We start from the raw sequence: 60561 nt of genomic DNA, 5'->3' as shown, positions 1-60561 counted from the left end.
GTCTCTTAGCGTTTCCATTGTTTCCCCATCTATTTGCCATGAAGTGATGGGACTGGATGCCATGATCTTAGTTTTTTGAATGTTGAGCTTTAAGCCAACTTTTTCACTCTCCTCTTTCACTTTCATCAAGAGGCTCTTTAGTTCTTTGCTTTCTGCCACAGAACCCTAAATAACTGTGTTCCACCTCATTTAACATTATTTTCGTCCTTCCCCACTCTGAACTCTCAGAATCCATTCCCAGATCATCTTGCAGGTTTTGCCAAAATAAATTAGCAAAATCTCATGCTTCTTTTGGTGTTTCAATATCCTCCTCCCAGATTTCATGTCATTGGTTCCCGGGGGCCTGCCGAGATCTGCCTTGCTATTTAAGTCTGGAGAACATGAGGGGTGATAGGGCAGGACACACAGGGGTCTCCTTCAGAGTGTATTATTTAAGGAAATGCTAGCTGCTGGCCTGGTTGCACGTGTGCAAAGGGGAAGGGAACCCAGGCTGCGCAGGGCCCCGGCCACCCGCAGCACGCGGCTCTCCACTCACCCGGGGCGCTGGCGTTCAGGGGGTCTTCTCCGGAAGCAGGAGGGTGGGTGGTCACTCGGAGGATGCCACGGTCGGTGCAGGAAGCGGTGCACCCCATCTTCCGTTGCCACTGGCCACACCTCAGCCACACAGCACACGAAGTGCAAGGGAGGGTGGGTGCGTCCACCTAGACGTGCGCCCAGGAGGAAAGGGATCCAGGCTCACTAGCAAAGAGCTAGTGAATTCCTGCTCCTCGGACCTTCAGAACGACCAAGAAGAGCCCTTTTGGACGGCAGGGGAGCCTCTGCAGGGATGCAGTCCTGAGTCCCCCACACCCTCCGGCCCGGCCGATTCTAATCGCTTCAGCTCTTCACTCTCCGTCTTCCCTGGTTAGAGACACAGAGGTGGTGTGAAGCCCAGCTGAGCGCATCATTTGTGCTGTTGTTCAGTCGCTCAGCCGTATCCAACTCTTTTGCAACTCCCTGGACTATAGCCCGCCAGGCTCCTCTGTCCAGGCGATTTCCCAGGCAAAAATACTGGAATGGGTTGCCATTTCCTTCTCCAGGGATCTTCCCGAGCCAGGGATCGAACCTGAGTCTCCTGCGTTGGCAGGCAGATCCTTTACCATTGAACCACAAGGGAAGCCTGGTGTCATTTATAGCCATTGATCAGGCCCTAAGTTTGGGTTATAACTCTCTGAACCTTGCCACCTAAAGGTTTAGAAATTCCCTGATTTTCTAACCATGTCTTGAGCCCAGAAGCTTTGAGCCTGTAGAGCCGGGCCTGGAGCTCATCTTTCTTTCCTGTAAGCTGTTGGGGCTGCTAGCTCAGCAGCCTGCCCGACAGCCTCTGATTTCAGACTAATCTTTATGTGCTTCTACGGCAAGAGCCACCAGGTCCTCAGAGCCGGTCCCAGCCGGGCGCTTTGCTCTGGGCACCACAAGATTAGCTGTCTTGCCATGGCATGCCGTGGGCGGCTAGTGTCCTGTCCCCTAATGCTGGCTGGATTGTCACTGGCCTCTGGCCGCTTGCCAGCCTTACATCACCCGCATTTCCCACAGCGTTTCTGGTTCCATCCACTTCTGGTCCTATTTTTGTTATCAACCAAGATTCTTACCTCCAAGTAAGAGAAACTGAGTATGGTGACTCTAAGCAGAAACAGAATTTGTCCAGGATACTGGTTAGTTCCCAGGAGTTCTGGAAGGTGGGAGGGTCAGATCTGGAAGAGATGCCCTGCCTCTGCTGGGCACAGAGGCCACAACGGGCACCGTCACCCAGGGGTGGACATGCCACCTCTTTTGAAAGCTGGAGGTAGCGGCTGCCGCTGACACCACCAATTGCTAAGATGGGCTTCTTCCACTGGCAGCTTTAACTTAAAGTTGGGCAGGTGGGTCTGATCGGAGGGGCAGGTCATATGTCCAGGCCCTTGCTGCAAGATTAGGAAAGGGAGGCAGAAAGGGCCCTTTTCAGCCTCTTTCGCAGCAGGCAGGCTCTGTCTTAAAGCTGGAGGACACTTCTAACACAAGAAGGGGTCTTCGAAGTGGGACAGCCGAAAGAAAGACTCGGGTCCACGGCAAGAGGCCACCTGGCGCCTGGCACCCTGGCCTGCAGCACTGGCCTTGTTACCCCGCTCTAACCAGCGGCCTCTCTAGCCTTTGGATTCTGTGTAGGGTAAGGTGGGTAACAGGGCATCCCTGCGCAGAGGCAGTGAGGCCTGGAGGTGCTGACAGAATCGGGCTATGCTTGTAGCCGAGCCCATCAGTAAGGGTCTTTCAGTAAGTCCTCCAACTTCTTGGAACACACAGTGGTTTCAAGGCAGAGGACTGAGATCTCATTACTCCTCTCAAGCTGCTCTCCACGTGACCCTGGGCACATTCCGAGCCTTTCTGGAAGGTGGGAAGCATGAGGACATCCCTGGCTGTCCTGTGGCTAAGACTTCACCTTCCAGTGCAGGGGGTGCAGGTTCAATCCCCGGTTGGAGAACTAAAGGTCCCACGTGCCACAGAGCAGCTAAGGCCAAAGTTCCCTTCAGATCCAAAATTAAACGAAAAAAAAAAAAAAGGATGGGGCGCATATACCTTGCAAAGTTGTTATGAAGATTAAACAAGATGATGGATGTAAAGTTTGTAGCACAATGCCCGGCAAATAGCTGGAATTCAATCATTGTTGGCTGCCGGTTACAACTGTAAAGTGGGGATGATACGATCACCGTTCCCTCTCTTCCTGGGAGCTCTGTGAAAACAATGGACTATTCTGCACATCCGTGAACTCGGGGCCGGGGGGTGTGTCTGGGAATCAGCGTGGGAACTCTGGGGACAGCTGTTCCGTATGGCCGCCTCCGTCAGCTGCCCTGCTCTGCTCTTACTCTCGCCCCTTCCGTCCTTTGGCTTGGCCTCTGTTACAGCCTTCTCCATTCCTCCCATCTGACTGCCAGCCTCCCCATCCTTGCATCATCATTACAACTCCCATCCATTAACTGTCCTACCCACATTCTGGGTGCTCAAGCTTTTCACAACCAGGGGGAGTGCAAACAGGTGTCCCTTAGGAAATTGCTCTGGGAGTCTTTGTGAGAGGTGAACATGGAGCAAAGACCTCTCCCCTATTTCCTGGTTCTTGGCCCCTGTGATTACGAATCACTACACTGTCACCTGTACCTTACATTACACATCAACTATATTTCAATTTTTAAACTTTTTAATAATGAAAAATAACAAGAACGTTTCTGGTGGTCCTGTGGTTAAGAATCTGCCCTGTGATGCAGGGGATGCAGGTTCAACCCCTGGTCTGGGAAGATTCCACAAGCCTTGGGGCAATGAAGCTCTTGTGCCACAGCTATTGAAGCCTGTGCGGTCTAAAGTCTTTGCTCTGCAAGAAGAGAAGCCAGCACACCACAATGAAGAGTAGCGCCCCCACCCCACCCCTCCCTGCTCTCTACCGACTGGAGAAAGCCCGCCCAGCAGCAATGAAGATGCAGCACAGTCAAAGATAAATAAAATTTAAAAATTCAGCTTTTCTGAGTAAGATCTGATAAAGACAGAACACAGAATCTTATTGTTTCTTAGGCAGAGTACATTTAAGGCAAAGAAACTTTGTCTTCTTAACAGAGAGGAAAAACCAAATTCTAATTTTGCACCAGTGTACTTTTGATGTTAAAACTCATTTTAGGGACTTCCCTGGTAGTTCAGTGGCTGAGACTCCATACTCCCAATGCCAGGGGGCCCAGGTTCAATTCCCGGTCAGGGAACTAGATCCCACATGAAACGGCTAAAGATCCTGCATGCTGCAACAAAGATCAAAATCCCATGTGCCACAACCGACACCTGGCACTGTGAAATAATAAATAAATACTGAAGACGGCCTGAGCCTATTTGATTAGCAAACTCAGGCTGAAAAAGTTGCATATTTACTTCCAGTATTGACAGTTCTGATAATATGCCTGTTTTTATTTACACCAACAAACTTAAGCTAGCTTTTACTTATCAACCATTATTCCAGATCACATGAACTGGAAAAACATTTGCGTTAGTTTCTATATTTCTGAGAGTACACTTGATTTATACATGCTTGATTTTATTTTAAGCCAACTAAATAGCACTCCTTACAAATTAATTTTGGCAACACCATCTGAAGGTAGAAAAATATCACATGCCTGTAACATATGCACATAGACATACATAAGATGCAGGCAGACATAAAGATCTTATAGCTTCTGTTTTTAAAAATTTTAGCCATGTATCAGGTATAAAACTCAAATCCAAATTATTTTTCTGGCAGATGGAATAAATTAAAGTTACCTGATCAGATGATCAGTTTTTCGTTAAAGATTTTTTTATTCACCTGCAGTAAGAATCCTTTTAAAGCTGTGTTGTTTTTTTAATTTTTTTATCTTTTAGAAACTTCTGCATACCAGTTGAAGAATGAATTTAGTTGTCTCTGAAAGGTTTGGAATTCTCTCTTTTATAGGTGCCCCTTTGAAAAATGGAAGTGTTTTTGTGACCCCATGGACTGTAGCCCACCAGGATCCTCTGCCCATAGTATTTTCCAGGCAAGAACAGAGGAGTGGGCTGCCATTCCCTTCTCCGGGGGATCTTCCCAACCCAGGGATTGAATCTAGGTCTCTTGCATTGCAGGCAGATTCTTTGTCACCTGAGCCACCAGGCTGGTACATAAGGAGTTCCTTTCAGGTGGACTTATCTAAAGCAATGTTTACCCAGGATGGCGATTATAACTCTAAATTTTCTAAAAGTTCACCTATTTTTCCAGAAAGGCATAGGTGCTTGTCCAAAAACTAGGTGAAGCTATCTTGTCTTTGGATTCCCTAAGCTGTCTTAATTGTGAGGGGCTCTGTTTTCCAATAGCTGTTTTAAAACATTAGGAATCACATATTCTCCCTGCTTTTGAACAGGAAGGGTGACTTACCAGGGAATCCAGTCCAATGGTTAGGACTCCATGTTTTCACTGCCAAGGGCCCGGGTTCAAGCCTTAAGATTCCACAAGCTGCATGGAGCAGCCAAAAAAAAAAAAAAAAAAAGCAGGAGATATTAATAAAATCCTCATGAGATTAATGTCCTCCTTTGTCAAAAATAGTTCTTTATCTTCCTTCTTCCTGCTGGTTATACAGGCTGCAATGAATGGTACATGTGTGCAAGCTCCCTCTTCAGAGTTTCCCAAGTCCATTTTCAAAAATGAGATTTGCTTTACCTATTTTCAAAGTGCTCAGGCATTGTTGCCCTACATGGTGAACATGGGTGCGTTTCTCTGGACACTGTGAATATGAAAGTCAAAGAAAAGACATGGAAAGCCAGACGACATGGAAGCACAGCTGTTTTCTTAGTGCCTGGGTGTGTGTTTAGTGTTATTGAGTGGATAAGTCAGGATCGCGAATGGGAGAGAAGGACTGAGATGGGGGTACAGAATCACCAACTTCCTCCCAACTGATTACTCGATCAGGATTGTCAGCACCTCAGGACACTGGTCCTCCTGTTCCTCTCCATGAGCAAGCAGGTGCTGGATAAATGCTCTTGGTGACTGTGTTGCAGGAAGTCTTGTGAACAGAAAAAGAAGGCTCACATTTGATACTGTCTTGGTAGCTAAAAGTGGGCCATGGATGAAGATTACAGATTCAGGAGCAAATGGGGTGGGCTCAGGCAGGGGCCTCAAAGTCACAGGTGAAACTCTGGGACCCCATCCAAACCTACAAACAAAAGCTGGAACTGATTTAATGGCGTTCCATTCATTAATTCAGCAGATACCAACTGAGCACTTACCAGGTGGCCAGGCCCCAGGTGAGCCCTGAGAATACAGCAATGAGCAGATTCCTCTCCGTCTGCCACGAGCATGGAGCTCTGTGCTCAAACGGTGGGAGTGAAGGGGCCCAAAAGGAGACCCCTGCCTTGACTGCTGCACAGACTGCCTGGCTTGCTGCTCAGCCCTGCTCAAAACCGATTCAGCGGACTCTCTGACTCCCCCGCCACCAAGAGAGAGGGCAGCGGGGTGTCCTCCCGCAGCCCAGGCGGGCGGAGAGTCCCTGGGGCCCTGTCAGCAGCCAGCCCGGGAGCCTAGCCCAGAGGCAGCTGCGGGTGGGCGGGCGGCGGGCACACTGCAGAGCTAACCCGGCCAGGGCTGGGGTCCCTCAGGGGTCACGGACATCCCCCCTCCTGGGGTGATGGTCCCACCCCAGGCCCCAGGGGCTGGGCGATGGGGCTGTTCCCGTGCTCTGTTTGGGGGAACGGTAGAGTGGCGTCCCCACCCCTGGGGGTTCTTTTGCCTTGAAGTGAGTCAAAGGGACACTGTCTCAGCACCGGGTCCCCTGAGAGTGGGGCCAGTCCCTCTGGAGCGGGAGCCCAGCCCCGGACAGCTGGGCTGGGTCCGCGGGCCAGGCGCGCTGCCCACAGACTGGGCACAGGTCCCGCTGCACGGCCTCCCCTCGGGGCGGCGGGGCGGAGAGGGCCGGCCCGGAGCGGGCCCATGCGCTGTGCGCCCCCCTCCTGCACCCTGGTCCCCCAGCTCTGCCCCCGCGGCTCTCTCTTCAGATCGGACATGGCTCGGGAGACCAGGCCCAGCGCTGCCCGGCGGGGCCGGAAGAGGCCATGGGGCACAGCCGTCTCCCGGTGAGTCCGGGGTGGCCTGTTGGGAAGGGAGTCTGACCACGGCTTGTCTGGGGCCCTGGGCTCCCCGGGACAGAAGCAGCACCCCAGGAGGCTCGCTCAGTATGCCCCTGCTAACCGGCCAGACCACCTGTCCCGTTCACCGTGGCCCCGGAGGAGGCCAGGCTCCCTCAGCCCCAGGTTTTGTTTGTAAACTGGGGGTCGATCCAGCTCACTCCAAGGCCACTTCTAGCTGACATAACCCAGCACCCATCCTGCTGGGGGTGCCGTCTCCCCTCGCCTGGACCTGGAGGTTGTGGGTCCTCCGAGTGGAACCTCTCCTGCGAGGTGCTCGGGAGCTGTTTCTGGGTGTAGATGTTTGGGAAGTAGAAAATGGGAAACTTTCTGGATGAAATCGTCTCTCTAGCTTGGGAAGCCTCAAGGAATTTTAAAGGAACCTTTAAACGTTTTCAGAAAGGCGCTCAGCAATCTCTGCCAGCCACCGTGCCATTTTCACAGGTGATGAGGAGGGTGCATGGGAAGCGGTGGGCCCTTGGTCCCCTCCGCGGGCGTCTGCGAACACTCGGTGGCTTCTGCCTCACCGGTAGGGGAGGCAGGAGGCAGTCAGGCAGGTGGTTGCTGTGAGGTACAGCGCTGTGTAAACACTTGGTACCGAAGGTTCTCGTTTCTTTTCGGCCTCATCTCCCTGGAAGCAGGACGGCAGGGCTGGGTGGGGGCCACTGTGAGAAGCTTCTGCGCCTCCAGGCTGACCTCGAGAGCGATTAGGCCAAATCTCTCCCTGTCTGTGGCAGCCTGAGGCTCTGGTTTACCTTTGACGGGATGGACAGCTTCTTTCTCTGCATTTGTTTGCGGCTGAGCAGTAGATGCGTACTCATAGGTAACAGACGTTTTTGTTGTTGTTAATTATTTTACTTGGAGGCTAATCACTTCACTATTGTGGTGGTTTCTGCCATACACTGACATGAATCAGCCACAGGTGTACCTGTGTCCGCATCCCGAAACCCCTTCCCACCTCCCTCCCCACCCATCCCTCTGGGTAGTCCCAGAGCGCCGGCTGTGAGTGCCCGGCTTCATGCATCGAACTTGGACTGGACATCTATTTCACATACGGTGATACACAGGTAACACAGATTTTTAGACTTGGGTTTCTTCAGTGACGCAGAACTGCATATACGGTGTGTGGTTTGCCTCCCATCTCATGTGGGAGACTCTCATCTGGGGGTTGATAGGGTTTTGCAAATGTCCGTCTAATAGGATGTAACTGGCCCCTTCCCACAGTTCTCCGCCCTGTTTTTCCACGTGGCCACTTTGGAGCTGGGCTAACCCTCCTTCAGCTCCAGTTGCCTTCTTCTGACTTCATGGCCTCCCAGCCTCTCGCCCAGCAGGCTCGGCCTCCACCCTGTAGGTGCCTGTGGAGGAAGACAGGAGCGATGGAAGAAATGCCAGCTCTCCTTCAGGACTGCAGACTTCACTCAGGGGTGCCGGGCACTCAAGGCCCGGGGCAGGGGTGGCCTCTTCAAGACTCATGTGTCTCCAGTGGGGAGAATGAAGCCCTTGGTGGGGGGCGGTCAGGCAGCAGACTGTGGGAAAACATCCCAAAGCGGGGTGGGGTCCTGGCGGCCCCCGAGGCGCTGGATGCCTTCTCTGTGAGAACTGGTCAAGTCCAAGTCATGTGCCTTGGGTCTCAAAACGGCATCTGTCAACCTAGAGGGAAAGGTTTGTGGCAGAAGTATTGCCCCATGTCCCCTGGCCTTTGGCCCTGAGGTCTGATCTCTGCCGTCGGCACCATTCCGATGATGCATTTTATTTATCTTTTTATGGGAAGTGGAAGCCTACAGACTGTAATCATTAGCCCAGACCAGGGGACAGAAGCGGCTGTGGACCCCGGGAGGGGCAAGGCTACAAACCCTGGTGGAAACTAGGGGCATGGGGGCGGTGGGGGGCAGAGCAGGGATGACCCCAGGCCCTCGACCTGCAGCAAGCTGCAGCCTAACCTCTAACCCCCAAACTCAACTATCTCTGTCTCAACTCCTGTAGCTCCCAAGTTTGTACTCAACAGTCAGTGAATCACTGTTACTTAGTCATTTTTAGGTATTTTAGAAAGTCATTTTACGGGGGGGGAAAAAAAACAACACAACTAGATTTCTGCATTGGCCGGGAATCGAACCCGGGCCTCCCGCGTGGCAGGCGAGAATTCTACCACTGAACCACCAATGCCTAAGCAAAGTCTTCTCTCCGCTATCTCGGTAGTCGTCTTTCGGCCCCGCCCGGCTTCCCTCCCCTGCGCTCCGGAGCGGAATTGCATTCCAGCCGAGGGCCCGCACCAGCAAGGAGGTTCCCCGAGGGGCCGCGCTCAGCTGAGACCCGAAACCCCGAGTTCCGTCCTCGCCCCCGTGGCGCCGGAAGCGGGGCACCCCGCCCTGCCGCCCCCTTCTCCCCTTTCTCCCAGGAAGGGCCTCCCACCCCCGGGATCAGCAGCGTCCCGAGGCTCCCGGGCCGCCCACCCGCACTTCCTGAGGCCAGAAGGCAAAGCGGGGGCGGCCGGAAACCTCATCCACAGGCCTGGGGGCATCGCGATGAAGGCGAAGGTCTCCCTCTGAATGTCCCCCGAGTGCCTCAGGACTCCCACTGACCTCTCCCCTCGTTCCTGGGCGCAGGGCCCCAGAAGGTTATTTCAGAAACTTCCTTGAACCTGGCTCACAGCCCCCTCCTCCCCACCCCAGCGCCCCTCTTGCTCAAACGGAAACCTCAAGCTGCCCTGAAGTTCAGGGGTGTTAGCCCCTCCGGACCTTCCTGCCCAGGCAGGGCCCAGCCCCACCCTGGGGCCCACCTCCTGTCCTCTCCTGGGCACCGGTTCCCTGGGGGGGGCCGGGGGGGGGCGGCACGGTGCATAACCGCGGGTCTTACCCGGTGTAAGGCATGGTTCCGGCGAGGCAGAAAAGGAAAGACGACCTCAACAGAAGTAGGTTACCTTTATTCAGGCAAGGAGGGGCGACAGTCGGCCTAACGACCAGGCTGAGCGCCGAAAGGGATCAGGGAGGCTTCATACTTTTTTTTTTTTTTTATTTTCGGCTTCATACTTATAGGGAGGTTTGTGGAAGCGATAAGGGAAACGTCAATCAGGCGGGATATTTTGAGTATTCTTTTGTTGAGATGACACTTGTAGTTGGGCAGGGGGTGATAAGTCTTCTGGGCGGGTGTAGGGGGTGGTAGGTTTCCGGACAGGGGGTGATAAGTCCCAGATAGATGCAGCTGGCCTGGAGCATCAGGATGGAACTAAAGTTATGCTTTGTTTTCTCCGAAGTTAGATGATTCAGCAAGGGGCCTTTGAGACTGTTGTTCTCTTTTCTAGGCCCAAAAGACTCCTTCACCCGGCCTGGACTGCAGCTAAGGTGGCCGGGCCTCGGCGCTCACCCTGCCCGTCTGACCCCGCATCCTGGCCATTCCCACGCAGGAGTAAAGGCTCTTGGCCCCTCCACAGCTTTGGGCCCTGACTTAACTCTTCCCTTTCATCCTTTGCCAGACTAAGAGCCAGACTAAGACCAGCAGTGCCTGGGTCAGCCAGAGGAGCCCGCGGAGGGCCCAGATCTGACTGGCCAGAAGCCTGTGGGCAGTTGCCCCTCCTGCCAGCGGAAGCCACCTGCAAGGTGCCCCGGTCAGAGCCCAGCGACGGGGAAGCTGGTTTGCTGTGGTCTCCCAAAGTGACCTTGGTCAAGTGCCTAAGAGGCTCTTTTGGTGAAGAACCCTGGGATTCTAAGGAAAAGCTGCAAACCTGTTTCCCCAAATTAAACTGGCGCCTAGGCAAGGACTTTGGTCCCGGGCAGTGATCCTCTCCCCGTTTCTATTACAGCAGCAGCTACAGCCTGGATTATGAGCTACACCGGGAAGATGGCCCCTGCAGGTGGGTGGTCCTGCCGGGCGGGCCTCTGGGCGCAGGGGAGGCTGGTGGCCTGACTCCCTCTGTCCTGTCCCCACAGGGTGTACGAACACCAGGGGGTCCCTCCCCTCCTCCACCGTGTGCCTGTCAGGATCTGGAGGGCCCACCTGGGCACGGGTGCCAAGGGCTGCTTCAGTCCCCACAGGGCCCCCAGGAAGAGCCAGCTGCCCCCCGAGATAAAGCGTGAGTGAGGGGCACAGCCCTCGCTGGTAGGGTAGTGGGGAGCTGGGAGGCCCTCAGCAGGGAGGGTGGGCTTAGAGGTCCCAGCAGCAGCGCCCTCTGCCCCCGCCCCCCAGTCCAGACGGAGGAGCTGCACTGCCTCAGGGCCGAGCTAAGCCACATCAAGGCTCAGGTGGACCGCCTGCTGCAGCGCCTGGAGCTCATGGAACAGCGGAGGGACCAGCTTCCAGGTCAGGCCCCCAAGGCCGCACTCCACAGGCGCCAGGTTTTCCCACGGCTGAAGGTACCCGGGGTCCAGCCTCGGGCTCTCCCTGGCTGCAGGGCTCCTCCTCACCCTCCCCAGGTGCACTCCCCCCATTCCTTCCAGGAGTGGCCCCCTCACCCACTCAGGAGCTGTCTGGAGCCTGGGCTGTGTCTCATTCAGCCCACCGCATCTTGTCCTCTCCCAGCCCTAGACACCTGAGATCAGTGCTGCACATTGAGTGGCCTCTTTGGGGTTAGCTGGGGCCTTCAGACCCGGCCTCTGACTGGGACTGTCCCTGTCTAGGGACAGAGGTTTGTGAACAGAACAGGGGCTCTGGGAGTCAGGGGTCCTTATGCAGAACCACCGAACCGAGGCAGAAGCCCAGAGGCCCAAGGGCCCTTCCGGAGGCGGACGGCTCCCAGGAGCACACAGACCCGGAGCACACAGACCCGGAGGACGCGGTGAGTGGCGTGGCACCCCCCCCCCATCCTCACCCTCCTTGTGTTTGGCATCTTGTTTGTGCAGGAGACCACAGCAGCGGCTGCAGGTAGGCGACTGACCTCTGTCACAGGCAATGTCCGGAAGATAGGGCCCTGTCCTATTTTTTCCCCTCTTAATTCCCTCGCATTGTCCCCAATGGATAATGGGGTCCCCACGGCTCCCCACGGAAGCCGAAGCACACAGACCTTCCTGGGCTGAAAAATCCAAACCTGGATCTGATAATAGCCTTTTGTGCAGCTTCCAAGGGCCCCAGTGTTCCGTACTGTACCATAGCCTCCGCCCCATTGGTAGTCCTGAAGTGGGCCAAGCACCCGCTGTTGTCAGGACCCTCCCAGCAGGGCCAGGCTGCTGCAGGGTTAGCAGTAAGGAGCTTCCTTTCTTCCATTTGCCCCGCTCTGGCTGCCCCTTGGCCTGTTGGGTCAGGGGACCCTTACTGCTCCCCAAGATGGAATCACATCTAGGAAAACTGGGCTGGGTGGACAAAATGCCATGTGTCTGGTGGTTCTGGGTTCACGAAGAATCTACAGTAGCACTGAGATGCCAGAGCTGCCAGGAAAGGGAGGCGGGGGTTGGAGGCTGGGAGTTGTTAGCAGATGGCCCCTTGCCAGCCTCACTGCACTTTGGCCCTCTGTGCTAGGGTCCTGCTTCTGCTTCTCCCACAGGTCAAGAATCAGGCATCAGACCAGGAGGGCTGTCAGTAGCAGGCTGGAACCCCTCCAGGCTCAGCAGCTCCAGGCACGGTCCTTTCCTTGAGTGTTTTCTCGAGGGTCTCTCAGTGGCACCCAAGCCACCCATCCTGGAGCAAAGGCGATGGAAATGGAGGCATGGCGCAGCCAGGCACCCTCCCCTAGTGCTGGTTTTAGCTTTGTCCAGATGGCAGTCTAGGTACTGCAGGGAAGGGGGGGCGGCCCGCAGCTGCCCAGCACCAGCGCACCGTCTCAGGCTGCAAGGGGAGCTGGACGCCCGCCTCCCGGAGCAGCATCAGCTCTCTTCCCCTCTCGAAGCCCCCAGTCCCGTCTGGGTGTCCACAGGCTTACCGTTCTTGCCTTGCTTCTTGCTGCTGTGATTCTATGTATTTCAGATCTGCTTTGGAAATACATATAATGTCACTGGGGGCAAATAAAGTTTGTATCTTTCCCCCAGTCAGGGGTTCTTGGTGTGGTCCCCAGGCCTCATTCTGGTCTCTCAGCTGCCTCAAGCCAGCCTTTCCTAGAGCTGAGCAGGCCCCTGAGACACAAGCTCAGGTCACACCAAGCTGGTGCAGGGAGGACCCCAGGCGGCCCTTTTGCCAATTCAGACCTGAGCACAGACCTGCAGGGCTCAGGAGCCACACAGGCCAGAGCCCACCCTCGTGGTCAGAGAGACCCCTCTGCCCTACAGAATGGCCAGACTCCACCTCCAGCATCCAGAAACTCTCACTCCTGGCAGTTCAGGTGCCGTCTCGCTGGTGGACCAGCGACACCAGAACACAAAGAAAATGTTTGTCCCAAGCCCTGAGAACACACCCCCCAGCTCGGAAGAGCCTTCCTCATTAAAGTCGGTACCAAAAACAACAGAAGAATGTTTCAGATTATAAGAGTTTTTGTTTGGGTTCAGATGTAGGTGGAAGGCACAGCCCCCTTGTCCCCGCTCTCAAAAGCAGCCCAGTTATTCAGGAGAGAGTCCCCGGCTGGCCTGCATAGGGCCCATCCCTTGCAGGACAACAGCTCCAGTTTTCCCGACGAGTCCAGCCTAAGTCCTTCCCAACTTAGGAGTCAAGATGCACTGGCAGGTTTCTTCAACTGGGTCGTGGCTGGGAGTCAAATCAATTAGAAAAGTTCCTTTAACGAAGCAGTCTGGAAAGAATCGCTCCAACATGGCTATTCTGAGCACGCCTCGGCAGATCCTCTCTGTGCTCTCAGTTCTCAGGTTGGCGCACGCCGTCTGCAGGCCGACGGCGCGGGTCCTTGTGGCGGCAGCGGTGGCTCGGTCCTCGGCGTCCATCGTTGCTCGGGTCTCTGGCTCAGAGGGGCGCGGCTGCACCCCTCCGGCGGGCGGCCCGCACCAAGCACTGCTGGAGAACGGGGTAGAGGCGCTGGCAGCCCTCGAGCCCCAGGCGCACGGCCTCCGCCCAGCTCTCGGTCGGGCCGCCCTCCCCGCTGCCCAGCAGCCCGGCCACCTGGTTGAGCACCGGCATGAGCGCCACGGTGAGGCCGGCGGCGGCGCGCTCCTCCTCCAGCAGCGTGGGGTCCAGCAGCCAGGTGGGCGCGGGCGCCGGCGCGCGGCTCAGGCCGCAGCCCACCACCAGGTCGTACATCTCGACGCCCGCGTCGGCCAGGGCGAGCGCGGCGGCCGTGAGCGCGGCGGCCAGCGCCGAGCCGCCGTCCTCCAGCAGCAGCGCCGACACCTCGAGCTGCGCGCGCGGGTAGCGACCGAGGCGCACGGCCGGCTCGAGCGCCTCCTGCAGCGCCAGCGCCAGCTCGCGTTCCTCGCCGCCGCCAGGCGGGGCGCGGCGCCGGCGGCCCGAGAAGGGCGCGCGGCGGAAGTCGCAGAGCAGGCGGCCGCGCAGCGCCGCGGGGGCTTCGCCGCCCGCCCCGGCCGGGCCGCCGCCGCGCTCGCCGCCCTCGGCGGGGCGCGGGCCCGACACGGCGCACAGCACCTTGGTGCCGCCCGCCTCCAAGTAGGCCGAACCCTTGGCCTGGCTCAGCAGCCCGGCGCGCGCGTACACCGGCCGCAGCCGCGCCGGGTCGCGAGGGGCCGGCGCCTCGCCCTCGCCGGTCGCGTACAGCTGCGGCGGCTGCGACTCCTCGGGCCCGCGGATGCGGCGGTGGTCCCCGGGCATGGCGGCGCTGCTGCCGGCCGGCACCGCGCGTCAGCCGCCCCGTGCGCCGGCGCTTCCGCCCGCCCGCCCGGCCTCGCGAGGGTGCGCGGGAGCGCGGCTGGCGCCACACCGCCCCCTGCCGCTCCGGAGGGGGACGGCGCGCGTCGCGGAGCCCCGGGCTGCCGTGAGAACGGCCAGAGCGGGGTGCCTGGGTGGATCAGACGGGCATGCAGAAGTGGCATCTAGGCCGGCCCCGCTGACCTCTAGCCTTCGGGCCAGGGCAAGCCCAGGGCTTGGGTCTTCTTCCTCTCGCTTGTGAAGCTGTAATTGGTCCTGCACTAGTGACACAACCCTATACATGTTCCCCCGCCGCCTTGCCCAGGAGGTCCCTCTGGTCCTCAGTGCCCTGGCTGGCACAGCTTGTGGAGTGCACGTTTGGAACTCTCTACCCCGCTGCGGACTGTGTGAGGTCTTTGTCTCACACTCCTCACCTGGCTTGCGCTCTTTGCAGCCAGGGCTTCAGCACCCTTCCTGTTTCTCCTCTTCCTCACCCACAGGCCTTGTGACTGGTGGTCTGTGTCTTCGGTTGGCACAGACCTGCTTTTTCTGCTCCCTCCAAGTCAGCAGGGCTGAGAATGATTCAGGGCCAGCCTGCTGCACCCAGGGGACTTGAAGTCAGCCAGAGAGGGCACAACTAAGTACCACACACTACAGCTCCCAAACCCAGCTGTCTTCAGACTGGGGTGAATGGACAGAACCAGGTCAGAGTCTCCATCTTCACCGTCCAAGTTAGGTCCTGAAACCTGGAATGACCTGGCAGTCAAGGGTGTGGGAGGAGGCAACTGATGTTCCCTAAAAACCTCCTATACCAAAGAATGTCTCTGACCTCACATCCAAGCTGTACATCAGGAGAGGAAAAGACATACGAGACTTATAAATGAGAATGTTCTCCTCTAAGAAGCACCAAAAACAAAGCCTCTCTTTGTTGCCAGCAACCCCACGGACCATCTTCCACTGAATAATGAATTCCTCTATCTCACCCCATTCTGTGGGCCATCCCCACAGATGTTTTGACGCAAATCTAGGGACCATTATTCTCAAAGTTCAGAGGTCTGGGGCTGGACTCAGCAAGGACTGCAACCAGAAACCAGCTGGAACCACAGCAATTAGTCTACAGACACCCAGGGAACCACGGGTTATCACCCTGGGGACACCTATGGGGGGGGGAGGGCGAGAGGGAGGAGGAGTAAAAAAGTCACGTGGCAGTATCATATCAAGTATTGCACATGGTCTTTTTATTCTCCGCAGCAAAAATGATTCCTCTCTTGAGGCCCACAGCACTGAGTCTGCAGAGAACTCTCTACAGACACAAGCATGATGATGAAAAAGCAATCCTGGGGTAGTAGTTCTAGATGGATGGCACGGATGTGCTCAGGGCAGAAATGTAACATGGGTGTTGAGTCATAGGCTGGCTCCCAGGTTAAGTTCCGGTTACTGCTGGGTTAGGACAGACGGGGCTGTTTAAAGGTCCCAAGATTCAAACGTCCTTGTGGTGGAAGGAGAGCTCCTGGCTGGACGGATGTGTCTGGGTCGGGGCGGGGGAGATGCCTCCTGGTGGACCTGCCCTTCCCTCTCAGTTCTTCACGTCTCCCAGGCGCAGCTGGGCAAAGGAGGTGGCCAGCTGCAGCGCCTCCTGCAGGCAGCCCACGTTCTTGCCTGTGGCCTGAGCAGACACGTCTTTGCCACCGCCTTTGCCGTCCATCAGGCCTGACACCTGCTGCACCCACTCGCTGGCTTTCAGGCCCCGGTTGGCTGCATTCTAGGAGACAGGAAGGTGGAGTGGGAGTCAGCACAGGGGACGGGATTGAGGCAGACAAGCAGAGGGCTGGAGCCAGACGCCCAATCCTGCCCTGATGCCACCAGGGCTGAGAGCACACAGCTGGTGCCACAGCCAGGGCGACGCACACCGAGCAGCAAAGCCAGCACGGTTAAACGTATTCGCCAGGGGGGAGGGCCTGAGGCTGAAGGGCACTAGGGAGGTGACAGGTGGACAACAGAACGGCATCTCTAACAGGCTGCACAAACTTGTGTGCATGAGCGCGCACACACACACACACACACACACACACACACACACACACACACACAGTCTTGGCAAACAACCAAGAAAAATCAGGGTCCCTGAGAAGACACACACACACACACACACACACACACACACACACACACACACACACACACAGTCTTGGCAAACAACCAAGAAAAATCAGGGTCCCTGAGAAGACACACACACACACACACACACACACACACACACACACACACACACACACACACACACACACACACACACACACACAGTCTTGGCAAACAACCAAGAAAAATCAGGGTCCCTGAGAAGACACACACACACACACACACACACACACACACACACAGTCTTGGCAAACAACCAAGAAAAATCAGGGTCCCTGAGAAGACACACACACACACACACACACACACACACACACACAGTCTTGGCAAACAACCAAGAAAAATCAGGGTCCCTGAGAAGACACACACACACACACACACACACACACACACACACACACACACACACAGTCTTGGCAAACAACCAAGAAAAATCAGGGTCCCTGAGAAGACACACACACACACACACACACACACACACACACAGTCTTGGCAAACAACCAAGAAAAATCAGGGTCCCTGAGAAGACACACACACACACACACACACACACACACAGAGTCTTGGCAAACAACCAAGAAAAATCAGGGTCCCTGAGAAGAGCTATGGACATCACCTCCCACAAACACAGGGCTGCCTGAGCAGGAGCGTTCTGACCTGGGGGACTTGACACAAGCATGTGATCCTGCCGGCCTCATTATCCACTGTGAAGAGCATGGCGGACGTCTGGGGGGAATGCGTCTTAAAGAGCTTCAGGGCTTCGTTCAGGGCCTGTGGGGAGAAGCTGGCATCAGGCCGTGGCCCTGGGAAAGGGGGCCATGCTCTCCTCAAGTGCGGTGGGCTTGCAGGACTGTTCTCAGGGTGCCCCCCACCCCCGCCCCCGCCCCTAAGAGCAGGTGCTGGTCCCGGAGCCTGGATGGGGGGGCCCAGCACAGGGCCTCGCCCACCCGGGCTCAGGCCGGCCATGCACCTCCAGGAGCCACAGCTCTCCAGCCACGGCTCAGTCCAACTCAGGCCCGGAGGGCGGGCCCTCAGGCAGCTCCTTGGCTCAGAGCCACAGGGCTCACGCTCAGCCCCCAGAGGGCTGCGGGGAGCCCGCGGGGAGGAGACGGGCAGCAGACGGGCAGGGCAGCGCGGGGGCCCCGCCAGGCTTGCCTTGGCCGAGGCGCCGCTCTCTACCTCCAGGATGACCAGGGGCTGGTTGGGGCTGCTGTCGATGAGCTGTTTCGTCTTCTCCAACACCTGCATGGAAGGAAGTCCAGAGAGAGGCCTCAGGTCAGAGGCCCAGACTCCGACCCCCAGACAGCAGCCTGCGCAGCCTCTGCTGGGTGAATCCTCCTTCCGCCCGCACTGCCGAGACCCACCCGCTTCTGCACATCGGCTTTGCTAGCCCGGTCTAGGTCATCCATGATCTTCTTCAGGGACTTGAGATTCTCCCGGAATTCATCCTTCTGCCACTGAGGGATGATGGCAGTGGCCAGGGCCTGGAAACAGAACAGGAATACCACTGGGATCTGGACCACCAGGAGCTAGGAGGTGAGCCCAGCCCAGCCCACCCTTCTGGCTCTGAACAGCAAAGTTCCCCAACCAGTGTCCAGAAGAAGAAAGTGAAAGTGTCAGTTGCTCAGTCGTGTCTGACTCTTCGTGACCCCATGGACTGCAGCCCGCCAGGCTCCTCTGTCCATGGGACTCTCCAGGCAAGAATACTGGAGTGGGTTGCCATGCCCTCCTCCAGGGGATCTTCCCGACCCAGGGATTGAACCCAGGTCTCAGAGAACACAAAACCATAAAATGTCATAAAGTGACTTGGGACCAGGAGACCTGGAGAAAGTGGGCACCCACAGGACCTGTCCCAACGTCCTCAACACCAGTGCCCACTAGCGCTTGGAAGGGGCTCTCCTGCCATCAGCAACAGGGGCAGCAGGCAGGTTCCAGGGTCCGCAGACCAGGGTCCATGGAGCCCCCTTTGCCAGGCTGCCAGACATCAGCGGTCAGTCCCAAGGCCCACAGCCCCGAGAACCACGACCTGAGGAGGGAGGCCGCCCTACCTCCCCGAGGTCCGCGATCTCTCTCTGCATGTCCTTGTTCGGCGCAGTCTGGGCCTTCACTTTGGCCTCCATGACACAGAGAGATTTTTTCAAGCTCTCTGCTTTCCTGAGAGCCTGTGAGGAGGACAACCAGAGTTGTAAACTCTGGGTCAGGGAACCTTGAACTTCACAATTCTGCCTGTCAACTGTGGCAGGCTCTGACACAAAACTCCCCCAGAACATCAGACCTTTCTCTTCCTTCAGGGAGCAGGTGTCTGCAGCCTCATGCCCCAGGAGGAAGCATTCTCCTCACACACCTGGCCAGTGGATCTGAGCTCGGGGGTGACCAAGAACTCACGAGTCAGAAGCCCTTCGCACCCATGAAATGACCATTCCTCAAACCTCAGCATGTGTCAGGCGTGAGCTCCAGTCCCCATGCCGAGCAATTGTCCCCCTACTCCATGCATCTCAAACTAAGTGCATGCCCCCAGGGAGAGGCGGCGAAGTGCCGGGGGCATGGAGAACACGGCAAAACACGGCCTCCCTCCTGAACATGAACGTGTGACGGCAAAGCTTACCTGCATTTTAAAAGTTTAAAAGATAGCTAGCAAGACTCAGGTGACGGTGGCTTCCTCCTCCCAGGCACGAGTAACTGGAGGGCGTTTGGAGGGCACGCCGGACCTCCAAGCCTGCCCACAGCGGCCGCGTGCCCCGTGGACTCAGAGCCCAGCCTCAGCCGCTCACCTTGTGGGCTTCAGCCCCTGTGACAGCAACTATCCTCCGGATGCCCTTGGCAATAGCTTCTTCACTCACGATCACAAACGCTCCTGCGTGACTCGAGTTCTGCAGGTGTCTGCATGGCAGAAAGCAAAGTTCACGGTCCTCCCCGCACCTGGGAGCCCTCAGCTGGGAGCAGGAGCCCTAGGAGGTGGTGGCTCCTGGGGAAGCTTCCCCAGGGAACAGGGGAAAGGGCCCTTCATGTTACGTCAGGGTACAGCTCTGAAGGCAGTCAGAGAAGGCCTAGCTGGAGCTGATACTGCGCAAGGAACCACCTTTCTGAGCCTTAGTTTTCTCACACATTAAATGCGGAAAATTCTCCCTCACAGGACAGTTATCTTCTGCCCCTTCTGAAAGTGTAGGTGGACTACCTTTAAAATGTTACCACAACCTCTTCAACAACTGCACTGCTCAGAGAACCTCACCTCAAATGCTCATTTACTGTGTCATCCACAAGGACCCCGGCCCCATCCCCCACCTGCCATCGACCTGCCCGAGACTCAGAGGCGGCCCTGGATGGGCTCTACCGTGGCCTTAGTAATGTTCTTTTCCCCATGATTCCTTTGGAAGCAGGAATTTCCCAGGCCACCACACTGTTCCAGAAAGACCTCAAGGGATACGGAGATCTTCAAGTTGGCAGAAACAAGTGACTGGCCACAGTCAAGCTGAGTCAGCTCTACCGTGTGGCCTAACATAGGGGCTCTGAGACAGTGGGGTTATTAATTCCCCAGATGCTCCTTCAGCTGACAAAGGGAACCATGTGAGGCCCTGGGAGTCTAAAGGAGCTAAGACCAGGCTAGAAGCGCCACGGCCCTGCTGAATCATGAATTCGCAGGCTTCTCTTGTCATCTGTCCAGGGAACCAGAGCAAACAGCCGTGAGCTAAGGGTTAAGGTGACATTTTCCACTTTCTCCTCCTAAGAAGAGCGTTTCACCACACACTCAGTAAAGTCACTATCAGACACTGAGGGTGTGATGGGGGCACAGAGATGCTGATTTCTGGGAGAGCTACTTGGCACCTGCATTTCCAAGGACTCCTCTTCAACCTCAGACAAACCAGAGCTGGTCTAGCCCATTACCCACATCCTCCAAGGGTAACCCAAATTAGTAAGAGGCAGGTCCACCACTGCCCGCAAGGTACTCACGTTCCCCCACAGAACTCAACAGAAGTGAGCGAGCCAGCAGGACCGGAGGGGTCATCCAGCAGCTCAGACACTGGGACCCCAATGGAGACGACTCGCACAGGGTCAGGGTAGGTCTCATCAAACACAGCCCGCAGGCCCTGGATGGCTTTAGCTGCCGCCAGAGCACAATCCTCAGTGTAGACCGGCTGCCGTGGAGAAGGGACAGGAGAGACAGCTGGGGAGATGCTCTCTGGGGGTGCAGGGGGGAGCAGGGAGACTGCGGACTTGCAGGCAGGGCTCTGCTTTCTGATCCTGGCTGTGCTGATCACGTCCCAAAATAAAGCCCCACATGTAAGGTCAAGGAGCTCAAAATAGGAATTTCCAACTATTTCGTTAAACCATGCACCAAACCTGAAATGGATATGCTGCTATGTGTAAACCAGATACAACTAGAAGGGCTCTGGCTATCCTGAGGAGGAGGTGGAGCAGAGACCCCTCATGAACACCAGCACTGTCCCCTACCCAGTACAGCTGAGAACCACTGTGTTAAGCACACATGTTCACAGGACAGGATACGGTTCAACAGAGGGAGAGCATTTGGGCGGCAGCAGCTCCGTAAATGGTGCAGGAAGGAGAGAAGTTCATGACTCAGAGTTCACGTGTAATCCAACCTACCTTGGCTGCCTCAATCATCTCATTTGCAATCTCCTCAGCCTTCTTGATCTGCTGGGTGGACATGGCTCCCTTGGCAGTGAAGTCAAAGCGAAGGCGGTCAGGCGCAACTAGGGAGCCTCTCTGGTCAGCCTCCCCCAGCACGGAGCGCAGGGCGAAGTTCAGGATGTGGGTGGCCGTGTGGTTGCTCATGACAGGCCTTCGTCGGGGCTGCACGGGGCAGAGCAGGCTGGTGGAGAGGTCGGTGGTGGACCGCTGGTCGGTCCCCAACACCCACTCTCCCCTTCTTCCCAAGGCCTAAAGGCTTTAGCTGGACACACAGCTGCGCAGAAGAAAGCCTACAGCGTCCCTCACAGCTAACTGTGGCTAGGTGAGTCACTTCCAGTCAGTGAGAAGGGACACATCCCCCCTCCCCCTCCTCTTTCCCACCATCTACAACAGGAGGTGGCGAGTTACAGCCTGTGGGCCGAATCCGTCCTGCGGTCCATTTTTATAGCTAGGTTTTCCAGAATACAGCCCACTCGTGTTTATATATTGTCTACAGTGCTTTTGTGCCACAACAGCAGTTGTGATGGAGACTGTATAGTTCAGAAAACCAAAAATATTTACTATCTGCCACTTTACAAGGGCTTCCCAGGTGACTCAGCAGTAAGGAATCCACCTGCCAATGCACGAGATGCAGGAAACCCATGGGTTCGATCCCTGGGTCAGGAAGATCCCCTGGAGGAGGAAGTGGTACCCCACTCCAGTATTCTTGCCTGGAAAATTTCTGTGGACAGAGGAGTCTGGCAGGCTATAGTCTGTGGGGCATGGGGTCGCAAAAAGTCAGACATGACTGAGCAACTGAGTATGCACACATGCATGCAGGAAACTTACACAAGAAGCTCACCAACCCCTGGTGTAGAGAATGGATCTGACAGCAACCTTCTTGGGACGTGAAATCAAGAGCAACACCCCAGGAATGAAGGAAGAACAGCAAACAAGGAACAGCAGGCCCTCTGACTTTGTGAGGAGGGCCTCTGCATCAGCGTGGACTTTCAGGTGAAAAGTGCATTTCCACTGTGTTTTACGCTACTGCTATTTTGGAGCTCTGGCACACACAGTAGAAACTATTTCTCAATATGGGATCCTTGGCTCCTGAAGTATTTGAGGTAAAGCTGGAGAAAGGGAATCCATGAAAATGAAGCTACAGGATCTCAACTGAAATCACCGTGGTCTTACTTGGGACATTTAGATTTAAATTTCAGTTACAACCCTCATAAAATTTACTCCTGCACCTTACTTGTAATTACCTATTTATAATTTCACTTAGAAGGGGTAATAATGATGGACCAATTTAAAGCCAGAAGAAGAGGTGAATTCTTTTCACAACCTATCAAATCACCATGACGTACACTTTAAATATCTTATAATTCTACATGCCAGTTATGCCTCCATAAAGCTGACTTCTTTTTTAAAAGGGGGAGGGAGAGATCAGTGATCCTATCCAGTGCTGACCAGCATAAAGCAACTCACCTCATCAATAAACAGCCGGACCTGGTCCCCCACTTTCAGGCTGCCGTAGAGTGTTCCTATGTGCAGCACATACCCTCCTCGGACCTGAGTGTTCTTCACTGTGAACTCAGTTTTCTAAGAGTCAAGGAGGAGACCAATAAACAACTAACTAAACAAATCCAAATGTGTATATGTGTGTGTGTGTGTGTGTGTATGTACACGTACAGGTATGTATACATGCAAATACAGATAAACATATATATGAATTCTCTCTTTACATGTTACACACATAACATTAATATTATTACGATATACATGTATGTATATACATTATATACGGGCCTGTATATATACGGGCCACTATATACCCATTATATTATTATACACACACAGCAGTTTAAATATGTAGTAGACATGTATGTATACACACACGCTCCATTAGGGAGCATCTTAGAGAACTAAAGCCAGGGTAAGGAAACTCAAGTCTGGGAACGCGTCCAAAACCATAGAGCCAGCAGCAGCAGAGCGACAGGCTGCAGCTTGGATGAGGACCCCATCCCGTTCCCCACCCTCCCTTGTCAGAGCTGGCCCTCCTTATTTCTGAGGGGAGCCTAGAAGACCCAAGGATCACCCTAAGCAGCCTGGCTGCAAAGACCCCGCTGTGAGGGGAGCTGATGGTGAGGGAAGCGACACGGCGCAAGCAGCGGTGCCCCTGGCTTCAGAAACACTGGCCATGGGACAACCCAGAGAGCGGTGGTGTCTGCCCCTCAGGCCCGGGAGCACCCAGCCGCCAGAGTGGCTGTCGGGGTGCAGGCCGTGGCTGGCCGCCCGCCCCCTGGCTAGCGAGGAGGAGCTGCTGGCTCACGTCTTCACTGCTGTCGTCGACCTTCACCAGGTACCCTTCGTCGTAGATCTGCCCTCCCTGCTCAGCATAGAAACAGGTCTTGTCCAGCACCACTCCACACTCCTGGCCTGTGGACACTTCTTCCACAAACATCTTGTCCCGGCGCAGAGCCATCACTGTAGCTACTGCACTCTCAAACACTGTGCACAAGGGGAAAAACACAGTAGATGATTTCACTCACACGTTCTCAGCTGGCTTGTGCTGGATTCTATTTCTCAAACTCTCCTGAGGTCCTAACGGTCTACTGTTATGTTGGAAGCCAGCCTATTAGCCTTCACAAAAGGGCTTAACATGCTGGTCTTCTACTGGAGAACACAATACTCAGGGATGATCAACTTCCCCGGTTTGCTTGGGACCAAGGGATTTCCCAGGATGTGAGGAAACACTGGGACAATTCTGGGAAAATGGGACAGTTGGTCACCTTAACTCTGAGGTACTGAACAGAAAGCCGGTGAACTTGATAAGCAGATATTTAAGAGTAGTGATAAATTCTCTTTCCAAGGTCAATTCATAAAGACTATATTCATTTTGTGGGCTTCCTTGGATAGATTTAGGAATCCCTGCTGGAGTGAAAAAAGAAAAAAACAGGACTTCTCTGGTAGTCCAGTGGTTACAACTCCATGCTTCCAATGCTTCGGGGCCTGGGTTCAATCCCCCGTCAAGGAACCAGATCCCCACGCCACAACTAAGAATTCATATGCTGCAGCTAAAGACTGCAACTAAAGACCCGAAGAGCTGCAACTAAGACTCAGCACTGACATATAAACAAATATTTTTTTTAAAAAAGAAGAAAGCAAAAACATGTAGTGCCTGTGTATTTGAGCTGTCTTAACTTTAGAACACTACTGTCCTGATGCAAAATTCAACAGCCGCTATGAATTTTACCAGTCAGTATCATTTTTCTTGTTTCCTAACAAGATGTTATTAATATAATTAGTGAAAACTGGGTATAAGGTACAAGAGATCTCAAGTTAAATTTGTTTTTTTACAACATCCTGTGAATCTGTAATTATTCCAAAATAAAAGAGACAGAAAGTCAATCACAAAGGGCCTCTCTGAGTATAAAATAACCCAGCATGACCACACAGTGCTACAGGTGAGGCTACCATGGATACTTAGGGTTTCCAATCTTTTGAGACGCGTTGCTTGAAAACCACCCCAGATGAGCAAATGAACATACCGTAGGTCCCACTGGAGTCCGAATAGTAACTGTACTTCGGGGAATCATCTGTTGCCTCCAGACCCTTTTCCCGCAGCTCTTCAATAGCATAAATGTCCAGCATAATGAGGTCCTCCCCACCAGCTCCCTTGCCCTGTGATTTCAGCTGCCAGCAAGAGAAATAAGCACAAGTTACCTTAATGTCAGAGAAAAAGAACTCTGAAGGACTCAAAATTGCTAAACCATGCCCCATGTAAAGCTCTGAACAGTTTTTCTGATCTCAGCACCGTGACACTTGGAGCCGGTGAACTCTTGCTCTGAGAGGCTGTCCACTGGAGGAGGCTGAGCAGCACTCCTGGCCTCGACCCACTACACAGCAGCACACTTGCCCGCCCGCACGTTCAGAAACCCGAGAGACGTTTTTACACATTGCTGCCAAACTGCCCCGCTTGAGACTCACTAGTCTTGGGAAAAACAGAAATTTCAAAACCTTTAATGGGAGGAAACTCATGCTTTGCAGTCAAGCCCTGCCTTGCTTGGCGCTGAGTTTCCTTCTCACTCCATAGACACTTTACCTGGGCCAGCTTCCTCTCCTCGTCAAAGCCATCCATGTCCACCACCAGCCCCTTCTCCTCAGCAATCAGCGCGGTGAGATCCACGGGGAACCCATAGGTGTCGTAGAGGAGCCAAGCGGTATCCCCTGCACAGCACCACGGAGCATGTAAGAGCGACAGGGACAGGGAGGAGGCTCAGGGGGGCACACACATGCTGACGGCTGATTCACGGCAGAAAACAACACAACACTATACAACAACTGTCCTCCCGTTAAAAACAAATAAATTTTAAAAGATTAAAAAATGATGGAAACAACCTCCCTCTTTCCCACTCCCTCCTTCCCAGGAGGAAGCTGGCAATGACAGGAGGAATTAAAGAGCCATGCAAGTCAGTTTTGGTTCTGTATCAGAAAATCCATTAAATCTTTTCCAGTCACCCTGGGAGAAGCACAAAGAGTCCCTGGGAAAGCTCTGTTTCCTAATCTGAACACAAGTGTGTTCAGTTTGTGGGAAATACACCAGGCTTTCACCCTGTACATTACACTTCCATAAAGAGTAAAAACTTTTGGAACTAATTTTCCTGTCAGGTAAAAAATAAACTTGTAAAACATTATATACTATTTGTTCCCATTTTTGCTTGTGAGCACACACACCCCTATATACATCTGTATGCATGTCTTGACTAGTCTTGAAAACTAGAAAGAAAGAAAAGTCTTGACTAGTTAGTTATATGCAAAATGCCAAAGAATTGTGACTTCTGAAAAATGAGTCAAAGAGGATTTTCACTTTTTACCTCTATACTGTTTGAATACTTTGCCACAATAATATATTACTTTTTAAATCATATTATTAAACCCCATTTCACACCAAAGTGGTCTAACCAGGCTATGCTCAGCCTTTGGAGACACAAGAGCCTACAGTCAAGTTTGTGAGAAAGGGCTTGCCTCTTCCAGGAAGATGAACCAGCCTGATGAAGAAAGGAAAAAACCGGTTCTTACCAGGAATGATTTTGCTGTCTCCCAGGCTCTGAATTTTCCTGTCCAGGATGCGACGCCCTCTGCTGAGCGTCTTGAGAAACTGCACTTCTTCTTCATTAATGATGTCCTTCACCATATCTGGGTCCTTCTTCAGCTCAGGAAACGCATCACCCTGGCAAATGGGAAACACAGATTTGAGGCCAATAAAGACAAGGATTATACCATGACTCCTCTAAAAATTCTTATTAACAGTGTGATATCGCTCACCCTACCCCAATTAAGGTTTGCACTTTAGTACAGAAGAGGTGAGCAGGAAACACACTTACCAGAGACTGGACAACAACGTCTACTAACGTAGCAAAGAAACCCCTGCTGGCATTGAGTTTCTCATGGGAATATCGAACAGCCCGGCGGAGAATCCGTCTCAACACATACCTGTAAGAAGCAGAACCCAAGACCCTGCTAGACAGCATTCCCAGTCAAGCATTTTGTAGAGGGCCCTTTGGAATTCTACCAAAAGGCCTACTCTTTGAGAGACTCTCCTAAGGCTTTTTTGCATTCCCCCAAGGTCATGAACATTAATTCCAGCATAAAACTCATGTTTTGTGGATGTTACTACATATCCACAAATACGCATCAAGGGTAACCTTGGTTCGTCTTCCAGCCTTGTTCTGCTAAACCAAAGATGGGGGCAGGAAGTACAGACCAGATGGCCGACTTGATGCCCACAACCCCAGGTCCTGCCTGTCAATAATCAAGATGCCTTGGGTTAATTAGTATCTACCCTGCCCCTGTCAGTATCTTATCAGGCAACCTTAAATACAATCCTTATCACCTTGTACTTGGCAGCAAAGATTTAATATAGTGAACTCTGTTCAAAGTGAGCTAAAACTCCCTCTATTCCTAAAAAAGGGAAAAAAAAGAATCCCTCCAACCACCTAGATGACACATAAAGCAATAATGAAGTGTGGCTTTAAGTTCCACAGAGCCAAAAACTCGGTGTCAGCCCTAAAGCTGCACCGTGTAACACACTTACCCCCGCCCTGTATTGTCAGGTCGGCCGCCATCGGCCAGGGCCACAGTGATGGTCCGTGCGTGGTCAGCCAGCACCCGGTAGGCCATGTCGATCCCGTCAGCGTCCTCTGCACCCACTTTCCCAGTGTATGGCCGAGCACCTGTGCCCTACAGATAAAAACCAGGAGGCAGCTCATTGGGAAGTGGCCCTTCTGGTGCTGCCTTACCCTAGAAGGTTCCAGAGGACTGCGGGGTGGGGGTGGGGGCACAAGGAGAAAGGGTGACCATCTTGCCAGATCCTGTAATCCCAAGAGAGGTGACAGGGGCAAGACTGAAGAGCCTCTAACCAGGCTGCTGCACTCAGTAAATCACAATGCCCTGTGCTTCTTCAGAACACTGTTATTAATATTAACCATGAAGCTGGCAGATGGTCACAGGTGCCCTCACGTGGCAAAGCATACAACTGTTTCATTTTTGACAGAACTAACAGCCAGCCTGGAAACCTCCACCAAAGTCTGCAATAGGACCAGTACCTTTTGGATGGCTTCAAAATAAGGGACAAAAAGGTCAGTGTCATAGTTGGACATCTTATTCTGCAGCACGGACACCAGTCGCTCCAGGCCCATCCCTGTGTCGATGCTTTTCTTGGGAAGAGGCTTCAGAATGCCATCGGTTTCCCTGCAAGATCCAGATAAAGAGGAAGGTGAAACACGGACTCCGGCTGCCACCTCTCCCTGCTGGGTACAACTCAGTTAGCCATTTGCAGGCTGTGACTGTCATTAGCTTCTGCCTATTTTGGTAGGAAGACGGGAGTGCAGAGAAAAGGGAAGAAATAATCTGGGATCCATTACAGAGTGAGGCAAGCTTCAAGGAAATGAGCTTTAGAACAGCAGTTCAAGTTACAGCAAATTATGCCTTTAGCACTGGCCCACTGGCCCCAAAGACGGGATGAGAAGACAACCACACGCTCTGAGTTCCTCTTGCTCTACTTGGCTTGAGGAAAGCTGCTGCTCTTAGCAGGAACAGTTCAGGACCCTGAGGCGACCTGTTATACTGGATGAACACGAGGTTCCAGATCTCCAGCACGTTGGGGTCGTCTTGGTTGACGAGGTGAGCCGCATCCCGACCACCAACCCGGTCATAGTGGATCTCACTGCAGGGACCACATGGGCCCGTGTCACCCATCTCCCAGAAGTTATCCTTCATGTTGCCGGGGAGGATTCTGCTGTCATCCAGCCTGCAGAGAGTGGGAAGAAAGGCCCAGTTACAGCCAGCGACAGGATTCTGCACAGACTTGCATCCCTGAGAAAAGGAGATCCTTATGCATTTCTAGAAAGAGAGCTCACTCTTTGGCAATTACTAAGGCCAAGCCTGCAGCAAATCCTGCTAAAGAAGCACAATATGATTCAAGAGTCACTACAAAAGAATATAAAATACACATGTTATAATCACAACTAAATGAAAATATGCAAATATCTAGATAAAGCTGAGAAACACATAAAAGTGAAAATGTTTATGCTGAATATGTACAGAATTCAACAAATTTCTTTGCAAATGTTCATTTTCATAAATGAGGACAATTATGACAGTGTAAGTGTTTTTAAAAAAGCTGCATATCATTTAAAGTCACCTCCCTATGCCTCTTCATGTTGGCTTTCAACAACAGAATGATCAAGTAAACCTACAAAGAAAGCAACGGATGCAGCAAAAGATAATTACTCCCAGGCACCTCCACCTCCCAATTCACACCCTAAAATAGGAAATGGCAATGCACTCCAAGTCCTAAGACCCCACTCTGGCACTGAGCACAGAATCATTTTATTCCTCATACTCATACTCTCAACATGCAAGCTGCATTCTTACCCCAAGTTTTGCCAGATCTGTTTGCATTCCAGGTCTGGTTCTAAGCCAGCTGCTTCGTCCCCACCAAAGTAAGTAACGTAGAGTCTTTCAACTGGAATGCCAAACTCTTGGGTAAGAAGTTCTAGAGCCATCTTACATGCCAGTTCCTACAACAAGATCAAAAAGATGTGGAACGTGACCAAACCAAAATCTATTTAGTATGAATAGAAGAGGGCCAAAACAGTGTCTTCACCATAAATAGTCAAATTCAGGATCAATTTATACAAGAAATCCAAATGTAAACTGAAATAATCAAATTACAGGCACTGCTTTCAGGAAGTCTTAGAATTAAGAAATGTCCTTCACTTCTGAATCTCAAAATGCCAACAGATCTTCTCTTTGAACTTACCTTGAAGTAATCTCCAAAGGACCAGGAGCCCAGCATCTCAAAGAAGGTGTGATGATAGACATCCTTGCCCACGTCATCCAGGTCATTGTGTTTGCCGCCAGCCCGGATGCATTTCTGAGTGTTGGCAGCTCTGCTCAGCTTTGCCATAGGGTGAGATGGGTCAATAGTATTCAGAAAGATAGGTTTGAACTAAAAAAAAAGGAACATTTCAACTTTTAAAGAGCTGCAGATATATCAGGTGGTTGCACGCTGGTAGGAAGAGACTACACATTAAACTGTTCGGTTCCAGATATGATCAGCCTGCAAAACGGAAACTTATCAGAGGCAGGTGGCCCTGTGGGCTGCAGCAGAGGCAGCCTGTCTTGGAGCAGCGCCCCCCTGGCCCTAGTTCTCTAATGATTCCCATCAATGCCAGTAACACCAACTGAGACAGAAAGCCCTGCCAGATCTAGGGTAACGGTCAAGGCTGATGCAGTGAAACCAGTGCTTCCTCTTAAGTCTCTGACAGTCAGGGCTTACACCATCTTTCTAGAAGAACTTATTCCAAACCTGATGTGCTGGCTTGGTAGTAAAGGTGATAAGGAAGAAAAAATTTTGAGACCTTGTAAAGAAGTAAAATTAGCACAACTAGGTCATACTAGCTCCATAATCACAACTGGCTGATGTGTGATTAGCTACAGAATTACCATCATTGCATAGCGTTCTACTGGATAGTCCTGCACTAGACCACAAACTCCTTAAAGGAAAAACTATCTTACTTAGTTCTGTATAACCAGCACCTGGATAGAACGAGCAGATGCCTAACAAATACTAATTCAAAATGTACAAACAATCAAGCAAAGAAAAAAAAAAAAAGGTATTTCTGATTAAGAGGCAGTAGACCACGTAAGGGGCTTCCATGGTGGCTCAGTGGTAAAGAATCTGCCTGCCAATGCAGACGACCCAGGTTCAATCCCTGGAGAAGGAAATGGCAACCCCCTCCAGTATGCTTTCCTGGTAAATCCCATTGACAGAGGAGCCTGGCAGGCTACAGTCCATGAGATCGCAAAGAGTTGGAAACGACTTAGCAACAGAGCACGTAAGTTAAACAAATGACTCTCTCTGAGTTCAAACCCCTGCTCCAGTCTCATAAGCTCAGGCAGTTTTAGCCGAGCCTTCACTGCCTCAGTGGGATGGTACAGAGTGAGCGTCAAATGTGTTAGTGGATGTAAGACGTAGAACAGTGCCTGGTGTATAGGAGGTGCTACATGCAATCTACTAGTGACTGTTATTCAGGGAATGTTTATCAACCTTGCTTTGTGGTCCTTCTGCCAAGTACAGTCAGTTCATGTGGGAGAAGACAAAGCCGAGGTATGCCTAAGTAGAACAGAACTGTTTCAGTGTCCCAGAAAACCCACCACCTTGAAAGAATCCACCTAAAATTAGCACCCTCAATTCCAGGTGTATGCATGGGATTCACACACATAATGGAAAACACTTTTATAATTTCATAGTTCACACTACACAAGGTGGAAAATGTTTCCACTGGTGCCACTTTTCAAAGCCAGAGAAGAGACCTGGGACAAAAGAAAATGTCAGCTTATCCCAGAGAGGGTCATCCTAAGGGCTGGTGGGCCCATCAGGCTAAGCGGGGCACCCAGAGAACCTCCAAAGGAAAGCCCCGAGGGCACCATCTAACCTGAAGCCACTTCCAACCAATTAAACAGTTTTCCATGTCACAGGCATACTGAAACACCTTTATCAACTTGTGATGCTCCCACTATTTCAAGAGAAAACTCTTGTCTCCTAAAATAAAACTTTCAAGTATCTTTTATAGATCAATTGCCCCAATAAGTTTCTTTAGCAGTAGATCCAAATTGACATTGGTGGCAGTAGCTTCAAGAAAAAATCAAAAATCCATAAAACAGTGCATGGCCTAGAATGGGAATGAAAGCAAAGCCTTAAAAGAATTCTGAAGAACTGACTTATTTTATAAAGAAAAATACAAGGACAATGAGAAGATGAAGGAGAACCACAACAGCTGAATTAACAAGTCTCTTCAGGGCTCAGCAAGATTAACCCAGACTCTGATTCTAATAACACATAGCTTTTTCCTTAGGAAGGGGAAAAAAAAAAAGAGCAAAAAATTACAGACTAGATGCAGGCTGTATTTTTCTTGAGAGGCATGCAAGGTTAATCCGTGAGTATCAGGGTCTCTCATCATAATTAAAATTAACAATAGCTAATGTTCAAGTACCTACTTCAAATACTGTACTACACCTTTTTTTTTTTTTTGGCCTCACCCGAGCCCCTTGCAGTGGAAGTGTGGAGTCTAAACCACTGGACCATCAGGTAAGTAAGTCCCTGTGGTAAACACTTTTAATGCATTACTTTATTTACTCCTCATTGCAACCTAAAGACAGGCACTATTATTATTTCTCTTTTCACACACAAAGAAATGGAAGTTCAACAACATAAGGACTACACAGTAGGTGACAGAACTGGGATTTCATAGGACTTCAGGGTTGCTTTGCTGCCTCCTACGTGGACAAAAAGGCAAGGCGAAGAGGAAAACAACCTTACCTGGTTCATGCCTGCGTTGGCAAAGAGCAAAGTGGGATCGTCCAAAGGGATGGTGGCAGATGAGTGAACATAGGTGTGTTCATTTCTCTTGAAGAAATCTATAAAACGCTGCCGGATTTCACCTGCTGTTAGGGTTGCGTCCATCTTGAAAATAACCCTAGGGAACTAACCAAAGAAAAAAATGAAAGAAATGAGGGGAATTGAAACTAAGAGATAAGTAAGCATTACACAAGACTCCTAGCTTCTCAGGCCAAGTCAAAGAAGGACATGGGTAAGCTGTGTGATCCTAAAACCTCTATGTTGGAATGTTCAAGGCTAAAATTATCATTGAAGCAAAACGTGCTGCACTAGCAGACAACTGCACGTGCTCTTCCTTCCAGGGCCAACCTCAAGTTCAATATACCAACACATTAAGCAGAGGAGGTGGTTTCTTCATGCATTTATTCACTGCAAAAATGTACGGAGCACCCACTGTGCCAAGTCCTAGGTCAGGAATTAGGAAATGAGAATTAAACCTCATGATCTAGCACAAAAGCCCACTGGGGAGGGAGGAGGCTCGGGAGAAGACCTAGCTCCAAGTCTTTAAGGGAGTCACTTTACTTCACCATCAAGAGGGCTGTACTCGAAAGGCCCCTTCCAGCTCTGTCTTCACCCACATGTCTAGAACTGTGCAAAATTTCACTATCCCCAAAGCCAGAACCTTCAGGTTTGGCCTAACCATCTTGGGGAGGCTGTGGCCGGCAACAACGGACCTGGAGATGGGCTTATCTGTACAAGAGACTACCTGCAAGTAGCAGGAATGAACCTGCCTCAACTTAGTTCCAGAACCCAACAGGTAAACCACTGCCCTCCCAGCTTTTAGACTGCTAGGGAGTGAGATACTGTAGCTGCAGTAAGAAGGCAGAGCTCAGAATCTATGAAAGAGAAAGGGACTCAGAAGAGAGGGAAATCAGGAGTAAAACAGATTTACAGTTTCCAATCTCTTTCATATATATTACATGGCTTCTCTGACAGGCAGGTGAGAGAGAAGTGGCATGGGGCTGTACTGCCATAGAGTTCTGGGTGTCTAGAAAAATAAGGAACCATCTCATTCACAATATTATCTAAAAGTCTCTAATCTTAGACCTAGCTCTAACCTTTAAAGTCACTTTGTCCTACACTTGTTTCTCTTCTTGTGAAACAGTAGTACCTATCCTGCCTACACCTGAGGTGTGTGGTTCAAAAGGCCTCCTGTATTTGGAAGCAACTGGTAAACTGGAACAAACTGGATACTATCACTTTACATCACTTACCTCAAAGTTTTCTTCCTTTTTAGGAGGAAGATACAACAAAGAAAGATGTATATAGCAACTATGATGAGATTGTGACTCTTAGATTTTATGTTTAATCACAACTTCAACTGCTTTTTTCACAACTCAATCAACCCATTATTCAAACAAAAAGCCCTTTGGGGAAAAAGATGGTGAAACACTGAGCCAAAGAACTGACTAAAATTTCCATAGCTGAGGACTTTCTGTTGAAGCCAAGGAGTCAAGGCTACAGTTTCTAGAAACTCTGTCACATCACATTCCTCCTCGACCCTCCTCAACATGGCTCAATGCATCTTAATAATAACGGTGGCAACAATGAACGCAGGGTGCTAACTCTGACGGAGCAACAGCATCATAGCTGTTTCACAGTGTTCGTTGCTTCTCCGCTAAACGTGTCACCGAGAAAAACAAACTGTTTCGTTCCAAAGGACATATGGATTTTTCATCTCTGCTTATTCTTTCAACATACTGAATCCATACTATAAGCTGGGAACCAAGATGAATGAGAGTCTACGCCCTTAATGGGCAGACAGTCATACCCAGAAGTAACTGTAGTATGATATAAAAGGAGCCAATACATTGATGTAAAGCCCTACGGAGGCTGGGACTACTAAAGGCTGTATCACAACTCATTCATTTATTCAGTATAAATATACAGGAAGGTTACACTGGATACAGAGGTAGCACAGAGCAGACCAGATTCCATATCCCAGCAGGAGCTGCGTGCGGCCTTTGGGTTTAAGGTTCCAGCCACTGGACCTTTCAACTTGCTCTTCATTTACCAAGTAAGCTGACTACCCTATTCCCCTCTTTTCTTTTTCCTAGTTAACTTCTCATTGTTGGTATCTCAATTTCAAAGAGATTTATTTAAGGAAGGCTTCTCCTTTTTGATCAGATTCTCCCTGTTTTAGTTTCAGAGCCCCAGGTGCCTTCTGCCATAATTTCCACATGCATTTGAGGGCTTGATGTCCATCTCCCCAAGAGGCTGTAAGTTCCAGCCCAGCGGGAATCATGACTGGAGGTTTGTACAATGGTTGCTAAATATTTCATGCTATAGGAATCCTTTAAGAGCGAATTGCTAATGAACTTAAAGCATAGCGGAAACAGACTGACAGAGAAAGTAACCGCTGAATGTGACGGAGCATGCCAAGTGCGTCCAGAAGGGCCTGGACTAGAATCAGTTACGGAGCTACCATCAAGAATCGGGGAGCGGGCGCGGACAACTGAGGGAGCGGCTCACACAGCCTGATCCTACCCGTCCTGACCACGCTCCCCGGCAACCCCGCCCGCCCCTGGGGATTAAAACCAGGGCATATAAAACCTCCGCCTGGGACGGGTAGTCGGCGACCATGATGATCCCTCCAAGGTCTCGGTTCTCAGCAAGGCCACCCAAGGCCAAAGCCACCCCAGCGCTCCAGGGGTCTGTCAAAAAGCCACTTTCCGGCGGCCGTGTCGCCCAGCGGCCGCCTCAGCCTCGGTTCCGGCCCGGTTCCAGAGGCCTCACTGGAGCTGGCCCAGGGGTCAGACGCCGGGCCCAGCCGCTATCTCGGCGCGGCAGAACTCTCTCGGTCCAGTCTGCTTCTCCCAGGGGTCACAGTTCCTGACCTCCCCCTCAGAGCCCACTGCCCGGAACCCTCGGTTACCTGTTCCCACAGACGCGCAGTGGCACGGGCCTCAAGCCGCGGCGGCTGCAGCACGCACCGCCCCGTCCAACCAGAGAGCGCGGGGCAAAGTGCCTCGCCTCGCCTTGCCTTTCCGAGACGTTATTGGTCAAGCAACATGCCAGTCAACTGGAGTACGTATCAGCTTCTTAGTTGGTTCCCGGGAAGGCGGCTCTACTTCTGGCTGACGCAATGGCCGGGAAAGAAGGGATTGGGGCCATCACGTGACGAGTAAGGTTGCGGACTTCTGGAAACCGACATTTTAGTATCCATAAGATATGTCGTGGGCTTCCCTCGTGCCTCAGATGGTAAAGAATCCGCCTGCGGTGCGGGAGACTTGGGTTCGATCCCTGGGTTGGGGAGATCCCCTGGAGGAGAGCATGGCAACCCACTCCAGTGTTTCTGCCTGAAGAATCCCCATGGACAGAGGACCATGGCGGGTTACAGCCCATGGGGTCTCAAAGAGTGGGACACAACTGAGCACACAGGATAAGTTCTAGTGGTTGATTTGGCTAATGAGGGGAAACAGTCACGTGTGTTTGGTAGAGGTCACAGCTCTTAGCATCTAGCTGTGTTCGTTATGTTGTTATAGAATGGTATGCGGATTCTGATATGTTATGCCAGTGGACACACTTGTCCTTGTCAGACCTTGGATTTGGTGTGGAAGAAATAACTTACTCTTTGAGAGACAAATTGGCCTCTGGTCTTCCATCTGCCTTTGAAAAATAATAGGCTGATTCATGTCAATGTATGGCAAAAACCACTACAATAAAAAATTTAAAAAATAAAAAAATCATAAAAAAAAGAAAAATAATAGTTAATATTTATATGCAAAGCATTAGTAAACATTTCCTTTTTGCTGTTGTTCAGTTGCTCAGTCGTGCTGACTCCTTGCGGCCCCATGGACTGCAGCACACCAGGCTTTTCTGTCCTTCACTATCTCCTGAAAGTTGCTCAAATTCCTGTCATTTGGGTCAGTGATGCCATCTCATTCTCTGTCGCCCCCTTCTCCTCCTGCCCTTAATCTTTCCCAGTATCAAGGTCTATTCCAGTGAGTCAGCTCTTCACATCAGTTGGCCGTAGTATTGGAGCTTCAGCATCAGCTTCCAATGAATATTCAGGGTTGATTTTCTTTAGGATTGACTGGTTTGATCTCCTTGCTGTCCAGGGAACTCTCAAAAGCATCAGTTCTTCAGCGCTCAGTCTTCTTTATGGTCCAACTCTCACATCTGTACAGGACTGCTGGAAAAACCAAAGCTTTGACTGTATTCTGCTTAATTTTTCGACTGTGTTTGAGGCAGATCAACTGGCATCCCGTTTATAGAGATGAGGTAACTGTTTTGCCTAGGTACACACTGAAAAAGTTAAAGAGCCAATATTCAAACCTGTGTCTGTGTCACTCCAAGACCCAAGATCTTAACCTCTCTGAGACAGGAGGTAGATGCCACCCCCACCCCCAACCAGCCCCAGGGTAAAGCAATTGGAGAGTCATTCTATAAGGACTGAAGCTCCAAGACAAGCAAAGTGGGACAATTAAGGGAGGAGGCTGGGTCCTACCCAGATACATACTTCTTATCTTCACAGTCAAGAGAACTCCCTGACCACAAAAAAGTTTTGCACAAAAAAGTGCAAAAAAGTTTCCTTGGAGGTCAAAAAGGAGTTATGTCGAGGGATGTTCTCTACCCATATGCCTTTTTTGTAAAGTCCATCTTGGCTAAGAGATGCATGGGCACACAGGGGAGGATCCTGAGATACACCAAATATGGATTGTGAATCAGACAAATCAAAATCACTGGCCAAAGGAAACCCAGGAAACCATGAAGAAATGCCCCTTAAAAGTAATTCAAACTTCCACAAGGGTGTGACTCAGTGACTCACTCTCTCTCTGTATTGCGCGCACACCGTGAGTCTCAGTCAGTTCAGTTGCTCAGTCACATCCAACTCTTTGCGACCTCATGGACTGCAGCATGCCAGGCTTCCCTGTCCATCACCAACTCCTGGAGCTTGCTCAAACTCATGTCTAGCGAGTCAGTGATGCCTTCCAACCATCTCATCATCCTCTGTTATCCCCTTCTCCTGCCTTCAGTCTTTCCCAGAATCATCTCCAATATTAACCTACATCATCTTGTATATCTAAATACAAAGGTATAAAATTGTGCTGGTCATCCCTAGGTTAAAGATACATTAGGAGAACACAAGTTTGCATGCCCAATGCACAGTGAGGCCAAACATCTCAGAATATGGGAATTTAGAGCAGAAAAAGGTTTACTGCAAGGACAAGCAAAGAGAACAGGTAGATGGTGCTCAAAAACCCCAAACTCCCTGATGGTCTGGGGGAGTTTTTTATGACAAAATTTGGGGTGAGGGCTGCACCAACCTTCTGATTGGTTGGTGGTGAGGTAATAGGGTGGTGCTCCGAGAATCTCCTGCCCAGCCTGAAGTTGTGGGGGGGGCGGGGGAGGGACTTATTTCCTGCCAGAGAACTCAAAGATACTGTATGCATAGTCCTTGAGGAGGAACCAAGACCTTACCCAAAAACTGCAGTATTGTTTCTAGACTGCTAGTCTCTTGTTTCCACAATCCTTCCCTTCCCTGATTAGCAAATGTTTGAATCTACCCTTTGGAATTCTGGGAGGGTCAAGGACGATGAATGAAGCCTAATTCCTACAAAGGCTTGTGTGCCCAGGATGGCCCCACAGACTCCTGTTTGATCTCAATATTACAGAAAAATTTTATCCTTTTTGTTAGGGGAAACATTGACTGAAACCACCCACCCTGGCCAGGCACTGCAGTAACCATTTGAGTGAGTATTTTATGGCAGGAGGTCCTGGTAAGGAACAGGGAACTAACAAGCCCCCACCAACCAGAATAATTCAGGAAAGGTCAAAAGGAGACACCACATGTCCTACCACCTCCCAGAATCCTTGCTGGCATCCATCTTGACTGAATAACCGGTGCCTCCAGAAAGGACTCTGAGACAGAATTAATGGCCAAAGACAACCTGGAAATTAATCCCATCACCATAAAACCTGAGACTTGGCAGAGCCGTTCTTCTGGGTTCGCATCCCCTGCTCCCCACCCAGGCACCCCTTCCCAATAAAGTCTCTCACCTCATAAGTACATGTGTGTCCTCAGACAATTCATTTTCGAGTGTTAGACGAGATCCCCCTTTCCAGCCCTAGAAGGAGTCCCCCTTCCTGCAACATTTCTGTGTAAAAGAGAATGCTACCAGAGCTTCCTAGATGGCTCAATGGTAAAGAATCCGCCTGTAATGCAGGAGACTCGTGTTCAATCCCTGGGTCAGGAAAATCCCCTGGAGAAGGAAATGGCAACCCACTCCAGTATTTTTACCTGGGAAATCCCATGGACAAAGGAGCGTGGTGGGCTGTAGTCCAAGGGGTTGCAGTAGAGCCAATCAGTTGACTTAGCAACTAAACAACAAACACAGATAGGTCAAGCTCAAAAGCTAGTAAAAAGTCACTTAACTTGACAGTAAAGTATTAATAACCATCATCACACCTAACATCCATTAAGCATTTAGCATGCAGTAGACACTGAATCTCACAACCACCTTACAAAGAGCTACTTCATTACCTGCTAGGAAAGGTCCGTCTAGTCAATGCTATGGTTTTTCCAGTGGTCATGTATGGATGTGAGAATTGGACTGTGAAGAAAGCTGAGCGCGGAAGAATTGATACTTTTGAACTGTGGTGTTGGAGAAGACTCTTGAGAGTCCCTTGGACTGCAAGGAGATCCAACTAGTCCATCCTAAAGGAGATCAGTCCTGGGTGTTCATTGGAAGGACTGATGCTGAAGCTGAAACTCCAATACTTTGGCCACCTCATGCGACGAGTTGACTCATTGGAAAAGACCCTGATGGTGGGAGGGATTGTGGGCAGGAGGAGAAGGGGACGACAGAGGATGAGATGGCTGGATGGCATCACCGACTCGATGGACATGAGTTTGAGTAAACTCCGAGAGTTGGTGATGGACAGGGAGGCCTGGCATGCTGCGACTCATGGGGTCGCAAAGAGTCGGACACAACTGAGCGACTGAACTGAACTGAACAGCGGAGGAACCTTAAGCACCCAGCTGCGCAGGCGCAATGTTTGCTGCCCCCTCTGATTGGCTGGCGGGACCGGCTTCCATGCACCGGCCAATGAGGCTCTGGCTGTGAGCGGCAGTTGGCAGAGGTAACCGCCATGCTGAGCTGCGATGGCCGGGGCTGCTGGCCGGGTCCGCGGCCGCGCCTTAGGCCGCTTTCGGCTTGCTCTGCCTGTGCGCGATGTGAGTATATCTGTGCGTAGATGTGAGAGCCTCTTCCCCATATTTAGGTGTCTCCTTCTCCCGGGGCGGCAGGGAACAGGAATAATAATAAAGGCTGGTATTTAATCAAACGTTCGTCACAGACCAGGCACTGGGTAAAAGGCTCTTAACCTTGTGATGTTGAATGCTCGAACCGTGAAATGGGTGTTTACCATGATTTCAGAGGAGGCAGGCTACCTAAGTTCGCGTGGGGGAAAATGCAGGCGATTGAATTTAAAATCCCTGGATTCCTCGCTCCATGCCCTACTTTGGAAATTATAGTTTCCTTCTTAGCAGGAGCCACACACTGCAGGTGTTGAAGGTGGACATAGGAAAGTCTAGATTCCTGGGGCTTATTAAGTTTGTTTTTTTTTTAAGAAGCATCTATACACACTAAAAGCATTTATGGAGAAGATAAGCACTCAAAGTCAGGAGAGTGTCTGCCTCTTGGGATGGCAATGCAGGGGCTTCATTTGAATCTTAACTGTTGTCTGTTACAGAATTCCCTTTCCTGTTTGTCTGAAATACAATTTTAAAAGGAAAACACGCACATGAAAAATAACTTTCAAAGGATGAACTGTATGCAGTTTCCTCCCAGCTCAGACTTTTAGAGCCCCTCACTAGAAGCAGCCACTGATAGCACTTTTCTGTGTGTATTATACATTTTCTATAGTATGTACAAGCGTGTTTGTTTTGTTTGCACAAGTGAATTCTATTGTATACAGCCCTGCACCTTTGATGATTTACCTTTAAACTCATTAAACTTAAAGGTTCTTTAACCACTTTTACTCCTGTGATCAATATAATTTGGCAAAAGAGTCCCAGGGTTGCTTCTCACATAATGAGGTGTAGGTCATGGCCTGCCATATGCATATTTACCTTTTTCTTCCTGCACATCCTCATCTGCAGGGTCCAAAAGAATCTTCTCGAAATTAACTCTGTAGAAAGTGTTGGAGAAAAAGAATCCTGGCAAGAAGAGGACTGCAGGAACTGCTTTACCCTTTTCAAAACATTTTTACTTACACTTTACAAGTAAAATTCCACATAGAGCCCACTATTATTTGAATTTAATTTGTTGTGGTGGATTAGTGGCAAAGTGAGAGAAGCAGGGATTCATTTCTCAGGTTGCAGAGAAATTGCCCAGCTTCCTTCTAGTGAAGTATCAAGGAAAGAGGTCTTGTTTGATCCCAGTTAAACTGTCACACTTAATCCTTATTTTATCCTTTTTTCTTATTTTACCTCTTCTTCTTTTTTTTTTACTTTTTTTCTTTTTACCTCTTCTTAAAGCCCAATATATACATTTTTTTCCCTTTTAAAAAATTCTCCCAATCATAGAATGCTTACGTGAGAGAGCTGGGATTCTAGCCCAGACAAAGCTATCTCTAAAAGTCACACCAGAATGGGGTGTTCCCTCGAATGAACTCATTTGCTCATTAAGCTGCTCCACGCGGTCCTTTTTCATCAGCCTCCTACCAACTTCATCCCTGATTATTGTCATCATTCCAGAAACTGTTTTTGTTCCACAAACCTACTTGCTCTTTGTCTCTGATATTCTACCTGGAACACATTTCCCCAGCACCCTCATTGAGTATTTTTCAAGGTTAGATTCCTGTAAGTGCTGTTGCCACGTAAGTCTGTGGGACAAAATTTTAACCAAACGGTGTTTGAGACGGCTGATTCCCAATACTCTAGCTAACACCTGGACATAAAAAGCGAAGGGGAAAAAAATCTGCTTGCTTCAAATTCATTTTGCTCACTATCCGTAATGGTTTTGTGTATTGGTACATTCAATGTATATGAGCATCTAATATATCACTGTGCTGGAGAAGAGTGTGGTTTTGCTGTTTGGTTGGAGAGCCAGTTGACAGGAGCTCAGGCACTTTAGGATACTATCTTAGTCTACCGTTCTGGACGTTGGATAAGAAACTTAAGAGCAATGAAGAGGTGGAGGTTTGAAGGCGACAAAAACGCCAGTCCAAAGAGGGCGCGGGTCCGGCCGGCCGGCGCGGACTCTGACGTCACTGGGGCGCGCCGCTTCCGGTCCCCAGCTCCGGAGCGAATGACTTTCCCTTCCCCGGGGCCGCAGCCGCCCCGGATTGCTGATCGCGCCGCACGAGCCGCCTCGTTCGCCAGCACCTGCGTCCCAGCCTGTGCCCGTAACCATGGCCACCGACTCGTGGGCCCTGGCGGTGGACGAGCAGGAAGCGGCAGCCGAGTCGGTGAGTTGGTTTCAGTCGTGAAAGGGTCAGGGGGCTAATTTTGGCCGGGATGAGATCCTGGAAAAAGTCACTCCCTGGGTTGGTCCGAGCCGGGATGGGGTACGTGTGGGGATGGAGCCTGGACCCTGAGCTGGCTTTTTTCCCCCACCCGCCAGCCTCCCCGGGTTACGTAAGCACAGGTGAGCGCTCCCATCGGAAAAGAGCAAGCCGCCCGCCTGTCTTCCTGGAGTCAGGATTGCACTTACCGCCCTGAACTGTAATAATCACCTATTTAAGTGTCATTTTCCACTTCCCCATCTGAGCTGCTTGTGTCCAGGAACCATGGCTTACTCATGTTTGTGTGCTTCCTCAGCTTGCTCACTGATGATGAATGATCCGCTCTGTGGGCCCGGCAGTCAGTAAATCCTCTCGTGATCTGCTTAACTTTGTTGTGGGCATGACACGCAATAAGCAAGATATATGTTAAACGGTACTGTGTAGACTTAATTTTTCCCGCCTAAACACTCGCATTATGATAGTGCTTTGAACCCGCTTTGTTGGTACCTACTTCTGTGAATTTCTGGAGAACAAAGACTTAGTATTATTTTTTTCTATAAGTGATAAAGTTTCATATGCACCTAAGGAGTCATTTTTTTCCTCCCCAAAGAAAACTGCTGTTTCTCTTGACATTGATCTACGATATTGACCGCCTTGTTCCCTGAATTACTTTGCATTGCTTTGCTACTTACTCAGTTTTCCGTTTTAGGTGTTTCTTGATTTTGACACTTTCATCCTCCTTTTCCCTCCACAGAAGCACACCTTCCTATTCCTCATATTTCCACTGTGATTTTAGTTAGATTAGTTTTCTGTGTTTATATATTAATAACTCAAATATTTTTCCTATACGACTTTTTCCTTGGAATTTATGTTTTTGTTTTGTGCTTATCACCAGTTCAACCCCAGGCTCTTTGTTAATCCTCTATGTTTATCTCAAGATGTCCCCACACACCAAGTATTCTGTCAGTTCCATTTCTCCAAGGTCTTGTAGCCTGTTTTGAACTGTACTAATTGCCCCAATTTGTTTTAGGGGCTGGAGGGGAACAGGGCAAATTTCTCTTTGCCCTCATTCAGGGGACTTGCCCCTCTTCTCTTGTACTGGATCCTTTCATTTCTTCATCCCCCTCTACATCTTTCTTGATTTGGTGGAGTCATATATCTATCAGCTTTCTGAAGGTGTATGGGAAGTCCATTTTTTAAGATACTGCATTTCTGAAATTAGCTTGTTTTGCCCTATCGTTTGAATAATAGTATTGCTGGGTGTAGCATTAATTTTAGGTTGGAAATTATTTTCCTGCCAATTAAAAAAAAGTTTTTTAAATTTATTTATGGCTGTGCTGGGTCTTTGTTGCTGCTTGGGCTTTTCTCTAGTTGTGATGTGTGGGCTTCTCATCACCACGGTTTCTCTTACTGCAGAGCACGGGCTCTAGGGTGTGTGGGCTTCAGTAACTGCACTTTGCAGGTTCAGGAGTCGCAGCCCCCGGGCTCGGGTTCTAGAGCACAAACTCAGTAGCTGTGGTCCCCGGGCTCAGTTGCTCCATGACATGTGGGATCATCCCAGATCAGGGATTGAACCTATGTCTCCTGCACCGGCAGACAGATTCTTTACCACTGAGCCACTAGAGAAGCCCCACTTGCCAAATTTTAAAGACATTGTTTTACTGCCTTCTAGATTTCCGTATTTGTAGTTGAGATGTCTGAGACCATCCTGATTACTGATGTGACCTCTTTTTCCCTTTTTAAGCTTGAAGAGTCTTCTGTTTGTCTCCAGTCATCAGAAAATTCATGATAATGTGTCTTGATATGGGTTTATTTTCATTCATTTTATTAGGCATGGGGTGGGAACTTCAGTCTGAAAACTGTTGCCCTTGTGTTATGGGAAATTTTCTTGAAATTTTTCATTGTTGATTTCTTCTTTGTTTTTATTTTCATTCCCTCATTTCAAACTCTTATTAGCTGAATGTTGAATCTCATTAATTTTTAAAATTTTTATTTTATTTTTTTTAATTTTAAAAATTTTTAAAGTCAAGTTTATTGTGATATAATTTAAAGTAAAATTCACCTTGTACTACAATTCTGTGAATTTTGACAGAGGCATATAGAGCGTTTCCACCACTCCAAAAAGTTCCCCCAAACTTTTTTTGCATTCACTTTCTTGTCTCTACCCTTCTCTGGCAACTGCTGATCTGTTTTCTGTCATTTTACTTATACCTTTTCCAAAATGTAGTATAAATGGTATTATGCAGTATGCAAACCTTTTGAAAAATCTGGCTTTCAGTAGTTTGTTCTATTTTTATTGCTGGGTAGTATTCCATGTATGGGTGTACCACAGCTTGTTTAACCTGATGATGAACATTTGGGTATTTTCTAGTTTGGGGGTATTTACGAATAAAGCTGTTATACACATTAGGATATGCAGATTTCGGTATGGACTTATGTCTGCATTTCTCTTTGGTAGATATCTAATAGGGTGATTTGTTGGGTTGTATGTTAAGTGTATGTTTAACTTTGTAAGTTATATAACAAACTGTTTTCCAAAGGGCCGCAGCATTTTGTATTACCACCAGCAACGTGTGAGAGCTCCAGTTGCTTCACATTCTCAGCAGCACAGCCTGGCCAGTTTTTTCCTCCATTCTAATAGGTGTATAGAGATATCTCACGAGGCTTTAATTTACATTTCCCTAATGACTTCAAGGAGATCCAACCAGTCAATCCTAAAGGAAATCAGTCCTGAATATTCTTGTTGAAGCTGAAACTCCAATACTTTGGCCACCTGATGTGAAGAGCTGACTCATTTGAAAAGACCCTGATGTTGGGAAAGATTGAAGGCGGGAGAAGGGGACGACAGAGGATGAGGATGGTTGGATGGCATCACCGACTCAATGGACATGAGTTTGAGTAAACTCTGGGAGTTGATGATGGACAGGGAAGCCTGGCGTGCTGCAGTCCATGGGGTCGCAAAGAGTCAGACACAGTTGAGTGACTGAACTGAACTGAATGACTAATGATGTTGAGTGTCTTTTTATGTGCTTTGCCACCTGTATAACTTCTTGAAGTGGCTTTTCAAATCTTTTGCCAATTAAAAAAAAAACTGATTGATGATTAAAAAAAATTTATTGTTTTCTTATTATTGAGTTGGGAGAATTCTTCATGTATTCTGGATACAAGTCCTTTATCAAATATGTCATTTGCATAAATATTCTCCCTGATTGAAACTTAACATTTTAATTTTCTTAATAGTACTTTTTGAAGAACAGACACTTTCAATTTTGGCTAATTCTAATTTGTCAATTTTTTGATGATTAGTTCTTTTTGTGTTCTAAGAAATATACCTTACCCAAGTCCACAAAGTTTTTCACCTGTATTTTCTTTTAGAAGATTTATGGCTTTAAATGTCACATTTATGCCTATGATCCATTTTGAGTTGATTTTTTATGTAGTAGGAAGATTGGATCAACATTACCACAGTCAATTTGAGAACATTTTCATCATCCCAAACCCCCTATTTCTCCTCAGCCCAGCCCTTTGTAGCCACTAATCTGTTTTCTGTCTCTTTAGATTTGCCTATTCAGGACATGGAATATAAATGGAATCCTATCATATGTGCTCTTCTGTGGCTGGCTTCTTTCACTGAGCACATTTTCAGGGTTCATCCATGTTGTGGCATATATCAATACTTAATTTTTGTTGCCAAATGATGATATATAGATATGCCACATTTTATTTATCTATTCATCAGTGTCCACTGATGGGCATTTGAATTCTTTCTGCTTTTTAGCTAATATGAATAATGTTGGTACAATCATCATGTACAAGTTTTTGTATGAACATACATTTTCAATTCACTTGGGTATCAGAAAAGTGGTATTGCTGGATTATATAGTAACTCTGTGTTTAAGTTTTGAAGAACTGCTATACTGTTTTCCAAAGTGATTGCATCATTGTATCATCTTTATTATTATTATTTTTTTTTAGATTAGTATCATCTATGAGAGGCTCTATTGTGTAGAAGTTAAGACCTCAGACTTTGTAACCAGACAGACTTGGATTTGTATTCTGGGTCCCTCACTTATTAGTTACATGACTTTTGGCAAGTTACTGAACTTTCTGTGCTTCAGCTCCCACATCTGTTAAATGGGGATAAACAGAGTACCCACCTCATTAATTTACAGACATGCCTGAAATAAGTGCTGTGTAAATAGTAGCTATTATTATGGTTGTAGTTTTCTGTAATTCAGTTTCTTTGTAGAAATCTTTTAAATTACTAGTTCATGTTGTAGAGATTAGCTGAACCTGGATAAATTTTGTAAGTTTACTTCATCATGCACAGGTGAATTATAATAGATCCTAACATTCTAAAACTGAACAAATGAGTAAAGACAGCTGTTGCCTTCTGTTTTGTGGAACTCCCACTGAGAACCTCCACAGGAATTGCATGATGTAGGTGACTGTGACATGTACAGTGCAAGGTTGTTGCTGTTTAGGCGCTAAATCATGTCCAACTGTTTGCAACCCCAGCACTGTACCCCGCCAGGCTCCTTTGTCCATGGGATTTTTTCAGGCAAGAATATTGGAGTGGGTTGCCATTTCCTCCTCCAGGAGATCTTCCTGACCCAGGGATCGAACCAACGTCTCCTGCATTGGCAGGCAGATTCCTTACCACTGAGCCACAAGGGAAGCCCTTGTATTTTAAATATTCATCTAGCTCCATTTTTTACTCATTTAAGAAAATATTAGATCTTGTTTGTGTTTACTTCCTCGTCCCTCTTTGTTCTCCTTGTTTCTTGGGAAATTTCAATTCAGAGGAGGGCAAAGGGAGCAGGAGACTCAGGAGTAAGCCTCTGAAGTCTCCTACTTCACTATTGTGCGCAGAGCATTCCTTATTCAGTATAACTCCCTTACCATTAAATCTTCCGTCTTCTGTGTCAAGAATCCTCTCTTAGGACTTCCCTGGTGGTCCAGTGGTTGGGACTCTGCACTCCAAATGAGCAGGGCACAGGTTCAATTCCTGGTTGGGGAAGTAGGATCCCTCATGCTGCAAGGCATGGCTAAAAAAAAGCAAACAGAATCTTTTCTCAAGTAGCTTTTGAATAAAACGCAGTGTATAACTTATAGTTTCTGATTATTTTTACATATCTTAAAAACTAAAATATTAACTAAAGGCATTAAAAATGTAAATATTATAAGGTGGGTATTTTGGCTTTTGGTTAATTTTTTTGGATTGCAAAGTGGTTTTGAATGAAGTTGCAAGAGAAACTGGTTCCTGCTTTTGGTCCAAGTAAGCAGAGCAAGGGAAGAAATCTGAAGTAACTGGACTTAATCATAAGTTTCAGCCTTCAGTTCACTGACACTGCAGTGGATGATGCAGAGTTCATTGTCCCATTGCTTTTGCTGTATAGGCTTTGAGATTGCTACAGCCACGTGAGGGCCAGGGTATGTTTTCAGAATCTGCTGGACCGTCTCCAGAATTCTGATACACTGTAATCAGAGCATCTTTTGGTTTCATTTACATTGTTGCAATGTATAAAGTTGATAGCATTTTATTTAACTATTTTATTTACTCTGTTAGCTTCAATTTTAACAATATACCAACAAAATAATAGGTTGTCCTTTTATCGTTGAATATTACAGTAAAGGATATTTCTAACTTATACATCAACCCTGTCACTTATTTTAGGTAGCAGTTATCATCCTAGGAGTGAGTACTATTAACCCTGCTCTTGTAAATGTTGCCAGTAAGTCCGTCTGTTTGTCTTTTTTGTTTCTTAACAGCCTTGAATATTAGGTTTAAACTAGGTTCATTGGCAGGATGTGGAAGAGTACTTCAGTGATGACTAGAATATGTTAAGCCTCAGACGGTAAAGCCTCTGCCTACAATGCGGGGGACCCGGGTTCGATCCCTGGGTCAGGAAGATCCCCTGGAGAAGGAAATGGCAACGCACTCCAGTATTCTTGCCTGGAAAATCCCATGGACTGAGGATCCTGGTAGGCTACAGTCCACGGGGTCGCAGAGAGTCGGACACGATTGAACGACTTGACTTCCACTTTCACATATCATGTGGGGCTTCAGGGTGGCTCAGTGGTAAAGAATTTGCCTGCCAAGCAGGAGACCTGGGTTTGATCTCTGAGTTGGGAAGATCCCCTGGAGAAGGGACCGGCTATCCGCTCCAGTGTTCTGGCCTGGAGAACCCCATGGACAGTCCACGGGGTCACAAAAAGTCAGACACGACTGAGTGACATTGACTTTATATATCACATACTGTGCTGGCCTCCTCATTATCTATTAGTGTGCTCTGTGTCCTTCAGAAATAATGAAGGGTTGTCACTGCTTTATAGTGCTTTCCTTATTTGCCAGTTTCCCTTCTTGCCAGCCTCTCCAGTGTCTTTCCCCCTTCTTCCTCTTCCCTCCATCCCAACACCAGAGTAGACAGACAGACACCAGAAACTCCTTTACAGTTTCCATCAATAGAAGTGAAGTTCCTCGATTCCCAGCTAACCACTCATTAAAAGTGTTTTCATTCCTCTCTCCACTTAGAAATAAACCTCAAGACATAGAAAACCTGTGCAGGTGGTGCTTTAAGAAGCAGCCATTTGATAATGGTGATTTTCATTCTTTTTCCCTTCTCTCCATGTCTTAAGCCCTACTTAGTATTTTGACTAGAGCACCTGCTCTGTCCTTGATCCAAAGGTAAACTAAAAATAGAAATATCCCCTGACTTTATGTTTTGTTCTAGTCTTTTTTTTTTCTTTTGGCTTTATTGAAGTATAATTGACAAATTTTTTTTCTTTAATCAGGTCACTTTAAATTTTTTTTTCATTTACTTTTATTAGTTGGAGGCTAATTACTTTACAATATTGTAGTGGGTTTTGCCATACATTGATATGAATGAGCCGTGGATTTACATGTGTCCCCATCCTGACCCCCCCCCCCCACCTCCCTCCCCATCGCATGACAAATTTTTATAATAACAGGGGAGATAAGTCCTTTGAGGGTATCCCTAATGGTGTTTGCTCAAAGCCCTACTCAGTCTTTGTTTCAGATGTCTTTCCTCTGTCCCCTCCTTCCTCTTCTGCTTCATCCTCTTCTGTGTCTGATTGCACAGTGTGCCACGGTGCTCTAGGCTGTTACCAACTGAAACACCAGACGCCCAGCACAGGGCACCCTGAATGAGAGGCTGCGCCTGGCGTGCTGCGGCCCGGGGCCTGAACACAGCCTGTGGCATAACCGATCCGCGCTCACAGATGCTTTTCCTCACAGACCTCCCACCTCAGCGTTCTCTGTTTGAAGAGTGACTGCATTTTCCAGTATCTTTTTAAATTTTCTTGTTTGAAACATGAGAGTGACAACTCACATGGTACTCTATTGAGAGATTGTGAGAAGGTGTGTAATCAGTGCATTAAGCACACTCACAAGTTATAATTGTTTCTAGGGATTGCAGTTAGGAAGTGTGGATTTTGAGCTGTTGTGTAACCAGTTTTTTCTACTGCTGTTGCTAACTCATGTCCAGCTCTGAAACCCGACGGACTGTAGCACACCAAGCTTCCCTGCCCTTCACTACCTCCCAGAGTTTACTCAAATTCATGTCCGCTGTATTGGTGATGCTATCCAACCATCGCATCCTCTGTCACCCGCTTTTCCTCTCGCCCGTGATCTTTGCCAGCATCAGGGTCTCTTCCAGGGTCTCTTTGCATCAGGTGACCAAAATACAGGAGCTTTGGCTTCAGTACTGCTGTACTTGTGGGGTATCTTGTTTATTCTCTCTCTAACGTTTAGTAAACAAAAGGAGCCCAGCAGAACAGCCTAATGAATATGCCCTAATGAATAATAGGTCATGAGAGTGGTTCATTTCTTCCCAGCTTCACTGGGGGAGGCACTATTGATGCAAAATCTTTTAAGTTATTTTCCTGACACTTCTCCCCCCATATTCTCCATTTAGTTGAGCAACTTGCATCTTAAGGAAGAGAAAATCAAACCGGATGCCAATGGTGAGTAACTAAATGCTATTTTGAAAACAAAAAGTGATTTCCTTTAGTATTTGTTTTAATATAACAGCTGGGGGGAAAAAATTAACTGGATTGTTTTGTTATGCTTCATATAAATATGAGGATACCTAACTGGCTTATAAATTATTAAATGTATCACTAACCATGAAAATATACTGCCAGTGATAATTTTTTAAAATATTCCTGAATTTGAGATGAAACAGACAAAGTATGAGCAACCTGAGGGCTAACCTGTTGTGATTATTCTGAAATCATATCTACAAAATCTAAGATGTCCATTGAATTTTTGTTCATGTGTTTAAAGTTGTAAGGGAGAAATTGTAACATTTACCTTACTCAGATCTTTTTCTGTATATCTTTATATAACTACAACACTGAATATACGTTTCTATTAATCAACCATTTATACACATAGACTCTTAATGGCACTGTGGTGTTTATATATTGATGAAATATGATTTGCATAGGTATATCTCTGTTGAGCATAAAGGTCATGTAATCATCTTTCTATAACATTTGAGAAATATTGATGCTGTGAGGGATTAATAGTTTCTGAGGTACAGTGAGAAGACTTGGAATAGGAAAGAGCTCAAAAGTAAGCATCAGTTTTCATACCTGTGTTTATATAGTAACAATAAAATGTTTTCATCTGTGGCTTGGTTTCCTCATTTATTTTTTTGCTCCCCAGGCCTTTACATTTCTAGTGTCTCATAGAATTTGAACTGTCTCAGCTGTTGGGTATGGGATGTGATTTTGAATGATGGCCGCTTTGTGTCTGATAAAGGTGCTGTTGTCAAGACCAATGCTAATGCAGAGAAGGCTGATGAAGAAGAGAAAGGTAACCTAGCCTAGAGTTATATTATTATACGTGAAGTTCTACAGTCTAAGAGAATGGAATGTTAGGAGGTTTCATTTTTGTACTGTGACTTGGCTGTAGTTTAATGGAAGTCAGTGCTAGTATTCTCTCCTAATTCAGTCGGTAAAGAATCTGTCTGTAATGCAGGGGACCCAGGTTCTATTCTTGGGTCGGGAAGATCCCCAGGAGAAGGAAATGGCAACCCACTCCAGTATTCTTGCCTGAAGAATCCCATGGACAGAGGAGCCTGGAGTGCTACAGTCCATGGGGTCACAGAGTCAGACACGACTTAGCATCTAAACCACCCACCAGCACAGTGCTAGTAAAAATTTAATATAGTCATTGGTAAAGGGATTCTAGGGATTCTAGGAGGTTTATACCGATGCCAATGGACTTCCCTAGTGACTCAGACGGTAAAGCGTCTGCCGCATTATAGTGGGAGCCCAGAATTCATTGCTGGGGTTGGGAAGATCTGGAGAAGGAAATGGCAACCCACTGCAGTATTCTTGCCTGGAGAATCCCATGGACGGAGGAACCTGGTAGGCTACGGTCCATGAGGTCGCAAAGAGTCGGACACAACTGAGTGACTTCACTTTCTTTCTAAAGGGATTCTAATTCTTTACATTTTAGAGAAATTTTACTTTGAACAGATGATAAACTTCAGCAGCAGCAGGAAATATTCCTTGAACGATTACCTTGTGCAGGTCTTTATAAAAGAAATTTTAACTTGCATCTCCATTTTCTAATAAAAGTATATTTGATATTTTGACAGTTTAACATAAATAAGAAGATGCAAACAGCTTATCCGATATCAAGATACAGACTTTGTCAATTTGTTTTTTTCCCCCATTATTGTGATGGGGTTTTTTAAGTCATCATTTTAAAATTTATATTGGGTACATATTGGAGAATAAATATTCGGGTTTTGAGAGGAGAAATCAGTAACTTCAAGAAAGGATAGTTGTTAGGAATAGAGTTCTGGAGAAGAATATGAGGCCCCAACAGATGATTTGAGTATCATAAACTTTGCTTTTAATAAACTATTTTAATTATATTTATAAATCAGAACTAAACTCTACCTTGAATTAGGAGTCCCAGTACAAATATGTGTTATTGCTTAAAATACTGATGGCAGCTGAATTCAGAGATCATGCTGGATTTCATAGACACCTAAAAATCTTCATGCTTTTTTCCTACAGAGGACAGAGCCGCCCAGTCCTTACTCAACAAGCTGATCAGAAGCAACCTTGTCGATAACACCAACCAAGTGGAAGTCCTGCAGCGGGATCCCAGCTCCCCGCTCTACTCAGTCAAGTCCTTTGAGGAGCTTCGGCTGTGAGTAGTTACTTTCTGACTGTCCCCTTTGTGTTTAACTAGAAATTCTAGGCCTGTTAACACGTATTTTTTCATCACTACAGAACATTTTTAGCTAATACAAGTTTAATAAAAAAATTTAGCTGCTTTGGGTTAGTAAGTAAAATTTCTTGGTAATTTGTAAAAGCTTTAGCTACACACATGTATCGTGCCCTATTCACAGTTTTAGTATTGTTAGTTAGAGTCTTGGCTTCTTTCTTCAACCAGAGACTGTGATTTACATTCTGAACTGTTTTTCTAGGAAACCACAGCTTCTCCAGGGAGTCTATGCCATGGGCTTCAATCGTCCATCCAAGATACAAGAGAACGCATTGCCTTTAATGCTCGCTGAGCCGTATGTGTCCTGATTCACCTCTTTAACTTTCATTATTAAAAATATATATATACACACATGTTCATTTTAGAAAAGTTAGAAAACAATGAAAAATAAGAAAAAAGAAGAAATTTGTTATTTCCCTCCCCTCCACACTGTTAATATTTGGAGTAGAGACTTCTAGATGTTTTTCTATGTAAACTTGGATTTGTATACTTTTCACTTAAAGGAAACATATAAAATGGTTTAATGCTTTTTTTGATATGATAATTATATGATAATATTTCTACGTTGGTAAATATATATACATTTATACCATTTATATACACCATGATTTCATTATATGAGTAGGTAAAATATATGTGTCAAATGTAGATGACAAAAACTAAACGGGGATTGAGGCGATCAGAACAGTACTGTTGCTAACATTGTTTTCTGGGGCAGTGCTGCTCACACTTTGAGAGGCATGTGAAACTCGTGGGACTTTATCAAAATGCAGATTCTGGTTTCAGTGAGTCTGAGGCCGGGACTGAGGCTCACCATTTCTAAGATGCTTGCCAGTGTTGCTGGTGGTGCTGGAGTCAGACCACACTTTGAGTAACAGGGTTCTAGAACATAAGGAACTTTTTATAAAAATTGATCCCTACATTACATATGATTATATAAAATTGCATAAAATGCTAAATCCTGAAAACCCCTTTCCCTATTTGTCTGAAAACAGGTATTGTAGGTCTGTATTTTCTCAAAGTTTTTTATGTCCTGTGTCACAATAGTGATATTTTTTTTAAAATGACATTTTGAGCATACTTAAACATGAATAAATGGAATATTTATTACATTGTTTCTAATTGCCACTTGTATTTATGGATCTTGATGCTTTCATAGATGCTCACTGTTAGACTGTCAATGTTAGAAGAGCTCTGAGAATTTTCTAATACTTGTCCTTCATTAACTTATTTATTGAGGACTTGGTTTGTGACACATACTGTACTAGGCACTTAGATACATTACTGAACAAAGCAGACGAAAATTCTTGCCCACAAGGAACTTACATTCTAGTTTGGAGTATAGATTTATTTTTATTAAAAATAAATATATAGTATGTTTAAAGGTGATAGATTGTAAATACAGTTAATGCCACTGAATTGTATACTTTAAAATGGCAAATTTTATGTTATATATTTTACCACAATTTTAAAAAAATTATTAAAGTCATATACCAAAAAGATTGACTTATATACTTTAAATGGATGAACTGCATAGTACATGAATTACATCTCAATAAAGCTCTTTTTTAAAAAGGCAGTAAGTGCTAAGGAGAATAATAAATAGAGCATGATAGGAGGGGGATTGGGAAGACCAAGATTGCAGTTTTACCCCCAATGTTTTATTATGGAAGTTTTCAGACATACAACAAAGTTGAAAGGGTTTTATAGTGAACACCTATATATGCACCTCCTAGATTCTTTCACTGACAGTTTCCTATGTTTCATCATGTTTCGGTGCACCAGTACCTCTTGTTTTTTAAGGCGCTTCAAAGTAAGTTGCAATTTTAAATCACTTAGTAGGGTGGACTCTCATTAAATAGGTAGTATCTGAGCAGACACTTGAAGGAGAGGTGAGTTGGTGTGCTGTCACCCACGGACAGCTGTCCCAGGCAGTGTCTGGCTGCTGCAGAAGCCGAAGGACGAGAGCATGGCTGGTGTGTTCTGAGCGGCTCTGGGGCAGCTGCAGTGGTGGAGTGGAGTAAGGGAGCTGGTAGCAGGTGAGAATGGAGAGCTAGCGGGGAGCCTCATCAGGTGGGACCTTGTAGGGCATTGTAAGAATGTTAACTTCTACTCTGAATGAAATCTGGAGTGCCTGGGAGGTTTTTGAGCAGAAAAGAAGAATCACTCACTGCTGTGTCAAGAGTAGATGAAAGATAAGAAGTGCTTCAAATCCCACCATAAAATCTTCTATCTGTGAAGCTAGCATATGTAACTCTACTGCAGAAGCCAAAGCCGCCTCCTGTCAAGCAAGCTGAGATACTCATTATTTAATTAAGCTTTATTCTTCGTTTTTATGCACTGAAAGAATACATGCGATTTAACTCCTGAACAGTTTGTTTTCTTGTGCAGCCCACAGAACTTAATTGCCCAGTCCCAGTCTGGTACTGGCAAAACAGCTGCCTTTGTGTTGGCCATGCTCAGCCAGGTAGAACCAGCCAACAGACACCCCCAGGTAAGGGCCTGGTGAAGCTGGGTTTTCTAACTCGTAACTAGAAGGGAAATGCCATTTGGTGAATTAAAAGATGAGCTATGTATTACTTTTTACATCAACTAGAACCCCTTTAAGTTGAGCACAAATAACATGGTTGATCTTCCAATAACATCAAAAATCCTTTTTCCCTTTCAATGACATGCCAGTCCTGGGACAGTGCTTACAGGCTAGGCTCCTTTAGCTGTAGGAAAAAGCTCCTTAATCTCTTATAATCCATTAGGAAGTTCTGAGCACCTTCTGAGTAAGAGAAAAGGAAGCTAATCTCCAGCTGGAATTTCAGATCCCTGCTCACATGTGGTTTTTGGTACTCCAATGGCCAAATGGCTGTTCTCAAGTGTCTACCCAGCCAGAGTTCTGACCCCTGAGAATTGTATTTCTGACTTTGCAGCTTAAACAGTCAAATGGTGTGCACTCTGTATATTCTTCCCTTCAGCCTCCGCTGGAGGGATCATTAAGTCCTAATAGTGATTCCCCATTGCATAACAGTGAGTGTCTTGAATTCTCTCTGCACTCTTTCCCTACCAGTGTCTGTGCCTCTCCCCAACATATGAGCTTGCCCTTCAAACGGGAAAAGTGATTGAGCAGATGGGCAGATTTTACCCTGAACTGAAGCTAGCTTATGCTGTTCGTGGCAATAAGTGTGAGTATGAATATATGATCCTAGTTAATTAAGGTAATAACTTTTTATTTTGAAAAATCCCAAAACATATGCAGTAGTTGAAATTTACAATAAAGACATGTGCCTTCCACCTAGATTCGAAAAGTTAACATTTTGCCATATGTGCTTTATGTGTATTATGTATATCTTGGGGGGGGGCGGTGGTGGTGAATCATTTGAAGGTAAATTGTAGGGGACTTCCCTGGTGATCCAGTGGCTAAGATTCTGAGCTCCCAAAACAGGACGCCTAGGTTCAATCCCTGGTCAGGGAACTAGATCCCACAAACCACAACTAAGTCTGCATGCCACAAATGAAGATCCCACATGCCACAACTTAAAGAAAAAAAAGGTCCCACATGCCACAACCAAAAAGACCCTGTGTGCCACAACCAAGACCCAATGCAGCCAAATATTTTTAAAACGAAGGAAAACTGTAGACATTGTGACTTTTTATTTCAAAGTAATTCAGTATGCATTTCATAGTAAGAGCATTCTTCAGCATACCCACAATAACATATTACAACCAACAAAATTACAGATTCTCTGATAACTAGCATCTTTTCCATTTTAATTTCCTCCCTAATTGCTCCAGAAGTGTTTTTTTATGGTTTTTTTGTTGAACCAAGACTGAGTCAGTATATATGCATTACATTTGGTGGTTGTATCTCTTTAGTTTCTTGCAGGCTAGAATATTCCCTTCACATCCCCACCCACACCCACCCAAACTATGTTACATTTGACATTTTGAGCAGACCACTTGCTTATAAAATGTTACAAATTCCGGATTTGTTAAATAGCCTAATTTTTAAAATGTCATTATTAGAGTAAAAATGTTCTAGAATGTTCATGGCAATTAACTTGGAGAGATATTTTTATTATTATTATTTTTTTCTTTATCCACTCTTTCTACTTTTGCTTGTTTCACAACAAACTAACTTTGAAAAAGTCTACTTGTGGGGAAAAGCAAACCCAGGCTAGGCAGAATAATGCTGACAGAGAAGAAAAATAGGTATGAAATCCTTGAAAGAGGTTGATGATTATGGAGAGTGTAAAAGAATACTACTAAAAAGGTTTTCATCTCATGGTTCATGCCTTTACCAAATCTTTTCAGCGTGTCTGTTTTTTGTGTGTATGTCCATTAAATACTATAGTGCTATCCTGACCTTGCCTTAAAATATTAATGCAAACATCGAAACAATTGCTTTAAAATACATCATAGCTTTAAAATTGCTTGGAGAGTGAAGCTGGCTTTGCCATGGAAATACCCATGAAACAGAACACATCTTGTCTCCACAGTGGAAAGAGGTCAGAAAATCAGTGAGCACATTGTCATTGGCACCCCGGGGACCGTTCTGGATTGGTGCTCCAAGCTCAAGTTCATCGACCCCAAGAAGATCAAGGTGTTTGTTCTCGACGAGGCCGACGTGATGATAGCCACTCAGGGCCACCAAGATCAGAGCATCCGCATCCAGAGGTAGGCCCTCGAGCCAGGAGGGACTTCTCGGCTCCCGACCTGCAGTTCCCGCTCCTGTTACCTCACACTCCCCTTCTTGCCCCTGCCAGGCTCTTCGCAGCTTTCAGGGGCATTTGTTTGATGGGCCATTTCTGTGTCAGCACTGAGCGCGCCCCCCGCCCGGGTTGAGGAGGGAGACTCAGAGACTCTTGGTCACCGGTCCCTGCCCCACGTCTGCTCCCGCTTCCTCCCCAAAGCTGCTCCCCGCTGCCCCTTCCTGGGGATGCAGGTCATCAGGCCTGGGGAGGCTGTGCCCTGGTCCTTCCAGAGAAAGCCCGGGTCAGGGTCATGCCGGACACCTGGGCCTCCCCTTGCAGGATGCTGCCCAGGAACTGCCAGATGCTGCTTTTCTCTGCCACCTTTGAAGACTCTGTCTGGAAATTTGCCCAGAAAGTGGTCCCCGACCCGAACATCATCAAACTGAAGCGTGAGGAGGAGACACTGGACACCATCAAGCAGTATTACGTCCTGTGCAACAGCAGAGACGAGAAGTTCCAGGCCTTGTGTAACATCTACGGGGCCATCACCATTGCTCAAGCCATGATCTTCTGCCATGTGAGCAGCAGGAGGAGGCGGCGGTGTCCCGTGGGGGTGGGGGCCCCATAGGACGTGGCCCCGCTGCTCCCACTCAGCCCGCTGCTCTTAGTGCTGGGGACCGGGTTAACTGCCTGTGGCTGGAAAGGAGATAAATCGGTCCCAGGACATAGTCTCTCAGGTTGTAATGAGTTGTAAGGGGAAGACTGAAGAGCTAAACCTTCTCCGATCCCTACTTCTTAGAGATTACTTGGGGGGGGGGGGATTCCAAATAACTTCCAAGTAAATAATTTTGAAGTATTAAGAATGTAGATTATTTCAGAATGAAGACCTTTGGCTCAAACCACAATAACACTGAGATCATTGATGTAATTTACCCCCCCAAAATCATGTGGCTAAAAAATATTCAGAAACTTTAAGCCCATCTTGCTGACTGAACTCAGTAGAGCGTTCATGTGTGTTAACAGCAAAAAAAAAAAAAGCCACTTTTCTGCAGGTGTCTTCATTTTTTTTTTTACAGGTGTCTTCATTTAAAACAATTCTTTTCACTCCAGACCCGCAAAACAGCTAGCTGGCTGGCCGCAGAGCTCTCGAAAGAAGGCCACCAGGTGGCCCTGCTGAGTGGGGAGATGGTGGTGGAGCAGAGGGCTGCGGTGATTGAGCGCTTCCGGGAGGGCAAAGAGAAGGTTCTGGTCACCACCAACGTGTGCGCCCGCGGTGAGCGGAGGCCGGGTCCTGGCCCGCCAGGCTCGGGGCGGCAGGGGGATCTTCGTGTGTGGGAGGCTGCGGTGGTTTGGGGGAGATGCTGTTTTGTGGGCGAGCCTGTGGGGGGCTCTCAGCCGAGGAGACCGTCTTCAGAAGCCGGGAGTGCTGGCTGGTGGCCGAGGACGGCGCCTGCTCTTCTTGGCCCCAGTGCGGCGTCAGCTGCTTCTCCAGATCCTCGGATCCAGCAGGGGCTCTCTGGCTGATGCCGGAATTTGGCCAGCACCGGGACGGCCCGTCCTCTCCCTCTGGGTTCTGCCACCTGCCCGTGTCCCAACCCCAGAGCTGGCCTGTCCCAGACCCTGCCTTCCGCCTGAGCTGGGTGAGGGTGGGCCTGGCCGGGCGGCGGCGATTTCTGTCTCCCGTGCTCACTCGTGTCCAACTCTCCCGCACGCAGGGATCGACGTGGAACAGGTGTCTGTCGTCATCAACTTTGACCTCCCCGTGGACAAGGACGGGAACCCGGACAACGAGACCTACCTGCACCGGATCGGGCGCACCGGCCGCTTTGGCAAGCGGGGCCTGGCCGTGAACATGGTGGACAGCAAGCACAGCATGAACATCCTGAATAGAATCCAGGAGCATTTCAGTGAGTCCCGGGAGGGCCCTGGCCCTGTCCCGGCCCTCGCCTTCCCCAGGACAGGATGGTCTCCGTGCACCCGGAGCGCTCGGCCGGGCCGCCACCTCGGGGGCGCAGGGAGGCCTGCGGCGGGGGGCGGGGGGCGGGGGGCGGGCACGTCCCAGGGAGCCCCTCCCCTGCCTGCGTCCACTGCGATCTGTGCGGGGCTCTCTCTGAAGCCGCCTTTCCCTTCCCTCAGATAAGAAAATAGAAAGACTGGACACGGACGACTTGGACGAGATTGAGAAAATAGCCAACTGAGAAGCCCCTGCAGTCTCTGTGCCGCCCCCGCCCCGGACACGAGTGCTTCCACGGTGCACCCTGAGTGTTCCCGCGAGGATGACAGCACGGGTAGACAAACTGCCTACCTCATCTGAAATTACGTTTGGACTTGACAAAAATTGTGCAAATGATGGGGGAAGGTAGAAAAAAAATTGTTTACACAACTTTTGAAGATTAGGCGTGAATACACAGAAATTTACCTTTTGGAAATTCTGTCTGTTTTTTGGCCAGTGTTTTCCCCATCATAACCACAGTCCAGATGTTGTGGCTGGCTGTTTGCTGAGAAGTCTCAGTGGCAGCCCAGCCTGTTGTCTGCTTGGTGTTCAGGACAGCCTCCAGCCCTTATAGAAGCCTGACAGAGTTGAGGTGAAGAGCGAACAGCGAGAGACCAAGTAGGTTAGGTTGTGAGCCAGTCATCATGCTTGAGGTGTGGTGTGAGGCAGCAGAGGAGACCTGTAAGCTGCTGCTTTGAACTTGGGTTGGGACAGCTCCTTTGAGTGTTTTAAACCCCTTCTGTCTGATGGCTACAGCAGGAAGAGATTTGCTAAGCATGACCCAAAATGCGAACCTGGCATCTTTGGTGTATACAAGTCTGTTGCAGACCATGGCCTGTTCTCAGCAGGTACGATCTGTGTAGAATGCACACCTGATAACTGGCGGATCCCTTGCCTGTGCTTGAACAGTCCTTTGGAGGAGCCATCATGGAGAATTAGTGGTAGTCCTAGCTTGCCACACAGCCTGATCTTTCAGCATCTTTTTTACACCCCTAATATCACCATGACCTCTTAGCAGCTCCAAGCAAATAAAAGGTAATCTGTTTTGGAGGAACAGTGAACACTGTGTTTCAAGTTGCTAATGGCCAGGCTTAAGGCAGCTCCAAAAGTGACCAGCAATAGTCACAAATGCTTGCTTTGCAGAAAGCAAGTTTGTTTGTTTAAATCGGAGCTGGGGAATGGTTTCAGAAATTCGCCATCTTGATTATAAAGAAATTCCGAGTGTCTGCGTCCATGGTGCTTGGGACACAAACAGGAGCAACTAAGAGACACAGTGGACTCAGCCATTTATCTCTCCAAGGCCTCTGCTCCATCCTCACTTGGCATCGCGTGCATAAGTCAGAGTAAAGAATAGAAATGAAAAAAAAAAAAAAAGAATAGAAATGGACACCTCCTCATACCCAACCAAAGCTGTTGGTGCCCAGAGTGACGGAGCAAAGATAACATGAAACTGAGGTGCAAGAGCATATGAAACCCCAGCCCAGAGGAGTCCTCTCCAGCTCTTTGACAGAAGGGCCACTTTGTCTAGAATCAGGCCTGTAAGAGAGATTTTCCATGATGAGAACTATTTGAATCCCAGGCCTTTCTTATAGGCCTTTCTGTGTTTTAGGGCCAGATTTGTCTCCTGGGAAGGGAAAGGGCCAATGCCAGCTTCCAGGTGGTTTCTTTAATCTGACCTTACAGATACTGCAAAGAGAGCCACAGATCACCAGTCTTGCCATGTTCCCCTATAGGCACTTGACTGTGTTGAGTCTGCGTACTTCCAGCCAACTTTGAGCCACCGAGGGAGTCTTGTTAAGAAGAGAAGAAATTTTACAGAAGGTCCTGCAGACCAACCCTGAAATAACTTAAAGGCAATAATTAAAGGAGCACAGACTCCTCCTGAGGCTGCAGGCTGAGTATACCCCACCTTCTCACAACACAGATGACCTGAGTAGCCCCAAATCTGAGCAGGAAATGGGAAGGGATGTGCTTCAGACTCTCCAACAATAGGAATACATGGATATCTGAGAGAAATCTAGGTCAACAGTTCCTTATCTGGGGGCTTGGACCCCTAAGAACTCACTGGATGGGTTCCATGGAGTTTATG

At 48.5% G+C, this 60561-nt stretch overlaps 3 protein-coding genes and 1 non-coding gene across 6 annotated transcripts; 1 reads left to right on the top strand and 3 right to left on the bottom strand.

The window, feature by feature from the left end:
- Window positions 1–8767: 8767 nt before the first annotated feature.
- On the bottom strand, window positions 8768–8838 carry TRNAG-GCC. Its single transcript has one exon. It is a non-coding gene; the product is annotated as a tRNA-Gly (tRNA).
- Window positions 8839–13046: 4208 nt separating this feature from the next.
- On the bottom strand, window positions 13047–14376 carry EXOSC6 (exosome component 6). Its single transcript, XM_043898038.1, has one exon. It carries the CDS (start codon window positions 14302–14304, stop codon window positions 13486–13488), a length of 819 nt encoding a protein of 272 aa, XP_043753973.1. The 5' UTR covers window positions 14305–14376; the 3' UTR covers window positions 13047–13485.
- A 1180-nt stretch (window positions 14377–15556) lies between these two features.
- AARS1 (alanyl-tRNA synthetase 1) lies at window positions 15557–35071 on the bottom strand. Of its 2 annotated transcripts, none has more exons than XM_043898037.1 (21): window positions 34947–35071; window positions 31994–32158; window positions 29432–29620; window positions 29044–29189; window positions 28226–28417; window positions 27714–27858; window positions 27203–27348; window positions 26493–26601; window positions 26188–26338; window positions 25211–25335; window positions 24657–24801; window positions 23438–23616; window positions 22594–22707; window positions 21082–21288; window positions 20428–20612; window positions 19251–19359; window positions 18528–18641; window positions 17844–17963; window positions 17635–17721; window positions 17137–17250; window positions 15557–16102 (listed from the first exon to the last, which is right to left on the bottom strand). In XM_043898037.1, the coding sequence occupies exons 2-21, from the start codon at window positions 32135–32137 to the stop codon at window positions 15917–15919; spliced, it is 2907 nt and encodes a 968-aa protein (XP_043753972.1). In that variant the 5' UTR covers window positions 32138–32158; window positions 34947–35071; the 3' UTR covers window positions 15557–15916. The 2 variants fall into 2 exon arrangements, with proteins under 2 accessions (XP_043753972.1, XP_043753971.1); XM_043898036.1 differs by lacking the exon at window positions 34947–35071 and adding an exon at window positions 34625–34642.
- Window positions 35072–39142: 4071 nt separating this feature from the next.
- LOC122691485 (ATP-dependent RNA helicase DDX19B) lies at window positions 39143–58908 on the top strand. 2 transcript variants are annotated; one of them, XM_043898032.1, is made up of 12 exons: window positions 39143–39251; window positions 49462–49510; window positions 50313–50366; window positions 51584–51719; window positions 52000–52092; window positions 54189–54291; window positions 54856–54970; window positions 56285–56462; window positions 56819–57056; window positions 57590–57752; window positions 58195–58386; window positions 58616–58908. In XM_043898032.1, the coding sequence occupies exons 1-12, from the start codon at window positions 39180–39182 to the stop codon at window positions 58675–58677; spliced, it is 1455 nt and encodes a 484-aa protein (XP_043753967.1). In that variant the 5' UTR covers window positions 39143–39179; the 3' UTR covers window positions 58678–58908. The 2 variants fall into 2 exon arrangements, with proteins under 2 accessions (XP_043753967.1, XP_043753968.1); XM_043898033.1 differs by lacking the exon at window positions 39143–39251 and adding an exon at window positions 41233–41488.
- The last annotated feature ends 1653 nt before the right edge of the window (window positions 58909–60561 follow it).

This window comes from Cervus elaphus, chromosome 4 (genome assembly GCF_910594005.1).
Source record: "Cervus elaphus chromosome 4, mCerEla1.1, whole genome shotgun sequence".
Taxonomy (NCBI): Eukaryota; Metazoa; Chordata; class Mammalia; order Artiodactyla; family Cervidae; genus Cervus; species Cervus elaphus.
This window is presented reverse-complemented; position numbering and strand designations above follow the sequence as displayed.

Excerpts from the sequence above, each read along its gene's own strand:
- EXOSC6 (XM_043898038.1), bottom strand. The coding sequence starts at position 14,304 with ATGCCCGGGGACCACCGCCGCATCCGCGGGCCCGAGGAGTCGCAGCCG.
- AARS1 (XM_043898037.1), bottom strand. The coding sequence starts at position 32,137 with ATGGACGCAACCCTAACAGCAGGTGAAATCCGGCAGCGTTTTATAGAT. Across the intron at positions 29,190-29,431 it reads CCTTTGGAGATTACTTCAAG|GAACTGGCATGTAAGATGGC; the intron begins GTAAGTTCAAAG and ends ATCTTGTTGTAG. Across the intron at positions 22,708-23,437 it reads TCGACGACAGCAGTGAAGAC|AAAACTGAGTTCACAGTGAA; the intron begins GTGAGCCAGCAG and ends CTTGACTCTTAG.
- LOC122691485 (XM_043898032.1), top strand. The coding sequence starts at position 39,180 with ATGGCCGGGGCTGCTGGCCGGGTCCGCGGCCGCGCCTTAGGCCGCTTT. Across the intron at positions 54,292-54,855 it reads CAGCCAACAGACACCCCCAG|TGTCTGTGCCTCTCCCCAAC; the intron begins GTAAGGGCCTGG and ends TTTCCCTACCAG. Across the intron at positions 58,387-58,615 it reads TAGAATCCAGGAGCATTTCA|ATAAGAAAATAGAAAGACTG; the intron begins GTGAGTCCCGGG and ends CCCTTCCCTCAG.